This window comes from Tenrec ecaudatus, chromosome 13 (genome assembly GCF_050624435.1).
Source record: "Tenrec ecaudatus isolate mTenEca1 chromosome 13, mTenEca1.hap1, whole genome shotgun sequence".
In the NCBI taxonomy this organism is placed as follows: Eukaryota; Metazoa; Chordata; class Mammalia; order Afrosoricida; family Tenrecidae; genus Tenrec; species Tenrec ecaudatus.
The window spans coordinates 49,870,984-49,943,072 of record NC_134542.1 but is presented as its reverse complement, the minus strand read 5'-3'; the positions used below and the strand labels follow the sequence as shown (position 1 = coordinate 49,943,072).

The window sequence follows — 72,089 nt, the reverse complement described above, 5'->3', positions numbered from 1 at the left end:
TGGAAGAATACTGCAAGTGCCATGGACTGCTGAAAGGACCAACTGTTGTGTATTGGAAGAAATAAGGCCAGAATGCTCCTTACAGGCAAAGATGGCAAGACTTTGTCTTACATCCTGTGGACATGTCAGGAGAGACCAGTCCCTGGAGAATGGCATCATGTTTGGTAAGGTGGAAGATCAGGGGAAAAGAGGAAGGGCCTCTATGAGATGGATTGATACAGTGGCTGCATCAGTGGGCTCTGGCAAATGAACCATTGCCACGACGGCCCAGGACCGTGCAGTGTTTAGTTCTGTTGTGCACAGGGTTGCTATGGGTCAGAACTGACTCAGTGGCACCTAACAACAACAACATAAGACTAAGGAAGAGTCCAAGAAGTCAATGCACTTAGTTGCTAACCAAAATATTGGCGCTTCAGTGCACCCACAGGCATTCGGGAAGTGAAGCACAATCTTCTCTTCCACATTAAGCACCCGCTTGAGCAAAGTTGCACTCTGACACACGTGGGAGTGGTGGGATGTTTTTGTTTGTTTTGTTGTTGATGTGGGAATGATAGTATTTGGGGGTCTTCAAATAAGAAAATGACTGATTCAAGGATTGGCACAATTTTATTACATTAATACTTTCATCCCATCTAAAACATGAAAGATAAGATCATTTATCCCCATGCACTGGTAATCTATGCTTGTCTTCTTTTAAGGATGGAATAAACCTAATTTCCCCCTCTCTTATTCACTCTTCCATTTATTCACTTTATTTTTCAACAATATCAAGGAACTAAAATCAAGGAATCTAGATGTGAGGGAAGAAAGAGAATTACCTGCAGAGATATGCTAGAGCAACGCATGCCGACGGAAGCTCAAGCCTCCTATCGGACAATAGAATCGGACACCATTGCTTTGTCAAAAGTAAAACAATACGACTGCCATATGAAAAAAATGTCCCTGCCTTAACTGACGGAATATGTCAGATACAGCCCACCACCGCTTGGAGTGTTAGATCATGAATATTAACTGCATGGGTGTTTATTAAACAGCTTATACTATTAATAAAAGTGTAAAATGTTTGTGATTGGATGGAGATGGTAAGCTTTGAACTTTCATCTTCTGAGTTATTTTCTTCAACCATGAAAACGGAAAGACAAATGGAGGTCATCTCATATTAGTGAGATTCCGTGGACTTATTGCCTCTTTCTGCAGTATCTTATGCATAGTTTATACCTGTAAAAACATTTCTTTTAGAAAGATTAAAATTCTTGTATGCAAGAAAGATTAAAATAGAAATCTATCAATGAGGTAGAGATTACACATGTCCCAAATGTCCAACTTTTCCAAAATGCTACATCCTCTATTATTCCTGACATCAGCCACTCTCCACTTAATACGTTCCCTCACATAACAGGGTTCTGGAGTCTGCTGCAATGTCTCACAGACTTAACAAACTGTGAAGGAAATGGCTCATATGATTATGGGACTGTCAAATCCCAAATTTGAAGTGTAACATCTGCTGCAAGCTCTTCCTCCTTCGTCAGACTGTGGAAACTGATGAAATAAGGTCAGGGGAGAGGGTGCAACTCAAGTTCCCAGAACCAGAGGTTAGACAGAGGCAAGCTTTATGTGCATCCAGGGCAACAGAGTAAAATGGACAGAAAAAAATGAAAGGACGTCTTGCTTGTTTAGCCGGGCTACAAAGTTCTGCTGGGACTCCCATAAAGATGACTCACACTTGAGTCCTGGGCCAGCTGTCTTTGGGGGAGTAATTGGCATCTGATTGATGTTTGATGCCAGTGAATCAACACTAGCCTTCTGCCATGCTCAGTGGCGAGGAGAGATCACAAAGCTGGCTGTAGTGCAGCGATGGTTTCCATCTTCTGCAGACCAAACCTCACAGGAAACAAAGGGGAGTGACTTGAGGCCCATCTACTAGTAAGCTGAGGGCTCAAAATATGTCCCATTCTACCCCTTTCTCATTAGCTTACCAGATAACTTCCTCAAAAATGGAATTAAAACCACAAGTATAGATGCTCATACTTCACAAAGTAGGATTGGTCATAGCAAGTAATTAATTACTTGTCAATAACTATTGATTAATTGGCCTTCTCTAAACAATTAAACAATATAAACAGCATATATTAAATTTTTAACTCAAGTGTGTATGATTTGCTAGTGAATATAAAAATACAAAAATGTAAACAAATACAAAACATCCTAACATATCTAGCAGGTAGAAAAACACCCACATATTAATTCCCAGAAAAGAAGATGAAAGCAATTTATTGCTTTTGGTTTGTTTGGATTATTTTTAATCATTTTATTGGGAGCTCATACAACTCTTTTTTTTTATTAGGGGCTCATACAACTCTTATCACAATCCATACATATACATACATCAATTGTATAAAGCACATCCATACATTCCCTGCCCCAATCATTTTCAAAGCATTTGCTCTCCACTTAAGCCCTTTGCATCAGGTCCTCTTTCCCCCCACCTCCCCGCTCCCCCTCCCTCATGTGTCCTTGGTAATTTATATATTGTTATTTTGTCATATCTCGCCCTATCCGGAGTCTCCCTTCTCCCCCCACTTCTCTGCCGTCCATCTCCCAGGGAGGAGGTGACATGTGGATCCTTGTAATCAATTCTCCCTTTCCAACCCACTCACCCTCCACTCTCCCAGCATTGCCCCACACACCCTTGGTCCTGAAGGTATCATCCACCCTGGATTCCCTGTGCCTCCAGCCCCCATATGTACCAGTGTACAGCCTCTGCCCTATCCAGCCCTGTAAGGTAGAATTCCGATCATGGTAGTTGTGGGGAGGAAGCATCCAGGATCTGGGGGAAAGTTGTGTTCTTCATCGGTACTACCTCGCACCCTGACTGACCCTTCTCCTCCTCCTAAACCCCTCTATGAGGGGATCTCCAGTGGCCGACACTTGGACCTTGGGTCTCCACTCTGCACTTCCCCCTTCATTCAATATGGTATATATATACATACATACACACACACATATATACATATACATATATATATATATCTTTTTTTTTTTGCATGATGCCTTATACCTGGTCCCTTTGGCACCTCGTGATCGCACTGGCTGGTGTGCTTCTTCCATGTGGGCTTTTTTGCTTCTGAGCTAGATGGCCGCTTGTTCACCTTCAAGTCTTTAAGACCCCAGACACTAGCTCTTTTGATAGCCAGGCACCATCAGCTTTCTTCACCACTTTTGCTTATGCACCCATTTGTCTTCAGCGATCCTATCATGGAGGTGTGCAGCCAATGATATGATTTTGTGTTCTTTGATGCCTGATAACTGATCCCTTCAGGACCACTCGATCACACAGGCTGGTGTGTTCTTCCATGTGGACTTTGTTGCATCTGAGCTAGATGGCCGCTTGTTTATCTTCAAGCCTTTAAGACCCCAGTCACTATCTCTTTTGATAGCCGGGCACCATCAGCTTTCTTCACCACATTTACTTATTCACCCACTTTGGCTTCAGCAGTTGTGTCGGGAGAGTGAGCATCATAGAGTTCCAATTTAATAAAAGAAAGTATTCATGCATTGAGGGAGTATTTGAGTAGAGGCCCAAGGTCCCTCCGCCACCTTAATACTTAACCTATAAATATAGACAGATAGATCTATTTCCCCATCCTCCTATATATATTTGCATGTACATGTCTTTCTCTAGACCTCCATAAATGCCCTTTGACTCCTAGCTCTTTCCTCCATCTCCCTTGACTTTCCTCCTGCCTTACTACCATGCTCCGTCACAACCTGTGCTACAGCTATACCTATTCTCTACGCAACCTTACCCTTGATCATTCCCCACGAGGCCTGCCACTCCCCCCTCTCTACCATTTTGGGTCCCATGTTGTTCCCTTGTCCCTGTGTTTGTTAACACCACTTCCTTAACCCCCCTATCCCCCACACCCCAAGTCCCCCCGGAACTGTCGGTCCCATTGTTTTTCCTCCAGATAGTTCATCCAGCCTGTCCTATTCAGACAGACCTGTGGAGACACTAACATGCACGAAAACAAGACAGAGGAAAACAAAGCAACAGTATACAACCAGACAACAAAACAACAAAAACAAACCACTGACAAAGAACAAAACACTTCACAAAAGAAAAGCTTGTAGTTAGTTCAGGGATCATTTGCTGGCCATTAGGAGCGTTTTCCAGTCCACAATCCATACATACATCAATTGTGTCAAGCACATTTTTACATTCATTGCCATCATCATTCTCAAAATACTTGCTCTCCACTTGAACCCTTGGTATTGGCTCCTCATTTTTTACCTGTCCCTCCCCACTTCCCTTCCCTCATTAACCCTTCATAATTTATAAATTATTATTATTTTATCATGTCTTACACTGTCCGATGTCTCCCTTTACCCATTTTTCTGTGTCCGTTCCCCAGAGAGAAGGTTATATGTAGATATTTATAATCGCTTCCCCCTTTCTACCCCACCTTCCCTTGACCCTCCAGTATCACCACTCTCACCACTGGTCCTGAAAGGATCATCTTTCCTGGATTCCCTGTGTTTCTGGTTCCTTTCTGTACCAATGTACATCCTCTGGTCTAGCCAGATTTGTACAATAGAATTGGGATCATGTTAGTGGGGGTGGGGAGTGGGGAGGATGCATTTAATAATTAGAGGAAAGTTGTATGTTTCATTGTTGTTACATTGCATGCTGACGGGCTCATCTCCTCCCCATGACCCTTCTGTAAGGGGGGGGGGTGTCCAGTTGCCTACACAGGGGCTTTGGGTCTCCACTCTGGACTCCCCTTCATTTACAATGATAGGATTTTTTTGTTCTTTGGTGCCTGATACCTGATCCCTTTGGCTCATCGTGATCACACAGGTTGATGTGATTCTTCCATGTGGATTTTGTTGTTTCTTGACTAGATGGCGGCTGGTTTATCTTAAAACTTTTAAGACACCAGATGCTCTATCTTCTGATAGCCAGGCACCATCAGCTTTCTTTACCACATTTGCTTATGCACCCATTTTTCTGCAGTGATCATGTCAGGAATGTGAATTTTTGTTCTTTGATGCCTGATACCTGGTCCCTTCTACACCTTGTGGTCACACAGGCTGGTGTGCTTCTTCCATGTGGGCTTTGTTGCTTCTGAGTTTGATGGCTGCTTTTTACCTGTAAGCCTTTAAGACCCCAGAGGCTGTATCTTTTGAAAGCCTGGCACCATCAGCTTTCTTTGCCACATACATTTGCTTATGCACACATTTGTCTTCAGCAATCATGTCAGGAAGGTGAACATTATGGAATGCCAATTTAATAGATCAATGTGTTTTTGCATTGAATAAGTACTTGAGTGGAGGTCCAATGTCAATTTGCTGCCTTAATACTCAACCTATAAATATATGTATGTAGATCTATTTCCCCATCATCCTATATAAATATATTTATAAATGTACATGCCTGTCTTTAGGCCTCTATAAATTTCCTTTGCCTCCAAGTTCTTTCCTCTATTTCCTTTCACTTTCCTCTTGTCCCACTATCATGCTCAGCCTTCATTTGGGTTTCAGTAAATTCTCTCAGTTACATTGCCCTTTCTGAATTCCTACCAGGCCCCTCACACCCTCCTTGCCACTAATTTTGAATCACTTGTTGTTCCCTTGTCCACAGATTGGTCAATACCATCCATCTCTTTTCCCCCACCTCCCCCTCTCTCATGTCTTCCCAGAACCATCGGTCCTGTTGATTTCTCCTCCAGAGTCTTCATCAAGCCTATCTTTTCTAGATAGACTTGGAGAGATAATAATATGCACAAAAAAGCAATGCATAGCAAGACAAAGTGATAAAAGAGAACACAATGAAGATGACAACAACGAAAACCAATGACCAAGAAAAATTGTAATTAATTAATTTTAAAAAATAACAAGAAAAAACAAAATTTGGAAACACAATCCCTCCCTAGACTGTCCAAGATGGATGTCAAGGACCTCAACAGACCCATAGCAATGGAATAAATGGACAAGGTTATTAATGGATTTCCAAACAAAAAAATCCCCTGGCCCAGATGGTTTTATAGGAAAAATTTACCAAGCATTCAGGGAAAAACTGACACCAATCCTACACAAAATCTTCCAGAATATAGAAAAAGGCAGAAAGCTCCCAAACACTTTCTATGAAGCTAGTATAACTGTGATACCTAAAGCGTGCAAAGATCCCACAAGAATTGAGAACTACAGACAAGTATCTCTAATGAACATCAATGCAAAAATCCTTAACAAAATACTGGCTAATAGAATACAAAAGCATTAAAAAAATAATTCACCATGACCAAGTGGGATTCATACCAGGGATGCAGGGATGGTTCAACATACGAAAGACCATCAGTATTATTCTCCACATTGGCAGGAAAAATGGTAAGAACCACATGATAATATTGATAGATGAGGAAAAAAGCATTCGACAACATCCAACACGCATTCCTGTTTAAGTCACTCAAGAAGACAGGAATAGGAGGAAAATTCCTCAATATTATACAAGCTACATATGAAAAACCAACAGCCAACGTGGTAGTTAATGGAGAAAAGACTAAAACAATTCCACTGAAAAAGGGGACCAGGCAAGGATGGCCCTGTCCCCACTCCTATTTAACACTGTACTGGAGGTCCTAGCTAACAATATAAGACAAAGAAAAGACACCTAGGGAAGGAAGAAGCGAATTTATCATTATTCGCAGACAATATCATTCTATACATCGAAAATCCCCTAAATTTCACAAAGGGAGTGTTGGAAGCAATAGCGGAACATGGCAGAGTGACAGGATACAAGATCAACAAGCAGTAGTCCATCAGATTCCTATACACATCAGACAAGATTACAGAAGAGACAGTTAAAATGGTAGTCTCCTTTACAATAGCCAAGCACAAATTGAAATATCTAGGGATATACCTGACTAAAACAAATGAAAGATTTGTATGAGGAAAATTATAAAACACTACTACAAGAAACCAAGAGTGACCTTGGAAGAACACCCCATGCTCATGGAATGGAAGACTCAATATAGTAAAGATGTCAGTTCTGCCCAAGACACTATAAGTTCAATGCTATCCTGATATGAATACCATCATCCTTCTTTAAAGAATTAGAAAAACTGATTACCAACTTCATATGGAGAGGGAAGAAGCCCAGAATTAGCAAAGAACTCCTCAAGAAGAAGGACAAAGTGGGAGGGTTTGCTCTGCCTGACTTTAGCACATATTATACGACCACAATAGTCAAAGCAGTATGGTACTGGTATAAGGACAGACATTCAAACTAATGGAAAAGAGCTGAAGACCCAGAAATTAAAACAGCATATAGGCAACATCTATGATAAGGACCCAAAAAATATCAAATGGAAAGCAATGCCCTCTTCAATAAATGGTGCTGGGGAAAAATGGATATTTACCTGCAGAAAGATGAAGGAAGACCCTTACCTCACTCCATGCACAAGAATAAACTCAAGGTGGATCACAGATCTTGAGATAAAACCCCAAACAATTAAGGCCATTTGTGAGAGAATTGGGACAAATCTGGGAACCTTGGCACAGGGAATACATAGACTATCAGAAACAGAGAAGGATATAAATACAGAGGAATCACAAATAGACAAGTGGGATATACTGAAGATAAGTCACCAGTGTACATCGAAAGAATTCACCAAGAGAGTAATAAGAGAGCCCACCAACTGGGAAAACATCTTTTAGCAATGACACATCAGAAAAAGGCCTTATTACTAAAATCTCTAATATTTTGTATTGTTTTTTAACTTAAATAATTTTACTGTTAAGAAAACACTTGATGTGTATTTTTTAAAAGTTAGGTCTATTTATTTGTGTTTTATAATACACTCATATGGAAATCAATGACATGTTGAAAATGGGTTGGCGGGTGACTATGTCAGATCACAAAATGGAAGATGATTGCATCATGATATAACCGCCACATTGAATCATTACATAGCTGCCAAACCACTGAGGATCAAGTTGACATATAATGTTAATCATCACAGGAAACCAGTATTGCATTTGCCTAAGACTTTGGCATTCATTTCTGCAAAATACAAAAAGTCCGATGATGAAATAGTTGATTAGTGAGAAATAAGTGTAATGTATTCTATGAAAAAGGTCAGCAGTCTTCTTAACTTGCAGGGATTTGGTAAAACATAAAACTTGGAAATGGTCCTTCAACAAGGTCATGGGAAATGGCATTGAATAATAAGGGGAATTTTCACAAAGCCTTTTGAAAGTTCTGGGGGAAGATTGGGCTTTCTAGTTCTCTAAACAGTTGCAGTCTTGCAAACTCAAAGTGGGTCACCAGGAGTCAGCATTGGCTCAATGGCAGTGAGATTTGAGAGTTAAGTCTATTATTGAAAGAACATGCAAATTTTAGTAAATAATTTAAGCTTGTTTTCATCACTAAAAAAATCCATTGACTTTTTAGAGATGTTTAAACTGTAATAAAAACTACCTTTAGTCTCATTTCGCATTTCATATGTGAAAGAATCTATGCCAAAAATGTCTAAATGAGTTTTCCAAAATTAAATAAAGTGCATGTTTTAAGTATAGGTGTTATGTATTACTTTTCTGTTATAACCCAGGTGGATTCAGTGCATGGGACCTTGCACACAGTAGGCCTAGGAATATCCTAATTAATTAATTACAACAATTGGGGACATCAATGTTATAACTCCATCCGCCTGTCTTTCAGTTTTCTGTATTGAGATGGCTTGCATGTTACTCTGATGCTGAAAGTTATGTCACCACTATTTCACATACCAGCAGTATTGCCCATGATGGTCATATGTCAGCGAGATATGATGTACCTCTAAAAAGTAAGCAATGAAAATTTTATGGATCACAAAAAGAAGACTGTCCAAAATAGAACTTGAAAATGCACCCTGCAGATTGCGAGACTCTCAAAATACACAGTGTCTCCCAGTGATCGTAAAGATGCTTCAGGTCCAAGCCAGGTTTCCTTCTGTTGTATATGGGGTCAGCCCGAGGCAAAGCCCGCTTGACAGCAACCCGTACAGCAGCCTCCACCTAGAGACACCTACATGAATTGTAAGCCCAGGCAATATATAGGACATGGATGCTGCCATGGAAAATCCACATGTCTAAAGTGAAGGCACATGGTCCCTTCTAGCAAATGATTAAGGTAACAATATTAAATAAAATTTGAATTTAATTAGTCTCTTTGATTTGTTTACCTTTTAGGAATCTACAGTGCGTCCTCAGTTTAACTCTGTATCATATTCTTCAGTTCCTTTTTGGCACTGAGTAGATATGTATAGCAATGAAAAATATGAACAAACTCAGGACCTCTAATACATGACAAATACACATAGCCAAAGACAAAATAGATGACTGGGGCCTACTAAAAATAAGACCCTGACATGCATCAAAGTTATGATGCAAAGTATATAAAGAGAATTGATAGATTGGGATACTCATTTGGCAAAGGCATATTGGAGCAAAAATCTCTAAAATCTATACAAATTTCAGCATCTCATCAAGAAACACACAAATAATCCAATTAAAAATTTTGGTCAAAATCATGAACAGATAGTTCGCCGCACAAGACATCCATGCAGCCAACAAACAGAAGAAATGCTTACAATCACAAATCATCAGAGAAATGTAAATCAAAACAAGGAGATGTCACTTCACCCCAGCTCTGATTGCAAGTACAAAAAGCAATCAAACAAACAGAAAATAACAACTGCTGAAGATGGTGTGGAAAGACTGGGACCTTTACACACTGTTGGGGGATTATAACACACAGCAACCAGTATGAAAGTGGCATGGTGCTTCCTGAAACAATTGGGAGAAGAAATATCATATGACCCATCAATCCCTCTACTGGGTGAGTGGTTAGTTTATATGGCCCTTGTAGCCATAATTCTTTATACGATACATAAGAATTCAGGACTCTCTAGGCCTATGCGTAAAGTCTCATTTTGGAGGCCATTCTCTACTATATTAATGGACAAGATTAGGGTGGGATTAAGACCTGACTTTACTAGAGGGTGTGACCCCAGCCACACCCTTTGTTTCCTTGGGGTTATCTTTGAATCTACCTCAGCAGTGGGTGTGATTTAATATACCACTCTTTATTTTCCTTGGATGGGGTAAATATACTGGTACCATTACATAGTTCTAAGACATATCTCCTCCCCTAGAAATCTATTTCCTAAGAGCTTTGGTAGAAGAAAAAAAAATAGCGCGGTGAATTTTAGTCACTTTGGGCTTCTGGCGTTGGACCCTGTCTTTCTTCTAAAGGAAATTATTACCACACTCGGTACATACCCTGTGTTAGGCTGGGATGTCTAAAGAAATAAACCTTTGACAATCGTGTGTGTGTGTGTGTGTGTGTGTGTGTGTGTGCGCGCGCGCGCTTATATCAAGAAGGCATGGCAGTCCAGTCCAACTGAAGTCCATAATCTGTTGCAAGCCAGGACCCTCTTCAGATGCATGTAGCTGTAGGCTGATGATGCAGAAAGAAGCAGGATGCAGGAAGGTCAGAGGCCAGGTGATACGGAGTTACATGGCTCCAAAGTCGGTGAAAAACGGCAGGTTGGTCACAGCTCTCAGGGTCAGGTGGCCTCCATGCGGTTGCCCCTGGAGACAAGCAGATTCCCAGCAGGCAGAAAGGCAAAGGGGCGTGGAGAGAGAGAGAAGTTCTCGGTTTGTCTCTTATAACAAGGAAATGCCCTCACGGAGGCATAATCATACTGTGGTTTGATTGACAGGCTGGGATTCAGCCTACTTCCACAAAGGCACCATCAAATTGACATAAACTATACCTGCCGTACACCCGAAAGAAGTAAGACCTGTAATAGGAGCAGCTCTGTGCACATTCTTGCTCACTGCGCCGCTACTCACAATCTCAAGAAGGCGGAAACCACCTAGATGTCCCTTGGTGCCATTGGTGGAAGAATGACCAAACATTGGTATCAATGCACAACGGAATATTACGCAACACTAAACATAAACAACAAATCTTTGAAAGGTCGCATGACATAGATGAGCCCCAAGACATTATGCTGAGTGAAGAAACCAGTCATCACAAAGGGGCAAATTTTGTCTGACACCACTGTGATAAAAATATCAAGAAAAGATTTTCACGCTAAAGAAAAACAGATATTAATGGTTAAATGGACAGACTGGGAGGAGAAGAAAGGGGGAGCCTTGGGGTAGGGGGTGGACAGCTATTCACTTGGGTAAAGGGAAAGAGAGGAGCCAACCAGAAAGAGATGGGCAAAAAATGATGGATGCCGGCCAGCCATTGGGAGGCTTGAGAAATCATTGAACACAAAGATTCTGACTTGCGCTATAAACTCTTACCTAATTCACACACACACACACAAGTTTGTTTGTTTATTTAAGATAGGTAGCACATGCAACAACAAAAAAGAGTGGGGAAGGGTTGGAGGCAAGTATTTCCTTGGAAGGAATTGAAAAGAAGCCAAGCTCAATAGCGATCAAGAGAGAAAGTGATAAAGAAGGCCACGTTGAGAAATGTTGTCCAGTCGAAGGAATAATGTTGTCCAGAAAAACCTATGATCCTTTTGGAAAGATTTGCCGAAGCCTGTCATTTCAGGACAGCTCCCTGCCACATATGGAAGTTTTGCTGGAAACTAGTCATCCTGCTCTGTCAGGACGGGATCATTTTGTACAGTTTACAACGTGGACAGGCCCCGAGGGGAGGGGAAGCCTAATTTTTTGCTTTCTGGTTTGGCTTGGTAATTCCAAATTGAATCCGGACTGCAACAAAACTTGGATTCTCTAAAACATCTCTGAGAAGGAGAACAATCGGATTCAAAGATAAGTTAGGAGGGAGGTGCGATCGCCCTCCACGGAACTCTGCCTGTGAAAGCGCGGGCGGACCAGCTCCGTGAAAACCCTGCATCCCGACGATCCCGCTGGGTGGCCGTCGCCATTGTGGCTCACTTTCTTTGGCCTTTTCTGCTCTGTTCTATCCTTTCACAAACACAGCAGGAAGACTCCATCTCGGACAGTAGTAGCATGTAGTTTTCAAAAAACATTTTGGAATCTCTTCCAAGTGACTATCTTTAAAAATCATTTTTGAGACACGCAAGAAACCTCGAATGCTGATCTTACAGTTACTTCAGTGCCATGCAAGTTCGTTAGTCGTTTGCTGTTAGATGTGGTGCCAACTTATAGGGAGCCTATGTGCCACAGAAGAAAGCTTTGGTGGGTCCTGCCCAAGTCGCACACGTCTGGTTATGTTTGAGCCCATGGTTGCAGCCACTGGTCCATCCGTCTTACCCAGAGTCTTGCTCTCCTCTGCCTTCCCACCCTAGCAAGCACGTATCCTTCTCCGGGGACCGGTTTCATCCGCTTGCTCTCCAGAAATTGAAGCAAACGGTTTCTTACTGTTAAAAATAAATACGGAAGTGATTCTCTCCTCAGCGACCCACCACTGGAACGATTCAAAATAACATGCTAAGCAAGCAGCATTTTAAGACAAAATGTCTCATTGATGAGGAAGTAGCCCTTGTGGATATGACATTTCTGATGTATTTATTTGAGATTGCCTTCCCTCGTTTCATTATATAACTTATAAAAGTTTTATAGCTAATAAATGCAGCAACATAACATACAGTGCTTAAAAGAGTGCGTTCTAGAATCCGACTTCCTGAGTGGGAACCTTAATTCTGTTGTTTGCTAAGTCTACTCTTCTGTAAAACAGGCACAAAAGCTGTAGATGGTCACAGACTTAGGATGAGACTTAACTAAGTAATATGTAGACACACATGAATATATGACTTTGAATAGGTTGGTCTCCAATAAGCATTACCTAAGAATTGGTATTTTTTGTAAAATTATGAGAACTATTATTATTAAAGAAGGCTTTGTTGTGTTCATTATAGAATAATCTACAATTATTTTTTCATGACGGTAATCTTTTATATTAATAAAGTCAAGGAAACTTATTTTATGATTCATTCATTAAACAGATATTTACTAAGCAGTTCTTATATGTCAAGTATAAAATCATTATTTTATTTTGAGATGATGGAAGCTGTCTTCATAAAGCTTTTGTGGCTAATGGCATAAACTATATAGTCAAAAAGTTTCTTAGGCTGCTTTAATGAGAGGTTCTCTTTGTCATTGTCATGAAACCACATCCGTTGCCTTTCTCTTTGCACACTAACAGTAATAGGTCAGCTCTTTTCTTATCAGCTTTAAAACAAATGATCTTTTGTAAAGTGATCCAAAATAAACAGTTCAACTAAGATATCCTTTGGGAAAATATTAATAAACTTGCTTCTGGCAAACTGGTTGAGTTGCCTTATGTTTCTTTTCCTTGGCAGGGATTTTATTTGGGGATTAAGTAAAAGGACATGAAGGAAAGTATCCTAAGACTTTACAGATGCACACTTCTATCCTAAAGTGATCGTTGTTTTTATAAACCACTCTGCAGTGGTTTTCAGACTGGCAGGTCTTAATTATAGTTTTAATTATATAAATTGGGGAATAATCACCAGAAAACATTGAGTCATTGTTGTTGCATTCGATTTTCAGTATCTTAACAGTTAAGAGACACTAACTAAATACCTACTGTTTGGGGTCGTAGGAGAGACTGGGGATGCTAGAACTGGTTGCTATGGAGGTGTGTCAGAATTTCACTGTGTTCCATAGGTCTTAAAGCTGTTTTGGGGGGGGTGGAGAAGTAGGTCACTAGGTCTTTATACCAAGCAAGATCTCAAAGCAAAACAACACAGAACAACAACCAAAAAACCCACACTACCATCGAATGGATTCTGACTCATAGTGACCCTATAGGGCAGGCCGAGATGCCCCTGTGGGTTTCTGAGACTTTACCTCGACTGGAGTAGAAAGTCTGGGGTAGGACGACTCAAATTTACAAGCTTTCTGTTAGTAGGTAAGTAAATTAATCCTTTGTACCATCAGAACAGTAAACTACCTCCTGGCAGTTTACAGCCTTGCAAGAGTTATTAAACATTAATTATGAATGACCAAGAACATTATTATAATACATAGCTACCAGAAAATAAGTTAGGCCCTTTTGTAGACATACAGAATACAGTGTGATCCTCATTTTGACATTCAGCAATATTTTAAAATCCTGTGGCCAAGATACCCTTACATTGAGCTCTTTTCTATTTTCCTATGCTTCGCCTTTGTTAACTAAGTCATGTTAATTCAGTGGGATGTCCTTGTTTTTCCAAGTTTTTTATGTTTTCAACCTTTAACAGATTGAAAAGTGTTATCGCTTTTCTAATGTTCACTTTAATGAAAACTACAGGTTTTACTGTATTATGTTTTAGCCAAAGAGAAGAAACATTACTAACACCAAGGCAATGCTGGGAATAATGAAGAAAACTAAGAGAATCATGGGTACACAGAGGCCCCCCAGGTGCTGGTTAGTTTTCCTTGCTCTATTACTTCCTCCAGTCCATTCCTCGCCCTGTCTTCTTTGTAACTGCTAGGAAGGATTTTGCTAACGAGTGTGGTTGTAATCATTAAGGATTTGGTGAAATTCCAAAATCCACAACCCCTAAGAATTTTCCTGGATCCCCTAGTTGGAGAAAAACTGCAAGCAACTTACAGCACACTGAATCAGAAAAGTTGGCCTGGAAAATCATTTATGTAATTTCTCTAGTTTTGTTTTGGGGATTCATCCAAAAGAAGTGTCTAGAGAATCAGATATAATTTTGAGCAGGGCATGCTAACGTGGCTTCAACAATGATCTTACTTTTCTTGTAATTTTGCACTCTACTTCATTTTTTCCAGTAGTGTGTCATTGTGTCCCAAAGTATGGTCTGGCCATATTTTTCTCTGAAGTTTGCTATAGCAAAAAAAGTACAGATAAAATTACCTCACTCAACCTGATGTTGATTGCAAGGAGTCATCCAGAATGCGTCGTCCCCTTGTATTTGCCCACTGTTTTGTTGAATGGGAAATTGTAACTTTGAAATCCTGGAAGAGCCTTGCTTTAGTCATCAGTTTTTGTTACCATGGTTAAAACTAGAGAATCGTTTTGTTTTGTTTATTGGTTTGTTGGTTTCACAATTCCTGCCAGAAATAAAAGTGTGCTGCTACACTACCACTTAACAGTTGGGAAAGGATCAGGGTCAGGGAATTCTCACTTCATCCTCCCCCCTTCTTCCCTCTTACTCTCTCTCAGGAGCAGCCACAGCCTAAGTGAAAGTTTGGGGACGGAGTGTTTCAAGTGAGCACCAAGCAGGGACACAGCCTTTATGCTGAATCTGCGTCCCCATGGCTGTCCATTTTACAGCCAAACCTGCTGCGAGCACCGAGGAAAGAGATTCCAAGACGTTGGTGGTCCCCCTGGAATAGGAGAGGGTCACCTGATTTCCATGCCCTCTTGGCATACCTAACGAAGCAGACTAAGATGGCAACCGATGCTCCCAAGAATGGATAACCAGTACATTAAATGGAGCAAAGCCTTAAACGTTTGTCTTATATACCCCCACACAAAGGGTGCCTATATTTGTAGGAAGTTTAAGTATTTTGGTTTGACATTTTGCATTGAATTTTCCTTTTTAAAATTTTAACTACAAAGAAACTCAGTCAATGGAAGTGAAATAATTTGAACAAAAAAGTTTGAGAAGTTCTCTCTTAGGCACTTATTATGCTTAAGATACTAACTAATATGTCATTTTAATTTTTACTCTCAGAATAAAACAGATTAAACTGTGATGCATTTTAAACTCTTTTATTTACGTTGATTTTGAAATTAGTGTTTACTTTTTCTATTATTTCCTAATAAGACTTAGTAAACTACCTTTGTTTCTCTACCTTTAACAAAATGTTTCTTTTTCACTAGTCTCTGACTTGTGATGCTCATTGTGAACATAGAGTTTGACTGCTTTCAATTTGTTTGTTGATTGGTTTTATTGTTTGTGTTTTATTTTTTCTATTTTAGAAATAAATTCAAACCATCTGGAAGTTTTTAATTTCCTTTGTGAATCCAAGGCCTTCCTATGCTGGAAACAGTGAGCTTCCTTAGTCACAGTGATGGAAACACTGGGATTAATTAACTTTTGAAAAATTACATGAGTTCTAAAAGACACGAAGAAAATACATTACTTCACTATATTTTACTGGGTTAAGGATTTCATATTTTAAATGATATGTCACTTCATAATTCTTAATTGTCTACTAATGTAAAGCCCTATAAAAACTACTTTGCTGAAATAAGCTAGTGCATAAACCTTAATCTTGCCATGAAGTAATTGTTAGTCAATTAAATTCAATAGTAAACTATAAGTCAAAGGAGGCAAAAGGCTATAGGAAGGTTTGCAGGGAGGTTGAGGAGTAAGGGAAATATTTCATCAGGACAAATAAGTGAGATTTCTGGATAAAGTGATCTGTGACTATTGAGTGGGATTTGATCAGATAGATATGAGGAACAAGCATTTCAGATAGCCTCAGCAAAGGTAGGAGAACAAAAAAATACATCGAGTGAGTATTGGTTTAAAAAAAAGGCTATACAATTTGTGAAGAAGGTACTTAGTGACCGAATGAGGTTGGATTGCATATTAAGAGTTATACAAAGAGCTAAGTTTCCAAAATTGAGGTTGAAGTTGGAATTAGAGAAAATGGGTGGATATGAAAGAATAGAAATAAAATAATATTGTTTTATTTGATAGCATAATCCAAATACCAGCATTTTGTATATTTAAGAAGTACAATATTCATGTGGAGATTTTCCACTTGAAGTTGTTTCTTTTCTTTAGATGTTTCTATTTAATCACGTCACGAAATGCATCTAATGTCTGTAAACTAAGGTAGGACAGTGATTGATTTAAAGAATGTCTAGGTTCCCTGGCTCTTTTCAGGTCCCTTTGTGGCATAGTAGGTTGCTCCTTGGCTTACTAATCACCAGGTCAGCAGTTCCAAACCATCAGTTGTTCCAAAGGAGAAAGATAAGAGGTTCAAATTACAGCCTTGGAAATGGAAAGAAGCAGTCCTAGTCTGTACTATAGGGTCTCTCTGAATCAGAATCTACTCAGTGACCATGAGTTTAATTGTTGCTGTTGTTATTTGGTTCATCATTTGTCCATCCATCCATCCATCCATCCATCCATCCATCCATCCATCCATCCATCCATCCATCCATCTATTTTTGAAGTCCTACAAATCTTTACTGCATGACTATATTCCACGGAATAAAATTAAAAAGCTGTCTGCCGTGGAGCTGATGCTGATCATGGTGACTCCATAGACAGGGTAGTGCTTCTCCTGTGCATTTTCCAGACTGTAATCTTTACCGACAGAGAAAGCCCTGGGTTTCTTCCAAGGAGCAGCTGGTGGTTTTCAACCTGGTGGCACCTAACAGCGGTCCACACTCTGTAGGACTGTGCTTACCTCTGCTTGATGGAAAAAATACTAAAGGTGGTGAAGGAGGGAAATATCTGTAAAAGATGTATAATCAGAATGAAATTAATATAGAAATCAATGTAGAGCAAGGCTACTGAAGAGGGTATTTTTACATGAAACCAAGATTCCAAAGGACATTTAGGTCCTTCAGAATGAATCTATTTTCTATTATGTCATCCCACAATTTTATATTGATGCTCTTCCATAGACCAATAACCTATTTAAACATAGACTTTAATTTAGCCTGTTTTAATATACAGAAGGAATCAAGGTCTTCAGATAACTAACCAGATTTTTTTTTTCACATTAGCTCTGGTGACCAGAAAAGGAAGCAGTTATGTAGTAACATTCAATGTCAGTTAAAACTTAGTTACTTCCCATTCGTGTGGGGAAATGGTTGCAGAGCCTCTGGGTTTCTGTGTCTTTAAAGGTTAGTTGAATTTTAAAACCTTATGTTTGAGCCTCTTTGGCTATCTGAATAGAAAGAATATTGATAGCAGTTAGATCATTTGGAGCATGCATATTCACTGGCCGGGCTTTGGTCTAGCTTCTGCTGCTATCTGAATGGGGTGGTTGGGCCTTCTTTTATCTTCAGACAGAACTGGCTACATGTGGGGAGTTGTTGCAGCTGTGCTGGATATTGCTGAAAATTCCTAAGTATGACTCAGATGACAAATCATATTTGATAGAGAGTCCTGTGGGGTTTACAGACTGAGGCTTTCCACCCTGACAGTGATGAACTGAAGACCCAACAGGGAACTCCTGCAAGATGCTGCATTCCAGCAAACTTTCTAAAATATCCACGTAGTTGATGAGTGAGTCGGTGTGCTATATGATGAACTGAATCCCAATTCTCTATAAGTTTTCAAGTGTGATTGCAATAATAAGTCACCACAGCAAATAAGCGCATCGCTGGTTTATAAGCATGAAGATTTCACTCAGGGCCCATGCTTACAACACTTCAGAGACTTTGACCATTCGAATAGGTGTGGGCCAATAGTTTCCTGTTCTTTGATTATGTAGCCTATTAAGTATACAAGATTTTAGATGACAGGTCTATATTAACACAAGAGGGAGTTTTGGGATTTGAATCTATTTATATAGTGAATAACTAGTAACAAAAGCAAATCATTTTTATGTGTATGTTAAGTCCATTTCCAGACTCTTCAACTTGCTCAGAGTTTTGTGAGGCTCTAAAAGCTTATGCTTATATGCATGCACACATGTGAATTCTAAGACTTGCTTCATCATCAGTCATGAGTTTTCACTGAAATTCTAAAAATTATGCCAATACTGAAAATTGCCCAAAGATCAATGGTGATCTAAATGTGTGAAGAATGTTGTTGTTGTTGTTGTTTTAAACTGGCCGTGATCTCTACAATTTTGTTCTTTATTGCCTCTCTGCATTCTTTTTACAATCTGTCGTTAGAACACATACAGAATTTGCATTCATCCAATCTTTAAGTTGCATAAAAGTACAAGTACCATAATTAGAAAGAACTTCAGATGGCCTAGCGGGTTAAGTATAGGATGGATAATCAAAAGATTGTGATTCGAATCCGCTGGCCATTCCTGCTTGCGTGCATTATACGGCCTTGGCCTTGGAAACCCCAGGAGGCGGTTCTACCTGGTCCTCCAGGATGGCTGGGAGCTGGAGCTGATCGAATGGCTACAGGCAGCATAATTAGTAATGAATTCAAGTGGAAACCATGGGGGGTGGGGATGGAAAATGTTCTACTTAATTTGAATTTCAAATAGTCATTTTGAGAGTCGAGTAACACCTCTGAACTTTGTTATCTGTTCTTCAATTAATTTTTAGTGAAAAAATATAATGATTAAAAATTCAGAATGGAGGGGAAGGTGAGAGAGGAAGGGGGAAGCGATCACAAGGATCTACATATAAGCCCCTCCCTGGGAGACGGACAACAGAAAAGTGAGTGAGACATCAGACAGTGTAAGACATGAAAAAAATAATAGTAATGATTTGTAAATTATCAAGGGTTCGTGAGGAGGGAGGGTGGAGAAGGGAGGGGTAAAAATGAGGAGCTGATACCAAGGGCTCAAGTAGCAACAAAGTGTTTTGAGAATGATGATGGCAACAAATGTACAAATGTGCTTGACACATGGATGTATGTATGGATTGTGATAAGAGGTGTATGAGCCCCCAATGTGTCAGGTTTTATAACAAAGAGTATAAGATAACATCTAAATATAGAGGTCTTAATGTTTCCAAATTTAGTACATTGCTTAAACTTTTAAAATAAATGTCAAGGAAATTTTAGTATTATACAAAAGTAGAACCTCTTGTCTAACAAAAAGTGGTTATCAATATAGTATTATAGAATCAAAACTCAAAATAAAATTGGACATTTTGGGCATTAAGATTAAAATAAACAAAAGAAAATAGAATCATTGTTGGATTTTCATAATTGAACGATTATAATTATTCAATACTTGACTATCATATCTTACTAATGTCATTACCTCAATCTTCAGGAGATCTGTGGCTAGATATCCAAGTCTTTCAATGACAGCATGGCCTCTGTTCCAACCACATCTGTGGCTCTAGTCCACATACACTGGTATTTGCTCAAATATGTTCAAAGAGAATTCAACTCTTCAAATATGATCTTACTTGTGTAAACTGAGCGCCCTACTCCCTTCACTGATAATAGAAGTATTAGATCTTCCCACATTGTATTTTTACAATTTTATGATACATTATCCTAACTTAGGTTTCAATTCTGCTATGGATTCAGTATTTTTAAGTGAAAATTTAAATGGTTTTAAAGTGATATAAAAGCACACAAAAAGCCCATGCAAACAAAACATCTCCTTAGTTTAAAAATAAAAGGACACATAAGACAGTGTAAGTGAGAGGAAAGAGAGGGAGAGGGAGAGGGAGAAGGAGAAAAGGAGAGGGAGAGAGAGAGAGAGGGAGGGGGAGAAAGAGAGAGAGAGAGATTGTTAAAAAGAGAGAAGGGGACAGAGAGAGTGCTCAGAGTGCTGTCCTTCCATGTGTTGTTCATTTGGGACATAATTGGCCTGCTTGCTGTTGCAGAGAGCGCTGCTGACATTCACTGGCCTGGGGAGTTCATCACAGCTGTGCTGTGCAGCTCTCCCAAGCCCGATTTTCCACTGAAGTAGAAATGATTTCCAGTTTGGGTTGATAGGCAGCCCCTCCCTTGTTTCACTGCTCTTTCCAGTCACCCTCCTTGTGGAAGAAGGAGCCAGAATAATCAGTGCTTCGGTTGCTTCAGTTGTTTAGATTTGTGCTAAAACTCCAAAGGCAATCCAGAGAGCAAAACGACGTGTCTGTGTGTCCTGGTAAATATCAGTGAAGGCATGGGGATATAGAGGAAATGTGTGTCCAGACTGCGACCTGCTTTTCAATGCATCATGGGATTCACCATATGCAGTTCACTTGATGGTGACACCAGTTTAGAATCATGACCCACTAGACACCATATCAGGAAAGGTTTTGGCGTGAGAGCAATGAGAAGGGAACATAAAATACAAGGAATTCTGACTTTGTGAAGAATGGAAAAATCAAGAAATGTGTATGAATTCTCCCCCTGTTGGGAATTTTGATGTGTAAAATATAGGTTAATTTTTATAAAATCACTGGACATTATTTTTTTCTCATGAGCATTAGATCTCATTTAGTATTTGAATGCTAATTACATTTAGAAGTTGAGCAAAAGCAAAAACTGCTATAAAACTACTACATATGTGGTATCAAAAATAAAGCATTATTATTTTAAATAATACATTCGATTTTCCTGTTGAGAAAGTATTTCAATGAGCAAATTTAATTGATTGAAATAATAATACAAGCTATTTGATTGCAGCAAATAGTGGCTTTCCACTTGAAAGTGAAAAGGTGCACAACTTGGTCCAACGAGCTGCCCTTTCCTATCATGAGAGGATGTCTTCCTCATTGGGCTAGCTTGGTCTGGGCTCCTGGCGACTAGGCATATTGAGAAAGCAAGCAGACCACTGTCAGCTCATGCTTACTGAATAAAAGCATATCTGGGAAGCACACGGCATAAATTGAGTAAAATAGGGAACATGAATTTCGAGAAAGAATAAGACAAAGGCATTTCTACCCAAGACAAACGTTTGGGCTGGGTCTTAGGGACCGAACCATTATGAACCTGTGTGGTGCAGTGAAAGTTCGTCCACAGGGAGATGGACGTGACTGCATTTTGCATGGGACAATGCATTCAGCTCACCTGGAGTCGCAGTGGAAACCCTGTGGTGACATGGAGAGACGACCAAAGGATCATGCATGGATGATTAGGATGTAAATAAAGCAAATTCTTGATTATTAGCTTGTCAACCAGCATAGTTTTCCTGCTGAGATTTATCAAAGACCTATAATATTTCTTCAAATCCACATTAAATGTGAATCTCTCCTTTTTATTTTTTAGGAGAAATGGTTAAGTGATTGGCTACTAACCATAAAGGTAGGTGATGTGAAGCCACCCAGGACAAAGATTGGGTGCTCTGCTCTCATTAAGACTACAGCCTGGAACACCCGGAGGAGCGGGCCTCCTCGGTCACATGGGGTCGCTGTAAGTTGCACGACCTTAGGCAACACCTTTTTTTTGTTCCCGTGGCATACCATGTGAGAAGCTGTTTCTCTTTAACTTTCTCATAAAATCAGGACGTGAAAAGGCTGGATTTTCTCTAGAAAAATCTGTTTTGACTTTCACAAGCAGCATAAAAGTTGGAAAACTCACAAGAAAGCAATTCTTGGCTTATTGACGAGATCCATGAAAAAGGAGAAGCAAGTACAGGTAAGTATCTGACGTTCAGGGCGCCATTTCGACGTCACGCAGAGTTTCTTCACATTTGCTTGGACTCCAACGTCCAGGCTGTCAGGTGAGGGGATGAGTGAGCAGGACAATCCAAGGATTGTCTTCCAGTGAACCTCTTCCAGGTCTCTTTAAATTGAGCTAGAGGGATTCTGGCAAAACATCGACATAAAAATCTTCTGGCAAGATAGCTCGCCCATAGTCATGCCCAAGAAATGGGTATGAAGCCATTTCTCAAACTTATATCACAAATACACTATATTGAGGGCCATTAAAAAGCACATACATTTCATTCTTTTCTTACAACACGATGAAACCGAGAATTGCAATCTATGTTCATAAGTTACCCCCCCACACATGCACACACACACAGAAAAAAACCTTAAAACCTCTAAGAAACGTACACAGAAGCAGGCACACACACACTTCCAGATGTGCTGCTTTCCATGCTTGTGGGTTGGGTCTTCTAGAAGGGGAGAGAGAAATATTCATCATTTCTTTTACTGCTCAGGGGATGGGTGCTGCTCTCATGTTTCAGAAAGGGGCTGGGAAGTGAGAGAAGCCAAGCTTTTTCCTATTTAAGGCCAAAGCAAAGCAGTCTCAGTGGCTGAGTTTTCTGACGGGCCCGGTGCTGAAGAGGGCAGGGGACAACTGATGGTGCTGCTGTGAACGCTTTCCTTTTTTCCTTTTCGCACAAAGAGTCTCATGTCTAATCGTTAGACATGATGAGCTTTGTGCAAAAGGGGACCTGGCTGCTTCTCGCTCTGCTTCACCCCACTGTTATTTTGGCCCAACAGACCCAAGACGGTGAGTAGGTGTTGATTTCACGAACTTTCTGAGGCTTGTGTCGTTACTGCTCCTTACAAAGAGTTGTAAGCGGGGGAAGACCGGCTTCTAAAAGATAATGTTGAAGGAATCATGATGGGCCCTTTTCCATTTGTGTAAAGAGAATATTATCATTTGTGTTTTTAAAAGTTCTCGGGGTGTTTTCAGGGGAGAAATGTTTCTTGTTTGAACTTGTTTTCATGTTAACGGCACTGGAAACTTTTACTGTGACTTTTAAAAAAGTTCCTTCCTGATTGTTAACATTGGAATGCTCCCCGGCAGTCTGGAAGTTATTGGTCTCCTCTAACATACCTTTACGTCCTCCTTTGGATGCTGCATCCTTTGTGAGGATACAATATGAAAACTGAGTATTGTTTTCCCAATCAGATCATGCGTTTTAAAATAGCATGTGTTAAAAACTTTCTGAAGGAGAGTCTTGTACATTATTAGCTTCATTAAATGTATTTCTGTACAATGTCAGCAAGCTATCTGTCAACACTCTTAAAGGCATTCAGACTGTTAAAAATGTTTCAGCATCCTTGCTTCTATTCGGTATCTAACATGTACAGGGCTGATTAGCGCACACTTTCTAATAACATATTGTCGAGGATGAAGTATTTTCTGCATACTCTACTTTAACTGCACTTGCATTAATGAAGAGCATACTTTAACAAATATATTTTAAACACGAATGTGTGTTTACCTTCGGCAAATGCTGCTAGTCCCGTTTGACTTCAAAAAGTTTTATAGATGTGCTTTCTAATAAATGCATGTAGTGATTTTTATGCTCTTATTTCCCTATTGTCTCATTACTTATGTGCAAACATTTCTATTAATTCTTATGTTCCCTTTAGCCATGAAAATACTGGGCAAATTGGAATAAACATTACCATATAAACATATTAAAATGTCAAATTTAAGGATACTGAAATAATTACAAGGACATTTCATTCTCTATTTGCACATAATTAAAAATGCTTCCATATTTAGATCTGTACTTATTGCAAACATTATGCATGAAAACAAGATTTATAAAATATCAATTATGTGCGGTGACTTCACAAATAACAAGAAGGTGGTTGGGAGGAGACACAATGCCATTCCATGTTCAGCTCATGGCCATAAAAGAAAAAAAATGTGCCGCTCATCCCTGTTCCCTTCCATTCCCTTCTTTGCTCCTCCTCCCTGCCTCCTTCCCCCTCCTTCCTTCTAATTGCTCCGCCCCTTTTGGCTCCTTCAGAACAACTCCTCCTCCTCCTCCTCCTCCTCCTTTTCTTTCTTTTACTTATCACCCCACCCCCTTCTTGGGTAAGCACATTTCCCCTCCTCTTTTTCCCCTTCCTCCATCCCCCATCATCTTCCTTGCCCTAGAACCGTCACCCTTCCTTCCATTCGGTCCTCTCTTCCTCTTTCCGCTCTGTCCTATCTCCCAAGAAAATGTTTGATTAGGATCCCAAATAGCTACCCCCTCCACTCACCTTAGGCAAGGCTGGGATGCTGTTTAGGTTACTAATGCACCTCATTGCCCATTTATTGAAAAGATGCAACTCTTCGATTTTTAGTTGGAAATATTTGCCATTGTCTAAAGTCTTGCAGTATTTTAAAAACATGGTATTTTTCTTCTCTAATCCAACTTTAGAAAGAAAATTAAAAAGTTCGATACCTACAGTATCTGTATGTTGCCTAAAGCTGCCAGTCTTTTCTTTCTCTCTGTGGGACATAATCGTTCCTTATGTATCTGATATATTTAAGTGTTCATAAGCTAAAAAGAAGTTTAGTGTTGCTTTCGTCTGTTGTAAAACAACAGGTTGAGTGTTTAATCATGCATCTTATTTTCTGTACAGATTCAACCAGAAAGCTCTGTAGGTAGCTAAGTCTGGAGGCGCTTACGGGCTGATTAAATACACAGCATTTGGGAACAGTCTAATAAGAATTCTGGACGCTAGGGTTTTAGAGGACACCTCTATTGAATAATTATTTCCATTCATGAGAGTTTTCTGAAGCATAAAACATGTCTTTACAAAGAATTGTGGTGTTTTTACAAGTCTGTGAAAGTTCTGCAATATGACTTTTGGTCCACAAAAGGAGAAACACCGTCTTTTTTACGTTTCCTCTAGTTTTTAAAACATGACAAATTTAAACGTAAGGGGTCGCCACCTAGTGGCCAACAGCAAAATGCCTTTTCCATAATACCGCTAGGAATGCTGCGTAACTGGAATAACTAGAATTTTAAAGTGAAATATTAAATATATGATTTTTAGCGTTAAATTCCATTCTATTATAGTATTGACATGATGTCATGTCACACACACAGTGGCAACACTATGCAACATTTTTTCAGAAATGTGCTTTTTCCAAAAGTCCATAGAAATTTTTAAAAATGTTTTAAGTCGCTAATGTAATCTTTGCTTAATGTAAGTAGTTGGCACATTGCTTATTCGATAAATGATGTCTAGATAACTACTGCTAAGTCATGAGGGCAGAAAGAAGACTTTTTTTTCTAATTATATATGGTCTCTAATGTTAGGACTTCTCTATTTATCTATTCTGACAATTCCGTAGAATCAACCATGAGTCTTTACTTGCTTGGAAATTATAAAAGTGTAAGTGAACTCAGAAATAAGTTTCTTATTACTTGTTATGAGAGTCCATTTTCCATTATGTTTCGTTGTTAACCAAGCACATAGCAGTCATGTTTCTGATTATGTTCCCTCCCGATAGACGCTAACAGGGAAAACATGTTGCACATAACCATGAGAAACCGTGGGGCTTTGCGGGGAAGAAAGCATCCTTTCTCAGACAAGTCAGGGTCGGTCATCGGACCTGCTTTAGTGCCTTAGTGAAGACAGTGGTAAAGCCGGAGAACACAACAATACGCTCAAGTCCTAGTGCCTGGATTGTCTTCTTTTTCACCTCCTTTCACTACAAGGAGCTACTCCAACACTGTACATTATTCTAGAAAATACGTGAATGAAGGCACATACAAAGGTGGTAAAAAGGTAGATCTTTTGTCTTTAATCCTCAACTCTGAATTGAGGATCCTATTGAGAAAAAGAAGTTCAGAAGCTTAAACTTAACCAGACATGATCATCAAATCTGTAATTGCATAACTTATAAGTGAATAAAGTCTCACTGACACGAAATTTTGTGTTTTTCATTTCTGATGCCTTACGCTTCCTTAGCACCTCAAAAGCACTTTACACCAGCTGATGTGGCTACCAGGGCATAAATAGATGTCCTGATTCAATGAAAGCAAACTAAGCAGCTTTATAAGAGAGGGGAGGAACCCCCTGGAAGGCTGGAAGAGGAAGGCTGCCATTGCATGCCATTCAAGTCATTCCGATTCCTGGGTTGATGGCTTAGCTAAAGACTTCGTTTTTTTAAAAAAACAAAAAACGCTGTGAGTCTGCTCCCCCTTGAGTCTCGAGTCAGCTACAGACTGGCACTCACAGTGAAGGGTGCCATCTACTGAAACAACAGGGTTGCCATCTGGATGACGCGGTGCAAATTCCAAAGATTTATCTAGCCCAGTTCTTTAATTTTGTAACATCAAATGCTCTCACCGCCTTGAAATGATTAAAGTAGATTGCTTAAGAGCTCAAACTTGGAAGGTGAAAGATGTTTCCTAGCTGAACATGAAGAACATTTGTCAAGTTTCCAGATCTACAATGGCTTTCTGGAAGCATCTCAGCAAACTGTTTCTTGAACAAGCTATTTCCCTCGAAAAAGAGCTCCCATTGTCCACATTCACAGATACGAACATAAATAAAAGATCCCAAGAGTCTGCCGTTTAAAAACAAGCCAGCGTTTTCAAGGAGGGAGGGGCTTCTCCGCATGTCTCTTGTCAGGACGACAACAGAAAAACCGAGACAGCGTTTCTTACACAAATCACTTAAGTGCAGCGTGGAGGGTTACATTAAGGACCCGAGTTCTTGTCTGTTCCTAATGAAAACACAGCACGAGTGAATTCCTTTCTGATAAACTAATAAAACCCTGGTATTTTCCATGACTGAGGTCAAGATTTGCTTTCAACTTGTCATTTTAATGAAGCAAATGAGAAGTTCAAAGATGTGGGGCAGCAGTTAAAATGCCCTAAAGATGTAAAACTCCAAGATGAAAGTTTCAAAACATACGGAAAGTAAAATTTGTTTTGAAAACCAACATTGAGACGTTTGTGCTTCAGTCAAGGAGCATCTTGTTTTCACAGACGTTGTTTTTAGCTGTGTTTGTGGTGGAGGGCGGAACACATGAATACACTTCTCCAGTTCATGGAGGTCAGAGAGGCATCCCTTTGCGTTCTCATAGCATGTTGAAACATCCAACCTGAGGAGGGAAACTTCTAATGAAGTTAGAAGTTCATTGGTAGGGATCCTTTGAATCCCTTAGGGATCTCCTAAACATAATTTCAGCAATGGATTCAGACCTCTATCGGTTCTGTGCACTTTGAGGGACAGGGGGTTTATTGTTTTTAGAATCCCATTTCCCTATACAAGGTAAAATTGCCTGCTGCCTTTCTGAACCAGACTTTAATCCTGTCGGTGGTCTGGTTGTTGTGAGGGAGCCCTTGCAGATGCAATTCTTGTTCATAGGGTCAGGAGAAAATAAAGTATAACTAGACTTTAAAGGCTCTCTTCTTGTTTGGAGACCAGATAGTGAAGACATGTTGTAGAAAAATGGCATTTCTTTAAAACATGCCTTGCTCGACTTCACAGGGCTTACTCACCCTACTGGGGCAAAGCTTTGAAGTTGATCGCTTTCATCCTAGAACCTAGACTGTCTTTGGCAGAGCAGAAAGGGAATGAAATGTAGTGGTTACAATGATCAAATCCAGAGCCAGCCTTCCTAGGTTCCCATTTGAGCTTCATCTCTTACCATGTAACCATGTGAAACTTACTTAGCCTTTCTGTGTCTGAGATTGTTCAACTGTAAAATTAGACTTTGGGCTCTTGAGTGGATTAAATAAGAAAGATATGCAAAGCAACGTGATCACTAGCTGCCACATGGGCCGTGCTATGCAAATGATGCTTAGTATTAGCTTCCTTCCTATTGGCTAACAAATTTGCCATAAAGAAAGACTAAAAGTATTTGACAGTAGGTCACCTTGAGGCCCAGTGGACTCAATGGCAATTAACAACAGCAATTTGATGATATAAAGAAAGTAAATTGTAAACTTTACATTTCATTCAGTGTTTTTATTATTGGCCATGACTCACGTTGCATTACAAACAATAAATGATTATGGCATGTAGAAGACGTTTAAGTTTTCTAATTATTTTTTGCTTTGCTTTGGTAGAGTAAAATATTAATTACGCAAGCAAAATTTTTGTTCGGAGACATAAAAGTCATATATCTATAAAGAATAAAACAGAAACATCTGGAAATGATCATTCATAGAGTTTTTGTTCATTTGTTTTATATTGTTTTGCTGTGCTGTTGGCGGGGACATGAAGAAACAGAATTTACTTTGTTCGTGAAAAATACCTCTTTAAAATTAAAAATATTCATCTTAAACATACTCCCCCCCCCAAAAAAATACTCCCTCCAGAGCCCATTTTGTTACCACACCTGAAATATTTTAAGATATTCCTACCCACATCTAGAACCACATATAAGAAAAATATGTCTTCCTAGCATAGGTGTAATATAAAAATCAAACATATTTCACGTGGAAACTATGTGAACGCTATACACCCCCACTTGCATATCATTCAACTTTCCAATGTAGAGGGAAAATAATGCTATGATCATTTACTTTAGCTGTTATTTTTAGATTTGCAGATTATAGAACATCTTTCTCTAGACAAGGATTCAGTAAGAAGAGAAAAAATTATTTTTGAGCAAAGTGAAATTAAAATTTTAATTGAATGTTTCAGAGGAATATTATTTTTCCTCCACAAATGTGTATCATTTTTACTCAGCAAATGATTCCAAGACAAGCCTAACATACTCTACTTAAATCACAATAATGAAAGTAAAAAAAACTACACTATTGACCATTTGTAGAACTTAAATAAAATCAACAAATAGAATAGATTATGTTAATTTTTAATTCACTCTGGTGCTCTTAAAAAGAGACTGGGAAATACAGGAAGATAAGACTGGACTGTGCCATGTGTTATCTTCATTTTGTTTTGTAATTTAGAGGCTAGGATAGAGATGACTTCATCCAATCGTCACCTGTGTGGCCACGAACACATTTCAGACGTGGATGTTTGCAACAAGGAACAAAATACAAAGTGACACGAGGAGTTAGAGGAAGGAGATTTAGTTTAAATGACGAGTAATTGAAAAATCGATTACTTTGCCTAGTAGTAAAAATTAAATTGGCCTTGTACTTAATATTTTTATAAACAGTATTTTCACACACACACACTTCTCTACAATCTTGATATATAAGGTGGGACATATATGACATGACAGTTATTTCACTATCTCAGTATCTAATTTTTAAATGCAGAAGATTATATTTTATTTCTTTTGAATCTGAAGCACTCTCCAATTTCTTTACAATGCCAGGATTTTTGCACACATAGATTTCCAGTAGAAATATTGTCAGCCATATTTTTTCAGATACAGAACAGTATGCTAAATGACACTGCCTACAATTCTCCCCTCTTTTCAACAAAGGCGACTGACATAGAGAATGTAGGGAATGAGATTCAGCCATGTTTCTAGAGCTTTTTCACAAGAGTCAAATTTCTTTTAAGTGAACATGAAATAAGCTTTGCCAATAAAACTGCAATGATCCTCATTTTTCAAACAACCCAACTTTTTCTTTGACTTAGAATTGTTGGATTCTAAATTGCTGACAAGATACATGTGCACCGTGTTAACTCCTCCGCCAGTGCGAAGGATAAAAAGTCATGCATGGTGCCAGAGTTGGTTATGTGTGGGGCTGCTAATCGCCAGGCCTGCAGTTCAAAACCACCAGCTGCTCCAGAGAGAAAGACGAGGCTTTGCACTCCCATAAAAGATTGACTGTCTCAGACTCTCACAGGGGCCTTTCTTCTCTTCCCTGGTGGCTCCCTGCGCATCAGAATCGACTTCATATAAGTGAGGTTTGAGGCGGCGGGGAGAGTACATTAAAGCAACTCAACTTGCAAAATGGCATCTGTTTGCTTTTAAAAAATTCTATATATGATTTCTAATACAGTTTGAAAGCAAGAGGCTAACAACAATTTTTATTTATATAATATTGGATATAACCTAATTCTAATAAATTCTCGTACAATTTTTATAAACCAATAACGTGCTCAATTTTGAAAATAATTTGCAGGGCAAATGGGAAATGTTGTAAATCTAGTGATATTATGACAGTCTAGAGACATAAGCACCGGAGGATGAATACATGGGATATCAAAAGTGTATGTTAGTTGCAAGACACATAAGGAATATATGAAGAGCAGATGATTAAAAATGAAAACAATAGATTTAGCTTTAGCTGCTGGGTTCCCTCATAGACACCATCCTGATCCAGAGATGAAAGTGTTGTCTTAAACTAGCTGTCCTTTGAAGGCTAGGGTAAGGTTTACAGTTCATATTACTAGTGAGAATATCTTTATCCAAAATTATTCTGCAGGAATATAAATATAAATTTTCTATAGTAAATTTTAAAAGAAGATTCATCTAAAGAAAGGTGGACCCAAAGCAAAGAACAATCAGTGTAACAATAAGTGCTTTTAGTTCACTAAACAATCATAGCATCTTATTAAAACTTTCACATCTTTATTGCAAACCGTTGTTTAAAAAGAACAGTTTTAAAACATAAGACTTCAGTTCTCCTTATGAGAACAAATGAGTTTATTGCCTAGGCCCTCTGATATGATCACCTTTCATAATTATATGAAGGAAAGTAATTGTTCATCTTATAAATACATCTTTCCTAGCACCATTCAGATAGGTTCACTGCATTTACACTGACGTCAGCATTTTGGCATTTAGTTTATCTTCACTAAGTATAAAGGAATGCTCTTTTAAAAAGCTTAGATAATGCTTCTTTCCAATAATCCAACCCATTTGTTTCAAACAGGGATGAGAAACTGGAATAACAGAGATAAACAGAAAGAATAGACAGATTCTTTCTTATCTATTTAAAATTGCAATGAAACAATTTTATTCCCTTTTATTAGCTGTAACTCACATTGGGAACTTGTAACATGGTATATAAACTGACTCTTAAAAGCTTCCTGAATCATTGACGATGTAGCGCAAAGGTATCAAACCCTCTATCTGTCCCCCTACAGGAAAGTAGGGAATCAAGCCCATTTGATTAGGCTATAGGGTCTGACATTCTGTTTTCCCTTTTTCATTAATTGTAGTAAGCCAGTCAAGCCTATAAAAACAAAAACAAATAATTAAACAAAACAAAAATGGATCGTTAAGAGAAGACGGAAATTGTTACTCAAGGAGGTAATCCTCATGGCTGTGCATCCTCTGGAGCCGGAGACCAGCTCAGAAGCCTCGCGAGGGGCGGGGCCTGCAGAGAAGCACAGAGCGCAGCTGACACAGCGCTTGCTTCCTCCTAAGCAGGCCTCCTTCGGCCGACTTTTCAAAGATCTTGCTTTGAGAAAATAAAATTTCAATGTCTCACAAAATACAAAAGTACTAAACAGTACACCATTTGTTATTTGCAAAATTTTTACAGATTGTTAGAAACATTATTGATTTACTCAATTACTGGCGAGCTATCGTGGTACTCTTTAAGAACTAAAGCTGTACTTAGGCACAACCCACAGCTAATGTCTTAAGAATTGAGACCAGGTTTTATGTTGGCAAACCCTAAGCTGATTCATTGTTAATAGATGCTGAAATTTCAGTTCCTAACATATAATTGGGAAGCAAATCTTGGTTGAAGCTAACTTTTTGACCATTTTAAGCCACAAATATGCATGGTAATGATTCATAGTTTTCCTTATTATTCTAACGTATTCTTTGCCAATATTTGTGTTTTATTCTCAAAGAAGAAAAAAAGCTTCCCCCCTCCCTCCTATTTTTGAAGTGTTACGTTTTTTTGTGATTTCTAAGCCTCTTCACATCAATATGGGGCATACAATATGTTGTTACATCCTGGGGTGTGTACCTATTGACATCCAACAGCCAGAGGGAGTCCTGATGTTGAAGACATCCAATGAGTTTTGACAATCTGCTCCCAGGAAAATCTTGGAAGAATTTTTACACAGACAAAAGAAGCTCAGCTGCCCGCTAATTTTTTCAACTAGGTTCATACAGCTCTTCAGAATGAATAACAAACTCCTCTCTTTCGTGTAGCGCTCCCAGCCACTGTTAAAGCAAAGAAGGGGGATTAAGTAGAAAGTGCTTTTCCACCGCACAAACAATAAATGTATACTTGAGTACTTTCATGACGGTCAGTGGAATTAAATCCCCATTAAATAAAAAATTAAATGCCTACTGACCTTGAAACTTTATTACTGTATCCCAATATTGATGTATTTAATGAATAGATTTGGGATTGCAAGCATTATCCTTTTTTTAGAAGATTCCACAAAATATATGATTTTTTTTGGCACATTCACAAATTCACTTAGTGAAAATAAAAGAAATGTTCTCTTTCAAAATATCTTCAAATGTTTGGGTCTGTTAAGCTTTAAAATATGATTTGTATGTGGCCAATGCCTAAAAATACATCTATTCTTTTAGCTGAATATTCATAAATGGTAGTTCTAAGTCTATTATGGTTTCTAAGAAATGTGAAAGAAATATGATAAATTCTAAAAGACATAGCTAATGCTTTTCAAAGGCAAATGCATATCTAACATAAAATCCATACTTTGTGTTTAAGAGACAGCTGAGATCCAAACCTAGGTCCTTGAACTTCTAGGAGATGTTCTTCATCCTGTAAGCAAATATTCTTATCAAGTGGCTGAATCGCATCGAGAATTGTCAGATTTGATTTTGTGTGTGCATTTTTAGTTGGTAAACTGTCAGAAGAGGCTCCCTGGGTTGCAACTTCGAAAGAGACTTTTGCTTAGACACCTATTGAACATAGTCATGTTAAAATGTCCTTAAGCAAACTGTGAGAAAGCATCACGCCATTTGACTCCTCTTCCAGTCATATCTGGAGGATGCTCCCACCTTGGTCAGAACTACGCGGAAAGAGACGTCTGGAAACCAGAGCCGTGTCAGATCTGCGTCTGTGATTCGGGGTCCGTCCTCTGTGATGAGATCATCTGTGATGAACAAGAACTAGACTGTCCGAACCCTGAGATCCCATTTGGAGAATGCTGCCCCGTTTGCCCACAGCCTCCGGTATCTGTGAGTTTTGTTGTTTTGTTTTTAAACGGCAAATTGCAAAATTCACATGGTCGCACGAATAGCTCCTACAGTGTGTTTTGGCTATGTAACAATCTTTGGCTTACTTTATTCTTTCATATATTAAATTACTCATGAATAATTCAATAGGCACTTAGAGGCATGCATTGCTAGTGTCTCTCGTCACAATAAAATGAATCACCACATTCATAGCAGATGTTTCTTATCTGCCAGACATTTTCTGGTCTCTGAGGGTGTCACCTTTATGAGTACAATTTTTGCTGAGTATGATGCTTTAGTTCTTAATGAAATGTCCAAATGCAGTGGGGAAACAGCTGTAGCTATGAGGTCTGCAGTGATGCTGCCGTTGCAAACATCATGGCCTAATGCCCCTAGTGCTTCACAGTCTCAAGAACGATGCCAATGCGGAAAAAGCAATACTGGAACCACTTTATTTCTTCTGGGATTTCTCAATTTCAAAATTGAGAAAAGGCATACAATACTGATTTGAGGTATACATTCAGCTCTGCTAAAATCAAGAATGAATATGAATGAAAATATGCTATGATCATTTAGCAGCTAATTTTCTTTAGGTTCTTAAGATAGTTAAAAGCTACGTTTATCTGGGCCTCCAGCAGACATTCAGGGTAGATCTGGATATAGGCTCCATTTTACTTATTTTGGCACTTATTTCAGCCACCACACGAAATACAGTGTGTGTGTCTGCACGTGAACAGAAGCAACTTTCCTTTGAGAAGTCTGGCAGTTTAAAGAGATCTACCCATACATACAGCAAGACAGTGACTAGAATAAAATGTTGCCTGGTGAGATCAAGTGATTTAGTACATGGTGGGTTATGAATCTTCAGAATCATTGGCTTCTTCATGCTTGTTAGGGGGTTCTTTACTGTAAAAATGTGTATTGTTCTGTTTTTCTTGATCATTTGCAACCTTTGAGAATACAGAAAGCCCTTTCTTACAATCAGAATGATATTACACGTGAATGATGAATGTTCCAATTTAAAACTAGGGATTAAGTGTGATTAGAGTTAAGAGGTCACTATGCAAATTGTGATACACTTCATGACAAAGGTGTTTTCATGTCTTTTTAATCTATATCTTTTCCATTTATTAGCCTACTTATTCACCTAATGGCATTGGACCTCAAGGCCCTAAGGGAGATCCAGTAAGTAAAGATTCTTTAGTGAAATGAGAAATGCTGGTGATGTTTCCATTATACATTTTTTGTCATCATGTCCTTCTGAGATTTGAACTTTTAGGATGGATACAGTTACTTTGCTATTTAAAAGGACAGACTCCCTTCATTGTACATGTAAATATTCAAATTTCTCAAACTTCATATAATGACTTTATCTTCACTAACAATGTGAAAACATAAATCATGGGTGAAAATAATCAACACCCAAACTAGCCCCCAAACCATGAAGTCAGTTTGGACTTGCCGCAGCCCTCGAAGACATAGTTGAATCGTTCGAATAGCGTTGAGGCTATACACCTTTACAGGAGCACACAGCCTCATATCTCTCCCCTGAGAGATGGTAGAGTTGAACCGATCAATTAGCTGCACAATGCTTAACTCACTCCGCCACTAGTGCTCCATAAAAATAAATTACACCTAAATTATTAGTATGAATCAGATAAAAACACATTTGCTTCCAAGAAGTTAAATCACCTATCAATCCATCCTCTTGTCAGGTACAGAAGGTACAGTGTGATAATTCTGAAGCACTCGATCTTCTCAGTTTTCTATATTTTAATATCTGAATTTAATTTTTTAGGGTCCTCCTGGTATTCCTGGGAGAAATGGTGACCCTGGTTTTCCTGGACAACCAGGTTCTCCTGGTCCACCCGGTGCTCCTGGAATCTGCCAATCATGTCCTAACGGTGGTCAGGTAATAAATTACAAGGCTAAAATCTTCTCTCCCAACCTTCAAAACGACCTAGTTCCTTCTCTTGTCTTTGGACTATATTACTTCTCAACATGTGGGTTCCCACCAGCTGTTCCCTGTCTTTGTGTTGCAACAAATTATGCTTTGTTGCTTGGATGTATCGTGCTCCAGGCCCTTTACAAACATCCCTTTTGCCTCATACTGTCATCACTGGTATTCCCATGTCTTTACATATTCCCCTTTCTCAGAAGACATTTAACATATATGCCATGCGTGAGAAATGAGCCGTCAACTCCCAAAGTAACCTAGAGAAACTGTCCTCTTGTCCCTTTCCAAGCCCAATGGCAAAACCCAAGCATTTTTGGACAAAAAACACCTGAAATACTGTTGTCATTCTTTCTGGCATGCAGAAGCTCAGTGAATAGTAAAGGTTGAACTGCTAAATAATTTTGAAAAGAACTGTAAGGTACGTACTAATTGTTCATAACTGTCTGGTCTCTTTGATACAGAACTATTCTCCCCAGTTTGATTCATATGATGTCAAGGCTGGAGGCGGAGGTGGAGGAGGAGTCTTTTCTGGCCCAGCTGTATGTACATATATTTCTCATCATTTTAGAGCACTAACTAGGCTTCAAGTTTGTCAAATCTTGGATGGTTGTTATTTTAGGAATGTAGTATTGTTAGGAAATAGGAGCGCCACGGCATCGTCGTGCTCTGTGTTCTGTCTGGCACGTTGGTTCCTTGTCACTTCCTTTTTGTGGATGTTTCAACATTCCATCCTTCCTCGGGGCTCTAAGTACCTGCGTGGAGGGTCTGCTGCCCTCCAGGCTTATCTCTGTCCTTCCGAGGTAGTCCTGGAATTGCAGCTGAGTTTTATTGGGGTGTTCCGAGTTTTGGGGTTCTTTTTTTACTCAACTACGTTTCTCAGAGTGCTTTTTGGTTTGTGTTTGTGTATGAAATGCAACTCTGCTGTGGATGCCCACCACGTGGTAACTCCTGAGCAAAGCATTCTGTCTAACGAGACTTCAAATCAAGCACAGAGATTCCCAGAGGCGTTTCCAGAATTGGCTCAGTCGTTAAAGAGTCGCGCTGTATCTGAAGGGGTTCCTTCCATGTTAATGGACTAAAATTTGATCGAAGAAAATTTCAAAAGCACTTCCACCTGGGCACATGCACATACAATAGGATTTCCACGTAAAGGACCCTTGGTCTAGCCCAGAGCTGAGGCAGGAAAGAACATCCCGTGGGTGACAGTGCAGACACATGTAAATGAAGGCATCATAATGGACTAGTTTCTCTGGGATCATGAAAGGTCACTGCACAGGTTTTTGGTCTCTTATTTGTGATTTCCAAAACTCTAACTGGAAACAAATCATCTACATTAACAAATCCCAATTACAAATTGTTGTTTCATAAATTTCTCATTGACATTTAGTAGTAACATGCCACAACACTGAAGATTTCCCACTTTCATCTGAATTTATGAGCCACGATGAATCGCGTAGCAACGCTACCATGGCTCACATGTTACCACTGCTGAGATAAAATATTTTTCCTGCGACGTTTATATCAACGTGGTTATACATTTGGGATTGATTTGTAGCCCTGTTTTCTAAATACAGCTCATGAAATTTAAGGGGAGCAGATAAACAGAGTTTCTGCCAGGGAATGTGTTCTTCGATGTCACCACCAGCCGCATCGTGCAGAGCCTCTCATGGCACATTGGATTGACTTGTTTTATATTTTGAAGCCCTGTTTTTAGGAGACTAATGGAAACCTATTTTACTTTTATGAATTTTTACTGATCTAGTTGGAATTTAAGTTAGAGTGAGGACCTTTTACTGAGCTCTATTTTTTTATGGAGCTCCCAAATCAGAGCCATGCATACTGTAAGGCAATATGACTGTTCTCATTCTAATGGTAGTGATATCAGGTTTAAATAGAATCATTGCTTTCATGTGTGAATGAAGTATATTTCACATGCATTCATGTTGTATTTAACATTCAAATTTATATTCCAGGGTCCTCCAGGCCCTCCTGGTCCCCCTGGTACATCCGGTCATCCTGGCTCTCCTGTAAGTATAGCCCTTTTGTGGTGTTTTCTTCAAGAATATTGTACAAAGCAAGTGAATAGAAATTCCCACTTTGATTGCTCCATTCACAACATGCAAAATCACAAATGAGTAGATATGTCCAACCCAAGTAACTTACTGTTCTTTTAAAGATGCTAAAATTCTGCTTTTAATGCCCTTCCACTAATATCTGTTAACAAAATTTTTTTTAATAATTGTAAATGACATATTTAATTGACATGGTATAGGGCTTCAAGTACAAGACAATTCATTTTACTGCAATGTAATATAACAGAAGGGAACACATGAACTTAATTCTGACCTGGTAATACATGGTCCAATTTTTATAAACTGGAAACAAATGATCTACATTAACAAATCCTGATTTCTCAACATCCTTAAGATATAAATGAATAATATGAAGATTGTGTTGCTTTCAAAATATTTACCTATTTCCAATCCTTTAGGGTTCCCCAGGATACCAAGGTCCCCCTGGTGAAATGGGACAAGCTGGTCCTGCTGTAAGTAGTAATTTAATATATATTTAGTAAATTAAAATTCCTTTTAGGCACCAACTTCAGTTTCTGGAATATATTCATAGATCACTACCAAGCATATATTAAAATTTTAAAAAGAAAATAGTATTTTTAGATAGTTGAATTAATGTCCAAGATTTTCTAAACTCTTTTATTAGTTTAATGATCTTAGAGACACTATTGAATTTCCTGGCTTATTGGCCATCAGAGAGTCTACTTCCCAATGTGGATACAGATCCTTTCTCGACTAAATATAAGTTTAATTTCTTCTAGCTGCCCAGTTCATTCTTGCATCTAGTTGTCTTATATAACATTTTAAAACTTATTTTGGAATAGTGCAATTTAATAGCGTGCTCCTGTAGTGCTGCCAGGTAATTGCTGGAAAGTCAGTGGTTCAAACTCACCAATCACTCCCAGCGAGACGTATGAGGCTATATGACCCCTGTAAAGTTTTGCGGGCTAGGGCATTCTATAGAGGGTCACTAAGAGTCAGAATCCAATATGTGGTAGTGGGAATAAAGTTCTCCAGGTGAATATGCTACAAAAGTAAGCAAACAAGGTGTGATTCATTTAATTCAATATTACAAAGTACTTAGAAAGACATGTCATTAGTACATTTGGATTTTTAAATACACACATAAAATATAGACACTTGAAGCTTTTAATATCTATTAAAATAAATTAAATAAATAGTACAGTTTAGCTACAAGATAGGTATAATATCAACTAATTGTCAATTTCATGGTAGCACTGGAAGTGTTTTCTAAAAGAGGATTATACCTTCCAGGAATGTACATAGTATATAACAGTAAACTGATACAAAAATGTTACAAGCATATTTGCTTTTATTTTGCTGTTTTAAGTTGCTGTTTTTAATTTATTTTCTCATTTTTAGGGTCCTCCCGGACCTCCTGGTGGTGCTGGTCCACCTGGTCCTCCTGGAAAAGATGTAAGTTTTTAGGGTTGAATGTAGATACAGGTGCCAAGATGGCAAGGTGTGTACAGGTGCCAAGTAGGCAAGGGGTGGATTGAGATAGTTAAGGTTTATTTTTCAGCTGGATATTCTAAATAGCATTTACTATATGCCAGAATCTCAGGGTGATGTGGGAGGGGTTTATTTTAAAAAGTGTTTATGTCTTAACAACATTGTACCTTATATTAATCAGTGACTATCTGTATGATAGTTGTAACTTTAGATATACAATTTATTGAATTCCAAGATTTAGTTAGCGAATATATTGCTTAACTGAAGAAGTAAGTTTCTCCTCTCTGTTCTGAATAACAGGACATTGTAAGCTCAAAAAGTGTAAAAATCTTTAACATTATGCTGTTGCATCTTTCCCATGGAATTTCCTATGGCAAGTGATTGGCACTGGGTTGAGGGATGGTCATGATATGTCAGTGAGGAAAGATAACTAGTATTTTTCTTAAATGTATACCAAGGTGGCCATCTACTAAGAAAGAACTGTAACAATTATACCTTTAGCTCAGCTGTTTTGATTAGTCATTGACCAGAGGAAACAAAATACAAAGAAATTGGTTTCCTAATTGCCTGTAATGTGTTTTCTCATGCACAAGCACCTACAGATTCTTTACTTTTCCACCTAGGGGGAATCGGGAAGACCCGGAAGATCTGGAGAGCGAGGATTGCCTGGGCCTCCAGTAAGTCTTTAGAATCCAATAAATCAACTGGAACAATGCACAATTACCTTAGCTTGTAAAGTGTTATACAGTTAGGAGTAAAACTCATTTTATTACTAGATTGCGAGTCTGTGTACAGCTTTATTAATAATATTTATATTAATTATGTTTAGGGTATCAAGGGTCCTGCTGGCATGCCTGGCTTCCCCGGGATAAAAGGACATAGAGTAAGTAGAGTTTTTAAATTGTCTATAATCTGTCCCATTTGTCTGTCTTTCCTTATCTAACCAAGTTCATTGGAAAATTCAGTATGTCTCCCAAATAGCTGGTTCCGAGACCAATAACCTGTTACTCCAAAAAGTGTTGATGTCTTAATACCACTGAACTCATATTAATCTTTGAATAGGTGCACAATATTTTCATAGAAAAATAAAAGTCTATCAACTTTATATTTTTAACCAACCATTTTTTCTACACAAAGTGATAGAGTATGGGAATCCTTCAAGAAGTATAATTTAACATTCATATCACCACTATCAGAAAAAAATAGACATATTTTGTCAAGAATTCTGGGTGTTTATTGAATCTAGCACCTATTTCCATGCTAAAACTTTAAGCGGATTTAACCAACGGACCCAAAATATAGCAACTTAATAGATGTAAACTGAAGTCTGACGTTTCTCACTCAATAAATCAAGGGATTTTTCACTTGAGCTGAGTTATACTCTCCAATTAGTACATATCTTTGTGCTATTAAAAATGTCAAATGTCTTCAACCCGTTGAAAACCATTTTACAATATGTAAGTCAATGTTTAAAGATTTGCTAGGGGTAAGAACTACTAATTAAATGTTGAATGCAATGGATGCAGAGAGCAATCTGGATCACTAACACGTGTTAATGGATTGGACTCCTTTCATGTGCTCCGTAGGGCTTTGATGGGCGAAATGGAGAAAAGGGTGAAACTGGTGCTCCTGGATTAAAGGTAAATCCCAAAAGAAGAATGTTTCCTTACGTTGGCTACTTGAAAAATTGTATAGCTATGCCTAAGACTCATGTTTTTGAGTTTAGCTTTTTTCCTGAGATTTACCTGAATTTGTCCTGTGGATGATGAAAAATTATAATTAAGGTCTTATATTCAAGTTTTCAGGAGGTAAATCAAAGTGCTCAGGTTAGAAATTACTGAACATCCTAGGGTGGCTCCAAGAACATGTCTGTTTAGTTCTCAAGCTTTTAAAGTCCAGAAATTGAGATTTCTGATAAATTGCTAACCAGCATCTGATTTATTAAAAGGTACCTTTTCCTTAGATCTTAGAACAGTTTCTTCATAATATGCTGTACTTAAAGATGTATAAAATAGAGTTGACTACATAGAATAATGTCATATCTCATTTCTCTAGGGTGAAAATGGTCTTCCTGGTGAAAATGGATCTCCTGGACCAATGGTAATTACCCTGATCATATAATTTTCAGTTTAGCTACTAACCGCCTCACAGTCAGTAGTGTGTACAGACTTTCAAGTAAACCCATCCTGTTCATTTTGCTCTGCAGGGTCCCAGAGGGAGTCCTGGTGAAAGAGGACGGCCGGGGCTTCCTGGAGCTGCAGTAAGTGTGTGCTCACTGAGGCCAGCCCCTGAGCACCCCCCAGGGGCAAATACGAGCCTCCTCCTTGCCAGAGTCCCCGGCTGTGGAAGTCACCCCACAATGTTGTTTCTATAACATCATGCTCAAAGTCACAGTCATTCGATTTCTACTAGAACTACAAGGGAAAGAATAAATATTTTATAATTAGTATCTCTACTTAGGGGCTTTATTTTTAAAATCTGTGTGTGATTGGAGCAATGTGAGTTTTAATCGACTCGATGGCCACGAGCCTTTTGATTTAGTGCCAGATATTCACGTTCAGTTCTTTGAAAGACAAGACTCGAATCCTCACATAGAAAACGTGGCTGACTAGATCAGCATTTTAACAAGTTATCTATAAACACCTGAACTTAGTAAGCAGATTTAAATATGCTTCAGGGCATTTTAATTTAATTGAGTCAAAATTTTAGTCAGAATCTTAACTGTGACAAGTCGTTCCAAATTAGGAAATACTTGACACAAACTTCTCTTTTTAGGGGTCTCGAGGCAATGACGGTGCTCGGGGTAGTGATGGCCAACCAGTAAGTAACATTCTATCAGCTGGGCTTTGCTCCAGGTTAAGGAGAGCTAGCGTATGCACTGTGGTGTGCTTTGTGTGTGTGTGTGTGTGTGTGTGTGTGTCCATTTCTGTGTTCGCTCTCTCTAGATACATAGCTATATTAATTTTGTTCTAGAACCAATATCCAACAATGCCAACATATACCTGATTGCAATTGACACAGAACTCATAAACAAATCTAGATCAGATACTCCTTAATAGACTCAACACATTGTTAGCACTTGTGTACTGCTCCCAATGCCAGTTAATACCCGATATTGGGTAAGACAATTAAATATTGACTGTAATCCTGTGAAAAATAATAATGTGATCCTTATTTTAAAGAAGAGAGCACAACAGCTCAGATTACCTGGAAAAATTACAGAATGAAACAAAAAGGAGAATTCTGATTTTCTAACTTTAGATTTCACTCTTCATTTCTCTGAACATTGTGAGTCAGAACGGTCTTGATGGCAGTGAGTTTGGTTTGAGTTGGTTGGTCGTGTGAGAGAAAGGCATGGGAGTTTGCTTCTGAACAAGATTACAGACATGGAAACACTATTGGACAGTCCCAATCTGTCCTATGGGTTGCTATGAGTCAAGATCAACTTGCTGGCTTTAGGTTTGAGTATTCTGTATAATTAATTTGCAGAAATGTCTTCTATGGTTTTGTAAGGGGTTCCTTACTATTAATTAGTAGTGTTAGCTTTAATGTATTTGATTAAGACCTCTTACAATTGTATTTAACTTTTAGGGGCCCCCTGGTCCTCCTGGAACTGCGGGATTCCCTGGTTCCCCTGGTGCTAAGGTAAATATGCATTCCTAGAAAGATAGAAACCCTAATGTGGCAGTGGTTAAAGTGCTTCTCCAGTAACCTATCAGCCCCTCTGTAGGAAAAAGAGGTGGCAATTGCTCCTGCAGAGATTGTTGTCTTGTCAACCCTATAGAGTAGTTCTGTTCTGTCCTGGTGGATCACGATTAGTGGGGATTGACTGAATAGCAATGAGTTTTGTGTTTGTGTGTGTGTGTTTATAGAAGAATATGAAATATGTGTTGGAGACAACAAAAGAATATTGAGTTGCTTCTTAAAAGTGTTTTTGGTTACCACTTCAAAGAATATCTTTCATCTTAAAAAGCATATTCCTGAGATTAAAGTGGCTTGTTATCCCCAGCACTCAGCCCTCCAGATGGCACTTCTTAGCTCCTCTCTTTATTTTTCCTCTTCCTGGGAAGGGAAGTGGATAAAGTTATACACATTTGAAAGAGCTTCGAAAAGTTCATGGACAAATGGAATTAGAGAATAATGGATTTTTCATGAACCGTTTTGGAAGCCTTTCGGTGTTTGCCGTGTTCGCTGCCTTTGTGATGAACAATCCCTGCTTGACTTCAGCATTTAGTCATATGTTTTAGCCTTTGGGGGCTAGGCTTAACCAGACTTAAGAGTAAATGGCTAAGTGGCAAAAGAAAGTGACTTCTTAGGGTTTTATCTCTTAGGGTGAGGTTGGACCTGCTGGATCTCCTGGTTCCAGTGGTTCTCCTGGACAAAGAGGGGAGCCTGGACCTCAGGGACATGCTGGTGCTCAAGGTCCTCCTGTAAGTAATGAATAAATCACTGCATATGGAAAGAGGTTCTAAACTTATACATGCATATGTTTCAGTTGGTTGAAATTTTCTTCTTGGAAAAAAAAAATGGATTCGTGATCTGCGATGACTTTACCAGATGTGATAAATCCTGACATTCTTAGTAAAAATGCTCACATTTGAAGGTTACACATTTCTAGAACTTAATTCCTATATGGCACGGCGTAAAGTGGAAAATAGATAAATCATCTGACATTTTGGAGAATGTGCCTGAATCAAGTCCCAGTCATAATAATTGAGGGAAGAAACAAGACCAAACTATTTCTTATTACTTAATTACATATGTAGACCACAATAACTCTATTGCCAAAATGTTATGTGGTGTGCTATAGTTGAAAAAAATATCACCTTCTTTCTATAAAGTATCGCATTCCCCAGTGAATGCGTTTTCCCAACATAAAAGCAACTTCAAACAGAGAAATCCTGCTTGTGCTCTCATTGACATACTCCCCTTCTCTCTAGGGTCCCCCTGGGACTAACGGGAGTCCCGGCGGAAAAGGGGAAATGGTAAGCTACCCACACCCCGCAATCCTCTCCCGCATGTCCTCTCAGTTCCTTTGGCACTTTATCTAGCGACAGATTTGTGCTGTTTAAATTAAACAGTCAGAAAAGAAAGCTCAAGTTCGGCTTGTTCGATGTTAATGTTATTGGGTTATTTTTAGGGTCCTGCTGGCATTCCTGGGGCTCCAGGATTAATGGGAGCTCGAGGCCCTCCAGGACCAGCTGGTACTAACGGCATTCCGGGAGTTCGGGGTGGTCCAGTAAGTAGCCTGTTTTTAATTTGTGGGCTAATTCCTACATGACAAATAGAAAGCACTGTCATTTTGCTCCCGTTCTGCTGGATTTAATTGTATTTCACTCAGGGTTTCAACACGAACCCTGTGGTCCTAGGGCTCCTGGTGTTGGTCTAGCCTCCCTGTTGTAAGCCAAAATTTCCTTTCATTCAGGGCGAAGCGGGTAAAAATGGTGCCAAAGGAGAACCGGGACCACGTGGTGAACGGGTAAGTGCTAGCCTACCGGCCATGATCATCTCATAACAAGGAAATAAAATTGGGAAGTAAATGTGTAAAATATGTCATCCAAATGTGCCACCATTTCTTTGTCACCTGCTTAGGGTGAAGCTGGTTCTCCAGGTATCCCAGGGCCTAAGGGTGAAGATGGCAAAGACGGCTCTCCTGGAGAACCTGGTGCAAATGGACTTCCAGGAAATGTGGGAGAAAGGGTACGTCATTCTGGAGGCATCTAAGGAAAATAAAAAGCACTATCGTCCCCATAAACGTTACCATCAACCAACCGCCATTTGTCTTAAGCACCTAAACCCAACTATTTCTTTAAACTTAGAATCTATAACATATCAATGTTTACATTGCCAACCAAGAACTATGGAAAATGCTTTTGACTAAATTACTCGGCTTTCATTATTCCCAGGGTGCCCCTGGATTCCGAGGACCTGCTGGTGCCAATGGCCTTCCCGGAGAAAAGGTAAATAACTCATTTTCTGTTCTCCAAAATGATACTTCTACAAGTGAGCATTGTTTCTATATTTCTCATGAATGAAAACTAATTTCTGAAAGCAATAGACTGGAATTTAGGAAAGTGGCACCCTGTGTTAAACCGATTCCCAGCTCTTGTTCATTTCCTAGCTTTGAAATTAAAATAAATCAATCCCTCAGGCACCTTTAATTTATATACCAACTGGGACACATTTATCTTAGTATCATGCAGGATAGTACAGACTATCTAAACGAAAATGTCTGAAAGCTCTTTGAAAACTTTAAAGTGCTATGCAAAAATGATTTCATATCATTAAAGACATTTGACTTTTTATTTACAGCCATTTATTGATAAACCCACTAATCATTGTGGGGTTTGTTTCTCAAAACAGTTAATAGTCCTCATAGTCCTCTTAAGATTTTTTCCATTATGGTACTATAAGCTAATAGCTAACTGCGATTTTATAGGTAGCATTTCAGCTGCATAACAAACTTACGGAGAAATTAATTTCTTTGCTTTGATATGAACATTGTCAATGCCCAGGTCAATGGAGGATAGCTGAAGCACGTGGCTCCTTGTTTCTCCCCCTAGGGCCCTGCTGGGGAGCGCGGCGGTCCAGGCCCTGCTGGCGCCAGAGGAGTTGCTGGGGAACCTGGCCGGGACGGTCTTCCTGGAGGTCCAGGAATGAGGGTACAGTGGTTCATGCTTCAAGTTGACTCCATTCCTAGAGGAAGCTGACAGTGAATAGAGACGGATCCAAGATAACTGAAGTCAAATTGGCTTTTTTATAAGGCTCAAAACAAATCAAAACTTATTTCAAGAAACCCTACGTTAGAATAGATGAAGGAAGGACAGAGCACTTGACCAAGACACTTGTAAACATTAACCAAAAAAAGTATGTGTGAAAACCTCGAACTTTTTCAGCGTATATATGCTTATTTCGTGAAGACATGATAGTAAATCAACTGACTGCCTTCTTCTACTCAGGGTATGCCCGGAAGTCCAGGAGGCCCAGGCAATGACGGAAAACCAGGCCCTCCAGTAGGTACCTTTTGAAAAATCCCATGTCACACACTCAATGAAACACGAAATGCTTATTGTGACCTATGCCTGAATATGTATTTTGATTCAGGTCTTTAGCAAACTCGTACTAATGTATGTCTTTTCTTATTAGGGAAGTCAAGGTGAAAGTGGTCGACCAGGTCCTCCAGGCCCATCTGGTCCCCGAGGTCAGCCTGGTGTGATGGGTTTCCCAGGTCCTAAAGGAAACGATGTAAGTGTCTTTGTTCATTGCTTAAAATACATAATTATTGGGAAATGGCCTTTAAATTTACACATGGGAATGTAGCTATGTCCCAACTTGGATCTTCACCTCAAGAAGCAGAAAAATATATGAAAATCCATATGTCGTGTGAGAAGAGGGCTAAAGTATTTTTTTCTCCCAACTCTTCAACATTTACAGATAGCTAGCTCTCAAAATGGCCAGTCGTTGAAATCAGATTAATGGCAGCCTGCAATAATAACAGGCTCTAGGAAATCGTTTTTGGTTGGGGATGTATGAGTGTGAAGCAAGCAGTCCAGAGCAGTATTAGTGATTTACTCTCGGAAATTATTAACTATTGGACATTTCCATAGGGTGCTACTGGCAAGAATGGTGAACGGGGTGGCCCTGGAGTACCTGGACCTCAGGTACCTGACTCTCATCCATTTATGTCTCGCCTTCTAAAAGACACACTTTAAATATATAATTCTCTCTCTTATCTTTATTATTTCTGTTTCTCTAACTCTTGTTTTCCTTTAGGGTCCTGCAGGAAAGAATGGTGAAACTGGACCTCAGGGGCCCCCTGGACCTACCGTAAGTTTTTAAATATAGATCATGGGTTTTTTTGTCTGAGATCCAGTGTGGATCGTGAGTTGTCCTCAGGGAAAAAGGCAGACTTCCAGAATTACATTGTTTCAGACACTACATCATTATCATGCACCAAAGCAATTTTGAAACATGCCTACTTAGATAACTAATGAAATGCTCACATGGACGTTGACCTCGTCCATGTCTGTCTTGTATCTCGATCCCAGTCCATGTGGTCCCCCTTCTTCGTGCCATCCCTTTTAAGTCAGCAATGAATGTTAGGCTGCAAGGCAGGCTGCTTAGACTGGACAGGAAAGAGTAGTTCATAGTGGATCCGCTGCTTACATTTTCTTTGCACAGGGGGCGTCTGGTGACAAGGGAGAAGCAGGATCCCCGGGCCCACCTGGACTACAAGTAAGAACTTACTCTTTGCGTATAAATCAGGATCTTGCTTTTATCAGGCAATTAAAGAGTCCCTTTTGATTTCTTTATTTGTTGACTTACTGAAGTGTTCAAATTTTCTGTTACACTCATGTAGTGCCACTTAGCATAAGCTTGATTTTTTTTATTTGCCTTTTATCTTGAATGTAAAGGGCAGGCAATATTAATAGATATATTCCATGCTTATTTCAGAATTGTTGGATGGATGTTATTTCTTTAAAGTACTAGTGAAACTTATACAATATAACATTGTGACATACACTCCCAATTCTAAATCCGTCGTTCCACATGCATTAATTCCATGTTTAATGCAGCCATAGAGAGAACGGAGTAAGATGGGACCCATTTGTGAGCTATGCTTGTCCTATTCCTGTCTTTGGTTTTTGATGAGCATAAACTACCTCTATAGAGGCCACCAGCACCAATTTCTAAATAAGTTGTAGAAACGTTTACCTCGAAGAAGCTTTCCGGTAAGTCATGCTTGGCATGAAGACGCTTGATGATGCTTGGCCCCTGTGATTCTTTGTAGGGCTTGCCTGGTCCTGGAGGCCCTCCCGGAGAAAACGGAAAACCTGGTGAACCCGTAAGTGACCTGCCATTTTTTCAAACCCGGCAATAAGGAAAATGGGTAGCTTTCATTTATCAAGTGTTAATGTTCGCTTTTTCTCTTGCCATGGTCTCTGAGTTTTAACATACAGGGTTGAAATACCCACTTCCAAAATAAAGAAAATACATTTAAATGGCAACTATCATATAGAGCTTTAATTTTTCCACAAAATAAAATGCACAGGGAAAATTATATAGCTTCAATATTTCACTAGTTGTGTGATATGCATATGAATCAAATATGAATTTTGCTGATATTTTCATATCATGAATAACATTCATCTTTTAGGGTCCAAAGGGTGATATCGGTGCACCTGGAACACCAGGAGGCAAGGTAAATGTTCTCGCATCTATTGGCTCATATCCTCAGAGCAGTACAGAGAATTGTATTAGTGATATAGACTTATTGCAACAAACTAACATTCACTTTAGAAAAGCAACATCTTGCAGTGTTTGGTGGTTATACTTAGGGAACCCAAGACAAAGCAATGCATTGCATTTAGGTCATCTAGAAAGGCAGGTTCTGGGATGCCCGTCAGCATCATAGGAGCGACTGTGGTCCTGAAATTCTCAAATAACAACTCATGTCAGTGTACTAATTCTATAAAATAAAACTGTTTGGGTAGAAAAAGCTTTACTCCTGTGAATAGGATGATACTAAACAGTTCAAAGGTAGTTCATAAGTAGGCAGACCAAATATGAATGAACAGTTACTTAATTGGGTTCATCCTTTTGAGTTGCTAGTTTCCAAAACATGGTTAAAATGTTTTAATAACTGTACATATTCCCAAGCTGTTTAAAAATAAACATTGTGAATATAGTTGCCCTCTTCAAAAGGACAGAGATTAAGGAACAATTGTTTTGCATCATTTCTTTCTAGTGCTTTAATTTTTCTAATTCAGATTGTATGTTTTCCTACAACAGGGTGATTCTGGTGCCCCTGGTGAACGTGGAGCTCCTGGACAACCTGGGAACCCCGGAGCTAGAGGTGGAGCTGGCCCCCCTGGTCCTGAAGGAGGAAAGGTAACTCCACAAAATTCAATTAATCTAAATTTTAGAAAAGACATGCCATTTCTTTCTTGTGAATTAATATTTCTCCTTTCATTTTAGGGTCCTGCCGGTCCTGCTGGGCCACCTGGTCCTTCTGGTTCTCCTGGTCTACAAGGGATGCCTGGCGAGAGAGGAGGCCCTGGAGGTGCAGGCCCTAAGGGTGAAAAGGTGCTGACTTGGTTTCTCCTCTTTGTATAACAGCCTTTATAAGTAAAAAAAAAACCCAAACAATCCTAATAGGAAGTTATCAGATTTATTCAGAGTGATTATCAGAATGTGTAATAGACATCACAGCAAGTCTTAAAGTTCGTTACTGTTGGCAGGTGCTGCCAAATGTGCAGGGCTGTAACCTTAGAGCCATGGCAAATTGCTTGGCTGCTGACCAAACGCTGGGCAGTTCCAGCCCATTTACATGGGAGAAAACCCCAGGGATGTGCTCCCTTAAAGACCACACCTTAGGGAAAACTTCTTCTAGGGGGCAGTTCTTCTAGGGGGCAGCTGGATTCGCTCTGAGTCCAACTGCTTTCATTGGTACCCAACAACAACATCATCTTATTACACTGGATTGTGTTTTACAGGGTGAACCAGGCAGCCCTGGTATTGACGGCGCTCCAGGAAAAGATGGTCCAAGGGTAAGTTTTAGCACATTTGCATTGGTGATAAACAGGTCTTATCTTTAACTGTTTTTGTTCTCATTTAAAGTCTTCCTGGAAAATTAAATCACAGTTTACAACCCCTGGGTATTAAGAAGACCGCATGTCTTGATGACCAAAATGCAGGGTTTAACTCTTTCCCTGCCTGTTAATTCTATAGTGACCCAAGAGCGGATTGTGAACCACCAGATTAGAGGCTTAAATCCACCACTCGCTTCTGGGAAGAAAGACAAAGCTATCTGCTCCCACAAAAACTTACAGCCTCAGAAACCCGATCGAAGGCCACCAGACTCAGAACTGACTCTGGCAGTAGGCTGGGTTAGAATGGAAAAATATCAAAATGAGATAAAGGACCAGGCCGTGAGGAGTCTCTAGAATCCAAGAAGGTCAATCCGCTCATTAAGAGAGCTCATTTTCATAGGTACAGTAATCTTGTGGTTTCTCTATACCAAGGAATACTACTTAGCCACAAGAGTCAATGCGCTATCTATGCGTGCACCAATTGTATGAACCTAGAAGGAAGAATTCTTGAGTGCATGCCGGTGAGAGGCGAGATATGACCACCTCAAAAGGATAGACAAAGCCCGATTCCATTCATGTACTATATCATTTTAGAAATGTAGAACACATTTGCGATTTTTAAGTTTTAAGGATGAGAGAATTAAGGAGTGGTTTGATTATAAACTTACTCCACAAAAGAGTTTTGTGATGATTGTACACTTGTATAGCTAGATTGTAGGAGCGGTTTTATAATGCTACTCAACTGAAAAAATTATAGAGACGTACATGCACACACACAGCACACACAAATATATGTGCAACTCATGAAATATGAGGAAACTCTAGGATTATAAAAATGCCTAGTTCTTCATTTGGGGGGTTGTATAAGACAGTATCATAGGTCTTCTCTTGCCATATATTTAAAATGTAATGTGAGCCTATAGCTATTTCAAAACAAGAAGATAAAAGGAAAACAAAGCCACATTTCAATACATTCTATTCTCCTTATCAAATATCTTCTGGGTATGATTATAATAAGGAAACATGATGAGCAAGCCATTTCATACCTACTGTTCTGACTGCAGTTGCCCTAGAGAAATTCATAAATATTCCTGACAATTTAGATGGGTAAAAAAATTACAAGATGCCTAATACTTTATTTATGAATTCTAAGTAAAAATTAATAATGAAAAATCTCCATTTATCAAAATATTTTTAATCATTCAGGAGTAGAACAAATCCCCTTAATTTTCATATCATGTCTTATGTCTCATCTTCTGGAATAGAGAGAAAACAAATAAATCAGTAAATTGCTGCTGAGTCTTATTGTCTTTTAGGAGCATCCTCCTGGAATCCTATATTTACTCTCAGTTCTGTAGTATTTATAGTACAAGTAAAGAGTATGTCATCCAAGCTAAGAGATAAATCATATTTGAAATTAAGTGGATGAAAAGTATATCTTTATAGCCTTGATTAATAAGAAAAATGATACACTTTGTCTTCAAATTTTTTTTTAATTCTATTTTTTTTCAGGGCTCAGTTGGTCCCATTGGTCCCCCTGGCCCCCCCGGACAGAATGGAGATAAGGTGATGCTTGCTACTGTATAGAAATGAAAATAAAATATGGTGATTCTGGATGCCAGGCAGCAGCAACATCAGTTATTCTCCTGCTCTCTTTTCAGGGTGAAGGTGGCGCCCCTGGACTTCCAGGTCCAGCCGGCCCTCGCGGTGGCCCTGTAAGTGCTCAAGACAGTTTCAACCTGTGCTTTACTCCTGTACTAGCAGCAATGACTCTGGCTTCTCTCGTTAGCATTTCTTCATCCAGAGTCCCAATCCTCCGTTGGAGGTACTCTCTTTAGAAACCTTATGACCTGCACGGAAAGGTTAAATTTCTTTTAGACCATATTCACTAAAAAGTATTTTAAGTCAGACTTTCCAATAGAAGTCCTGAAAAATAAAATTTGCATAAATAACATGCATCTGCAAGGAACTGTTTTTTAACCCCTAGGATCTATACCTGTGGTGTCTTCTAGATTTAAATCTCCCTGTCTTCAGTTCTTGAGACTTATGACAGACAAATAGTTAATATTATTTTAATGGATCAATTGCTTCTCAGTGAACTCTTTTTCAAGATTTGAAAAATGCTTGTATATTTAGATGTCATTAAGGGTCTTAACCCTTTACAATGCTCATGCTACTTTTCTTGCCATTGAGCTCACAGTGAGAGACAGACAGACTAAATCGTTTTGGCGTTTTTCACTCCAGATTTTGTAGTCAGGTGGAAACATGCTGTTACATCAGACGATCATCCCTAAGAGCTATCCTGCACATACTAACTGAAGAAAACGGTACTATGATAAATGTCGATCCAGTGACTTAACAGCACATGTTTCCCTGCAGGGTGAGAGAGGTGAGCATGGGCCTCCAGGACCCGCTGGCTTCCCAGGTGCTCCTGTAAGTATGAAGTATCATCTTGTCAAAAAGAAAAGAGAGAGAGAGAGATGTATAATTCTAGACTGTCCCTGAGTCTAGCCACTCATTGCCTGTGAAATTATTTTATTCCTTTGTACTGATTCTTCCTCTTTACACAATGAGGGTAACATGCCTGCCATCGTTTCCTGCCTAGGTAATGAGTCTGAAACAGCACCAGGAGGTTCTGTAGTTATAAAATGACAGTGTAATTAAAATGTGCTCCAAGTCATGTTGTTCTTAAAGGCAGCTGTCCTGCCAACCCTGGCGAGCACAGTACTGACCCTCACGGGGTCACCTGCAGTCCGAATCAGCTGACTTTCCAGCTCATTGGCTTGTGTTTGTTTGTTTCAAATATACAAACTCTGGGGAAACTTTCTTGCTAATCCCCCTCTATTGTGGAAATATTTTGATTACCTCTGTCTCTCCATGTCTTCCCATGGCACGTCCTTGTCTGTGTAGATGAAACACGTTCTGGATTTCGTAGAAAATTAACCAGCCCGGGCTGTCAGCTTACAGGCTGTTGCTCTTTCCGAATGTAGGGGCAGAATGGTGAGCCTGGTTCCAAGGGAGAAAGAGGAGCTCCTGGTGAGAAAGGAGAAGGAGGCCCTCCTGGACTTGCAGGACCCCCTGGAGGTTCTGGGCCTGCTGTAAGTATGGTCTGTCGTTCACCCTGCAAAGGGAAAGCAGTTACGTTCACCAATGATGTGATCATTCTAAATGTGCTCGCTAGAAGACAATCTTCGTAATAACATAGGTCTGGGTTTCTATCTTCAGCCTAGTTGGCTAGACATGAACTTATTCAAGTTATTTTAGCAAATTCTTAAAATTAATTTGTCAAAGGCTGAAAGATTGTTTAGAAATCTTTGTGGACAGTGTAAGATAAGACAAAACAATATATACAAAACAATTATAAATTATCAAGGTCTCATGAGGGAGGGGCGAGCAGGGAGGGAGGGGGAAATGAGGAGCTGATGCCAAGGGCTTAAGTGGAGAGCAAATGTTTTGAGATTGATGAGGGCAACGAATGTGCAAATGTGCTTTACACAATTGATGTATGTAGGGATTGTGATGCAATTGTATGAGTCCCCAATAAAATGATGGTAAATATTGTTTTGTGATAATTACAGAAAAAAATGTTCCCCCTTATATCCCATATAGGGTCCACCTGGTCCTCAAGGTAGCAAAGGGGAACGTGGTAGTCCTGGTGGTCCTGTAAGTATTGATTCTCTTAAACTATTTTTGACAATTACCGATAAACCTCTGTGTAAAACTCTTTTAAATACATTTAGAGGCCTAAAGAAACATATAAAATTGCAAGTACTCTCTGATATATGAAATATATATAAATTCAAAAGGGGACGTAAAAACACAACCTACCCCAAAGAGGAATCCCAGGCCCCCTGGTGGTGTCGTCCTGGCGACTTGGGCTGTGATCTGCAAGATCAGCAGTGTGAAACCACCAGGAGGAAGGTGGGGCTTTACAGTCCTGTAAATAGTGACTGTCTCAGAAATGCAGGGGGCGGTTCCACCCTGTCTTATCGTCTTATAGGATCGCTATGAGTTGGCATCAACTCGGCACTGAGTTTGGTTTTGGAGGGTGGAAGGTAGAATCAGACCCTACCATGTATCTTATATTTATATTTAGTGGATAGTTTGGCTTTTTTTAATGACTAGTTGAGAATTTATGCAAGTTAACCTTTGAAATTCAAAGAAGTATTTTCATTTTTCAGGGTGCTGCAGGCTTCCCTGGTGCTCGTGGTCTTCCCGGGCCTGCTGGTAATAGTGTAAGTGTCATTTCACTTTTGATAATATATTTCAGAAATGGCATTCCTATGTGGATCGAGTGAGAAAGTTGCACACTGATAACGAGCTCTTCAATAAAGTCCTTAAAAATTATTTGAAAGTAGGTAAAAAAAGAAAAGAAAAAATCCATTTCTCTTAAGAAAATAACTAAAAATGTCAATCTATTATCTGTAGGGTAATCCAGGTCCTCCTGGCAACAGCGGTGCTCCAGGCAAGGATGGCCCCCCAGGTCCCCCTGGTAGCAATGGTTCTCCTGGTAATCCCGGAATATCTGGACCAAAAGGTGATGCTGGCCCACCTGGTGAGAAAGGACAACCTGGTAGCCAAGGTCCTCCGGTGAGTAGTTTTATTACTCTATTGATTGATGATATTTATGCTACAATTTCTATAGAGAAAAGTACAGTCATGCAAAGAAGAACTAAGACATTATTATCTGTCACTCTAGGGAGCTCCAGGCCCCCTTGGACTTGCAGGGATTACTGGAGCACGTGGTCTGGCAGGGCCCCCAGGCATGCCAGGTGGTAGGGGAAGTCCTGGTCCACAAGGTGTCAAGGTGAGTACAGCCATTTCCATTGGGTTCTTGTGTCCGTCAGTGCCTTCAGAGATCATTGAACACTACTAAGTATGCGAGGACCATGTTACCCTGTCACATATGCAAATTATACAAAGGATGATCTTTTTCATCAATAGTTCCCTTTTCTCTGAACATGAAAGCCATGCTCATCTTAGTCTTGAAAAGAACATAAATAAATATATTAAAGAAAAAACATCTTGCTATCTCAAACACCACTGTTAGGTAAATTGTGAGCATCCTCCAGTTTGTTAACTGCCTGGGTCAAAGGAGAAAAATTATTATAACTTATTAAACTATAAGTGTCTCTAATGGATTCCACTTACCCATCAACTCAAGTCATTTTGCGTCCTTGATTTTCTTTCCCCGTGGTTACTAAATAACAGTGATTAGCATCTTCAGTATCCATTTAACAAATGAGGTAAGAAAAATCCATTTCTACTAGGGCTTTCACTTTGACACTTTGTTTCAACAAAATATCATATATTTTAATGAATAAAATTTACCATTCTAAACTAGTCAATTCATATGAACATGCTTAGTAAATGGGTGTTCTTGTGCCAGGAAAGCTAATCCTGAGAGACCCCATAAGTCTACAGTACAATGAAAGGGCACCAGGATTGCGTTTCTCACATCTCTGATTATAAAATGTCAACATATACATCTCATATTTGAATGTATTTTACATAAGATAGTCGATCTACTTACTCAAATTTTTGGTGTTTAAAATCACTGGACAAGTGGGAAATACAATTTAATCTCAAAGGAGTTCCTCCAGTAATGGAAAATGTTTTAGGAACAAATTCATTGCAAGTTGAAGAAAGCAAGCTCCCCCCACCCTAGGAACTAACGATATCTGATAATAACATGTAAATTCCATTCTTAAATTAAAACAAAATATACCTTATTCCTTCATGCACAGGGTGAAAATGGGAAACCAGGGCCTAGTGGTCACAATGGAGAACGTGGTCCACCTGGCCCCCAGGGCCTTCCTGGACTGGCCGGGACATCGGGTGAACCTGGAAGAGATGTAAGTCCCAGTTGTCAAGAATTGTCCAACCAGATTAATAGCATTCTGTCATTTACTTAAGCACAGGCTAAGTAGGATATTGATTTCTAAGATTTTGCCACATGCCTTTCTTTGCTGTTAACAGATATTCTTCAATCACACCTTCGAAGAGTCTACTATTTATAGTCATAACTATTTACGGAATGAATGACCATTAGCAGAAAATAATGTGATCACTAGCTAATTAAGGAAACAAATTGTCATAAGGAGTCCCAATTTATGACATTTAGGTGAAAATATTCTGAATATTTTCTTTGATTTCCCCCATCCCAAGCACAAATGATAGATTCCCGTTGTGCGCATAGATCACTGTTTTACGTTTTTGTGACTTATTCCCCACGCCCACCCATGGAGCCCCTCCGGGTCAGGTGTTTTGTTCTTAATCATGCATTCTTCCTCTATTTCTGTCATATCTCAGGCGTATACAGCACACAGAGTTCAATGCGCAGACCTTTGTCACTGTAATAGCTGAGAATTTTCACTCTCAATGATCAATGTTGTTCCCCTCACAACAAGATCACCTTCATCAACAATGCATGATTCAAAGAGTTTGACTTCTTTTTCTCATTCTTTGTTAGGGAAACCCTGGATCAGATGGTCTGCCAGGTCGAGACGGGTCTCCTGGTCCCAAGGTATACCAGCATGTGTACATTTGATCTGTCCAGTCGAATGAAATGAATACTGCGAATCAAACTGATCTTCCCTTTCTGCATTTGCCTACAGGGTGATCGTGGCGAAAATGGTTCTCCTGGTCTCCCTGGCTCTCCTGGCCATCCAGGCCCACCTGGTCCCATTGGTCCAGCTGGAAAGAGTGGTGATAGGGGAGAGAACGTGAGTTCCAAGAGACATCACTTCCCTTGTCTATTTTCTTAGTATAAAGTGGAATAAGTAGAAGATAGAATGTCAGTTATGCTTACCAAAAGAGCTGTTGGCATTGTTGTATCGTTTTTATACTCGTCATTGCTTAGGTAGCTGTGACGAGGAGGAATATATCAGAAGTTTCTGGCTGAAGTATTTTAAGAGTCCGTTACAAAAATCTAAAGCTGTTTTAATCATACCAAGTTTCTATTCAGTGGGTCATGGGAAGGCTGAATAAGAGGTGCTTCAGCGAGTTTCTCTTTAGACTTCAGAGAAATTGCTGTAAAGGAGAAAATAGTTTTAACTTCCAAAAGTAATTTACATATTATTATGCCATGACACCAAAAGATTCAGCTTAAAAACAAAATGTTCATCGATAAATGAGCACCTCTGCGTGAGTGTGTGATTTTGAAAACTTGTTTTGTTTTTAGGGTCCTGCTGGTCCATCCGGTGCTCCAGGCCCTGCTGGTGCCCGCGGTCCCGCTGTGAGTTTTGTTTTCCTGTTCAAACCCATCATAAAGAGTAAGGAGTCTGTAATTCCCGGGCATATTCATAAAGGGGGATGATAAAATATATCACTATGGAACAGAATCTAGACTTGATGATACAGAAACTTGCTGAGGGTCTAAAAACTTCTGTGGACAAGCCTTTCTACCATTACTGATGTCCCCTGCAATCACGAGTCAAAAAGCAAACAACTACAAAGCAATATTGTTCCATGTATACAGCATCTACTAATGTGGCTTTCTAGTCAACCGAATGTTAAAAGGTGGACATGATTTTTACAAATTCCATTTTACTTTTCCTATGCACACGTATGTGTATGACACACGTTTAAAATGTTCCTCTACAGGGTCCTCAGGGTCCACGTGGGGACAAAGGGGAAGCAGGTGAACGGGGCTCCAATGGCATCAAAGGTCACCGAGGATTCCCTGGCAATCCAGGGTCCCCAGGATCTCCGGTAGGTACTTCCCGTTTGCAACCCCCCATGTGTGCATGATAAGCAATGCGTTAGAAAAACGGTGGTATAGTCATTTGCATGTTACAGAGCTTGCAGATCAATTTCCCCCTTCTCAAAGCGAGCGTGTGCTAGAAAAGATGACCAATGGAAGATGGGGCTGTTGTGAAAGAACAGTCGGTCCCAATGGGGGGGGGGGTAGGAAAGAGGAAACCATTTTTCATGGTGATTCCAATGTCTATTGACTTGAGTGTATAGTTTCCTAAACTTAAAAAAAAAATGTTACTCCTATTTACCATTCCTTCCCTTCCAGGGTCCTGCTGGTCATCAAGGTGCGATTGGTAGTCCCGGACCTGCAGGTCCCCGGGTAAGTCCCACAGAAGGTCCAGACTTTACACCCATTTGTCCAGTTGGAAGATATGCTAGCACTGAGACATCATGATATTTTCCTAGGGACCCATGGGACCCAGTGGTGCCCCTGGCAAAGATGGAACAAGTGGACATCCAGGTCCTATTGGACCACCAGGACCTCGGGGTAACAGAGGTGAAAGGGGGTCAGAGGTAAGCTATCCCCTAAATATGTGTATTTAATTTGCTAGTATTTCCAAATGTGCAAACACAGCAGTGTTCAGTATTTTAAAAATTGTGATAGTGAGTTCCTCAGAATACAATCACCTGATTTGATGTAGAGAATGATGATTGACCACTCTGGGACTTTCTCTATTGCACTGTGACAATAGACAGAAATAGATATATAAATATAACTGTAAATAATAATATAAAGTTTTTTTAAAGCTATTTATATATATATATATATATATATATATATATATATATATATATATATATATATAACTCTTAATTTAACAACATAATGGTCGGTACTAACATATATTTAGTTTTTAAAAACTTTTTATTAGCACTAACAGTTATATTACATTAAATTAGAGGAATAATTTCTCAATTAACTAAGTGAACTATACCAACCTTGATCTCACAAATGCTGGAATCAGAATTGCAATGCTCTGTATTTATTTAGTATATTTTACCTCTCAAACTCAACTTACTGCCACTGTGTCAATTTTAACTCATAGCGACCTTATAGGACAGAGTAGAAGTACTCCTTTGACTTTCCAGACTTTAAGTCTTTACAGGAGTAGACAGCTTCATTTTCCCACCGCACATCCACTGGTGGATTTGAACCACTGTCTTGGTGGTTGGCAGCTCAGGTGGACCTCACTGTGCCACCCTTCAAACACCCATGATTCCTATTAAGCTACTGACGCTTTCACCCCTAGCACGTTCCTATCTCCCCCTGCGGCGGAGGTGAAATACAAACTAGCGACCCCAGTTACACAGTTAGCAACCAAAACACAAATGAACAGATCAAAATGCAAAGGTAGAACCAGGCTCACGAATTGTTTGTTCGCATCTTTGATGCAAAAGGAACACATGATAAGACAGCAGTTCTCAACCTGTGGGTCATGACCCCTTTGGGGGTCCAACAACCCTTTCAGGGGGGTTGCCTGATTCATAACAGTAGCAAAATTACAGGTATGAAGTAGCAACGAAACTAATTTTATGGTTGGGGGTCACCACACATGAGGAACTGTATGAAAGGGCCACGGCATTAGGAAGGTTGAGAACCACTGTGCTAGAATAAAACTTGTGGTCTAATATGTAATTTCATGGTAATTAGTTGTAGTCATTGAAAACTGATTATGTGATCACATAAAATCTCAAAGGAAATAATTTCGCACAACATTTGTAATTCATTTTCTTGGGATAATAAGATGTTCTTCTGGGGGAGACAAAGTAAATGCACCTCAGTCATGCATGTTCTTCTGCATCCAAGGGCTCCCCAGGCCACCCTGGACAACCCGGCCCTCCCGGACCCCCCGGGGCCCCTGGTCCATGCTGTGGTGGCAGTGCCTCCCTCAGTAGTGGTGGATTAGAGAAGTCTCTCGGCTTTGCGCCCTATTATGGAGATGATCCAATGGACTTCAAAATCAACACCGAAGAGATTATGTCTTCACTGAAATCTGTGAACGGGCAGATAGAAAACCTCATTAGCCCAGACGGCTCTCGTAAAAACCCGGCTCGGAACTGCAGAGACCTGAATTTCTGTCATCCTGAACTGAAGAGCGGTAGGTGGGGGAGTCTTTTGTGCTCATGGCCCCAGCGTTACAGAGAGCTGCTTATAGTGCAAACTGGGGAGAAGAGGACTTTCACTGGAAGTGGAAAGTATTTTACAGCAGATAAAATACCTAAAATGTTCATTGAATTGACACTGCTTGGTATCGTAAGACAAAGCCAGCTTTGCAGGGAAACTTAAAATATAACACAGCTAACTTAAGCACTACCAATATGGAAGAATTTCCAGATGATTTTGTTCTACTCTTAACACAACTCAGTTTGGTATGCATCTGAAGATCCTCACAAAGATGCATGACTGACAAAACAGCCTATATGGTCAATGTTCTCAGGATTGCATACAGGTCTCTAATCTAAAGCCAATGCCCAATACAAATTTTGATCTAAAATATATGTCCTTCTAAATTAAAATTTTTTTAATTTCAGTGAATATTGTATAGCATTAGGTAGACTAGTGTAACCGTCTAGAGGTTTGCAAACAGCTGCTTCATTCTACCTGCAAGGCAAAATTATTTCAGAATTTAAAATGCCTTCCCAGGGAGCATTGCAAGGAAGTCTGGAAGTTGAAATTGGGAACATCATTACATATAAAAACTTCATAGTAGACTTTTGTAATAAATATGTATTAGACACCTCATTTACATTAAGTAAATATTTGATTTTAATTAAAAATTGAAAGCAAATACAATATGCCACTCAAAATGTTTTGACTTAATATATCATTATTGTTCAAAGGCAAAATGTTATTTTTATGCTTTCTAGTGATTATAGTGTGTGTTTTTATTTTACCAATTTGATCTAAAACCATTCCTGTATAATGATATAATATAATATACACATAAATAAATGCAAGTATATTAGAAGTCAACTTAGTGAATGCCTTAGCACCTATACAAAGTTATTCTGATCTAAATTTTATTACCGGATTTTGTAACTAATACCCATTTTCCATTTTTTGTGACAATTCAGGAGAATATTGGATTGATCCTAACCAAGGATGTAAGTTGGATGCGATCAAAGTATTCTGTAATATGGAAACTGGGGAAACGTGCATCCATGCCAGTCCTATGAAAATTCCAAATAAGAACTGGTGGACAGATTCCGGTGCTGAGAAGAAGTACGTTTGGTTTGGAGAGTCCATGAGCGGTGGTTTTCAGGTGAGAAACAACATACCATTTACACCACCTCATCCTGACTTACCTTTGTTTACTCCTACTGCTTGCTCATCAAAAACCCAACTTAATAAATAGAAGAGCCATGTGATTATATATAAAAGTATAGGTGTCTATACTTTAATAACACACCTGTTGTTGAGAGCTGAGCTAGATTGACTTATACTTTGTTTTCAAACAACTTTCTTTCAATTCTCAAAGCCTATCTACTCTTACATGATACTGTCCACATGCAATTAAAATACAGCTGTATAAAATTGTCATGTATAATGTATATGGGAAATCTATGTTCCAATGGCCATGCCAACAGCTCACGAATGCCCTACATGCAGGTACAACTAAAACGTTTGATCACTTTTCTGTGTTTCCTATCACAGTTCAGCTATGGCAATCCTGAACTTCCTGAAGACATACTGGACGTCCAGCTTTCATTCCTCCGCCTTCTCTCCAGCCGGGCTTCCCAGAACATCACATATCACTGCAAAAATAGCATCGCTTACATGGACCATGCCAGCGGGAATGTCAAGAAAGCCCTGAAGCTCATGGGGTCTAACGAGGGTGAATTTAAGGCTGAAGGAAATAGCAAATTCACCTACACAGTTCTGGAGGATGGTTGCACTGTAAGTAACAACATTTATGTAAACTTAGTTCATACTGAGCTTAGCATTTGTATGCTTGTCACAAGAAGTATTTTGAAAAGAAATAGAAATAAAAGGGGGTACTACATATGGCATTTGGTGTGAGCGATATAGAACCAATGTTGGGATGTTTAGTATCACAAGGACTGAACAATAGATCTTCAACATTGGTTACTCACTAATGTTTTAAGATTCAGCTGTCTAGGAGAAAATAAAACATATACAAATATGAATAAAAATTCCATCCAAGTTTCCTAGGGTTAAGAAGCCCCTCCAACGTTATGAGTAAAATTAGTCAATCATAGCAGGACAAATATTTCATGAGAGCATTTCACTAAAAGAAAAATCAAGATGAAGCTTTTCCTAGAAAAAGCAATAAATGTTAATGGGGACCAAGACTGGGTGGCAAGGGAGGACGGAGGAAACAACAGGCTAGAGCAGAGGTCAAGAAACTTTGAGACAGAAAAGCCAACCAATCCTGTTCCTCACAGCAATTTAAAAATTACTAGAGAATCAGCAATATATTTTTAGCAACATATGAAATCCCATTATCTAAATAATATCATTTAAATTTTTCAATTTTACTTCAGAGCCATATGAACGTACGGAAAGACCGCACATGGTTTTAGAGCACCGTTTTGTGACTCCTGGCTAGAAGGTAGACAGGTTTAACTCTGAGGAAGAGACAATGGTATCTTTCAGGAGGGAGAATTTTTAAAAAGGGAGGAGTGTTGGTCCGGAGGAAAAAAAACGAAAAAACTCCAGACCTTCTGTAGAATCCGTAGATGTCTTTGAGGACCAGACTTGAATTTTGCTCTTTTCTGAGGATTAAGTATTACTCTGTACTATCATGTGCTCCACATGAGAAACTTGAAAATGTAGAAAACATACGTTCATGGAATGAGCAATACTTTTGTTTTTATTAGGTTCTTAATCCTTGATTATGATTACTCAACATAGCATTCCACTGAAGTCATAAGGATAGAGTTTCTGACTGAATAGCTCTCCTTCACCTATCAGGACACGCTTCCAAGTGAAAACCAGTTGATATGAAAGGAATTTAAATTAATCATATAAATTGTATTATATAATTTGAATAGACTCCATCTGAAATTTGATATAAAATTTTTAAGTAAATCAACATTTCAAATTAATTAACATTTAGTTTTAGAGATTAAATTCATATCTATCATCTGTTATTTATGTCCATAAGACAAACATATCTAATATTTGAAATTCCATTGTGAGGGAACAATTTACTCCTTGGTAAACTGACTCTATTCTCAGTAATAATGAGAAAATTTAATATTTACAAAAATAGCCTACCCTATGTTGATTACCCTGCTGATTAAATATGCCACATAGTCTTTTAATTAAAAAACATGGTTTACCATCTTGAAAGACTCGACAGCGTTCAATACCTGAATGGAAGATACCCAAAGCCCCATGTCCTTGAGTGCATTCCAACCCATCATGAGCCTACTTAGCGTTTCCAAAGCTGTACATTTTCACTGGTGCAGATGGACGCGTCTGTACTGTGTAGAGAGATGGGTGGATTTGAATTGCCAACCTCACAAGATAGACATGGCAAACGGGCAACTTCCCTAAAGCAGCATGTCAAAAACAAAACAAAACAAAAAAAACTTGCATTGTCAGTGAAACTGTCTAAACAATTGTGAAATGATCACTTACATTGTTTGCTCTTTTTACAGAAACACACTGGGGAATGGGGCAAGACAGTCTTCGAATACCGAACGCGCAAGGCTATGAGACTACCTATTATAGACATCGCACCCTATGATATTGGTGGTCCTGATCAAGAGTTCGGTGCGGACGTTGGCCCTGTTTGCTTTTTATAACTAAGCTCTCTCTGAAAACCCAGCAAAAAGTTTCACACTCCATGTGTTCCTCTTGTTCTAATCTTGTCAACCAGTACAAGTGACCAACTAAATTCCAGTTATTTATTTCCAAATTTGGGGGAAAATTATAATTTGAGAAATAATGATTTTTTTTGCTGTTCCATCAAATACAATTCAAATGTGTTTTTTCTATTTTTTTACCAACTCCCATTTCAAAATGTCTCAATGGTGCTATAATAAATAAACTTCAACCCTCTTACAAGAACACTGTGTTGCATTATTTGCATCCTAGTCCATCTACAGAGCAATGACTACACTCCCATTGAAACACCACCATTCTTTCTGAATGGTCAAGCATGAAATCAGTAAAGACCTCCCTGTTTCAACTACCTCATCCTGATCATAAGCACAGATGAATTCTGAGTCCTGAAGATGAAAAAAAATTATACTAGTTGGTGAAACTTATGAATTTCATTGACTTGTGCCCTAAAACACTGGTAGGGAAAAATTCGAGGGTAATGCAAGGATCTAAATAAATATTTGAAAGCCACCGTGATTTTAATCTTGGGTATCAAATGCTTGTCACGGTGCTTCTCTCTCTTCCTGTCAATTGCTCAGTAGGATTACCAATATTTAGGAAAACTTTAAAGACACATGTTATGGTGCTACTTAATGTACTTTCTCCTTTAAAACTCAAGGTTTGAATTGTTGACTTACATTCAAAAAAAGGTGCACACATCTGTTCAGGTGTCCTGTCCAAAAGACTGATTTGCATATCACTTCAGGGTATTCTCCCTTCATTTTGCAAAAGTCAACAACAACAACAACAACAACAACAACAGCAATAAAACAAATTATGGGCCTGCTTTTGTCACAAAAACATGGAGAATGTGCTGACATTTGACTTTGTAAGCTTGTATGTGGTTGTTGATCTTTTTTTTCTTAAAGACACCCATAATAAAATATCATCATAAAATACTTCTGTTTTTTGTGACTTTTCATAAATTTAAAAAATGCATGTCTTTTCTCAAGTATGTTAGCAGTGTTCTTGACGATCACATTGGATTATAATTTTTGAGCTTTTTAATCATGGCTGTAGGGGTCATAACCTGTGTTCAGTCAGATAATACTCAGTAGAGAGCCCTGAAGATTTTATATATTTAATGGACCCTGGGAACATTCTTTTGGAAAGGTAACATAACAAGTTAGGGTTTCCTCAAAAGGGTGCTTTCAAGGAAGCAGACCCTTGTGATTTAGCGTGAGGTCAGCTGAGTCTGTTGAAATTAATATGTTAAAATTTAGTTTCCCATCACCCCACATGAGCTCACTGCCCACCATCAACCTCATAACCATTGTGTTACTATACATAAAAAGTAGTGTGGTCTTGTGCGCTTGACTCTATATACTGAAACTCATTCACTCCATATATGGCTAATAAAATACGAACAAGAATAAAAATCTTATCAATCAAATGTCAAAGCTCTTTGTCCACTTTGCCTCCATCCTAGTGGTCACCAGTGTTAGCCACTGTCGTGGACCCCGCAGAAAGGCTTTACTTATACATGCCCATGCAGACACAAGCGAGAGAGAGAGAGAGAGAGAGAGAGAGAACCAAGAGTCAGTAGTGTCGATTTAAAAGAACCCATCATTTTAGACAAAGGAAAATAGATGCACTATAATATCATGTCTCCTTTTTAACTAAATATGGAGAGTAGTTTTATATATACATATATATATAAATTGCCGCTGCTTACCTATGGCTTGTTGTACTGTGGCGGCTCGTGTGTTTACTACGACGCTAGAAGCTATGTCGCTGGTATTTCACGTGCCAGCAGGGTTGCACAAAGTGAGCCAGTTTCACCAGAGCAGAGGGGCAGCCCAAGAGAGGAAGGCCCTCTCCGAAACGGACAGGCACAGTGGCGGCCACAGGGGGCTCACGCACAAGAACACGCATGGCGACAGAGCCAGCCTGGGCAGTGTCCATTCTGTTGTAACCAATAAATGGCAGGTGGGGCTAGAAGCCACAAAGGTCGGGATGGCTTTGCCGATCTCCATCATAACTGGTGTTTAGGCAGGGGGTCTACACTGGGCCAGCCAGAGCTACACGTTGTATTCGTTTTCTAGGGTTGCCATAAAACAGAACTCTAAACCGGATGATTTAAAACAATAAAAATGAATTCTCTCAGAATCTTAGAGGTTGGAAATCTGATTTCAGCTGTCAGCAGGGCTATGCTCCCTCTGAATTCTCGGTAGAATTCTGCCATGCCTCCTCCTGCTCTGATGGAGGCCACACCACTGGGGGCTCGTTGCCTCACCAGTCTCAGCTCTGCAAGGCCAGGCTGTCTCTGTGTCTTCACAGCAAACCGCTGGCTTAGAGCTGAAATCACCTCAATGGCCTCTTATTCCAAATAAGATTGTATTCACAGATGCTGGGGGTTAGGACATCAACATAAATTGGGGGGGGGGGCACAAAAATCAATCCCTAACACACATGTAATAGTTTCAATGCAGAGGTCATTTTATTTGGGTTTTTTTGTTCAATGCAGAATTTGTCTTCTTAATTTTCCTGAGTATATATACACTCCTTAGATCCAGGTCACTTTAACTTCAAAACCAAGCCTGGTCAGTGGAGACTTTCTCACATTATATCACCTGATACTAGCTCCCCTCTGTCACTCACAGGGACCCCGGTGATTTCTACAAGATCACCTGGATAATCCAAGATAACCCCTCCTTAAAGTCAACTCATCAGCTACCTTCATCCTCCCCAGCCCACATGTAGCTTTCTCACAAGTTACAAAGATCAGGGTGTGGGCATGTTTGGGGGACCATTTTTCATTCTACAATAGCTATAGTATTCAAAGGAGCAAAGAGAATAGACCATGCTGTGTTATTCAAAACTGTAGCAGGGTAGCAATATTTAGATTTTTTTTTTTAAAGGAGAGTCAGTATGGCCGAAAATAGCAGTTGGCGTCTCGGATGAACCATGGCCTCACCAGGCTGCTTCAGGGACATCATTTTAAAAGCAACTCGATGTAGAGTCATCATTTTCTACTTATTTCATAAACCTAATATTATCATTTTCCATGCATTTCAGTAAAATAGATAAATTACACTTGTGTGTAAATCAGTACATGTTTAGGCTATTAATGACAAGTGCACAAAGATAAATTAAAAAGGTACCAGGATCCTAGTTAACGCATGGCCAATTTCTTCCAAATGAAATCTATTTGAGCGTGTCTCTGTAATCAGTGGGCAGTGGCAAACAAGTCCTCGCAGAGGTACAGCTGCTTCAGGTTTATTACGGTGACTTCAGAACAAATGTCCAATCAAAAAAGTGGCTTTCCAGAAAAATCGGAAGGTTATAGGAATTGTATTTCAGTATCCTAAGAGGCCATATTGACTGATATTCTCAGCGAACACAGGAAAATCATAGGTGCCTCACAGGATGACGTTTCTTAAAAATTGACAACGGCACTGGTGAGAAAAGGTAGCAGCCTTGTGCTACGCTGAAGAACTTTCCCCACCGCAGCCTTCTTTGTGCGTGGCAAAGGCTTTTCTATGAGAATTTTACTATGACTCATCACATCCGGCTTACAGCCCTGATCTTGCACCTTCAAACTTTCCCCCCCAAAACTCAAGGAACATTAAAAAGGACAGGTTGAGTTCCTCCGGGATGTCAACACTGACGTTTCGATGTGGAGTAGTACATGGAAGAGCACAGGCTTCTTCGGGGGAGATGAGAGGGAGGGAAATGCCACATTCAGAAGGGCATGCACTAGGAGGAGGGTATGTCGAGAAACAAAAGCTTTGTATTTTGAAATTTTCATGTAGCATTAACTTTAGGTCTCCCAAATAGTCATTCAAAACAGTAACAGTAGTAGGCAGCAAATTTGGGAGATGGAGAGACCTAACACCAAATCTTTCTCCATGTTATGGGTAAAGGTTGGAGCAAAATATACAGCTTGTATCCAGAGAGGAAAATCTGGGAATTCTTGAAGAACAGTAACTCATGATCACCTGTGATAGAATTAAACATCTATGATCATCCAGAACAGTGGCTCTCAACCTTTGGGGGTTGAATGACCCTTTCATAGGGGTCACCTAAGACCATCAGAAAACACATTATTTCCGATGGTCTTAGGAACCGAGAATACCGCTCCCCTATCATCTCCAGGTGGGTCCGCCCACATGCAGATACACCCACCTATGAGCACCCGGTGTGAAGACTGTTACCCATGCTACACCATGCTTCAAGACAAAATGTCATTTATTTGTAATTAGAAATAAATATTTCACAATATAATTGCATATTGTTTTGTGATTAATCACAATGCTTTAATTATGTTCAATTTGTAACAATGAAAATACATCCTGCATATCAGATATTTACATGATGATACATAACAGTAGCAAAATTACAGCTTTGAAGTAGCAACGAATATAACTTTATGGTTGGGAGTCACCACAACATGAGGAACTATATTAAAGGGTCGCGGCATAAGGAAGGTTGAAAACCACTGATCTAGAAGGATTTCCCTTTTAAACTAAGGCTTGCGAAAATGAAGGCATTTGCTACACAGCACTGTGTTTGAAGGTCATGAGCATTGATTCTAGAAATGCATGTGCGTGCTGCCCCTACTAGTAGGGGACAAGGGAAAAAAATGAGTTCAAATTCTTAACTTCTTTTTAAAGGTTCAGAGGGAAGCTATGACCTTTCCCTGAATGTGGTTTAATTAAGTGTGAATAAATATTTTTTTAAACTCATGCTTTTTTCCAAACATTTGATATAACCCCAAACCAAACATGAATCTTAATCCTGTGGATCCAAACACTTCAACATAAATTCAAATGTTGAACGAACCATCTGTAATTGAAAACTATCACTGAGTATGGTTTGCTGCTCTTTCTTGGACTCATGGAGATGCTGTGTACGACAGCCCAACACGCTGCCTTGACCTGTGCCCTCTCATGCAGGTCCGATTTCATTCCATCTCGTTGAGGGTCGTTCTCTTTCAGTGACCCTCTATTCAAGCATGATGTTCATCTCCATGGACTGGTCCTTCCTGGTGACATGTCCAAAGTTCGGAAGGTAAAGTTTCCACATCCTTTTCAAGATAGATTTTTTTCCTTCATCTGGCATTCCATGGTAGATTTCAATATTCTTTGCCAAAACCATAATGAAAAGGAATTAAATTTTCTATTGTTCTTCTTTATTCACTATCCAGCTTTTCCATGTAAATGACATGTTTGAAAATACTCCTGTCAGGCACACCTTCATTCTTAAAGTGGTGTCTGCTTTTTTTTAACCTTTATAAGTTACCTTTTGCAAAAGATTTTCTAAATATAATATGTCATTTGGTTTCTTGACTGCTGCTTCACCTGTCATTTTTGGATCCAAGTAAACTGAAGTTCTTGAAAACCTGAGTCTTGTTTCTATTTATTATGATTGCAAGGTAGATTTGGTGATGGAAAGAGAGAGAGAGAGAGAGAAAGCGAGAGAGAGAGAAGGCAAAGACAGAAACTAGTTTTAAAGGTTTATTTCAGAGCTCCTGGGTGAGGTTCCCCTTCCCCCCTGCCCCCCCCCAGATCCCTCAATTAAGTGTCCAAGGCACCCCACTCCAATGGCCAACATCCTGCTCCCAAATATGAGGAGGTAATCCCATCCCCAAACCAAAAAAGAAAAAGAAAAAAATGGAAAAGGCTCCACTAGGCGGAACTTTCATAGTGTGCGCTCTTCCTGTTAGGTGGATATCCAGCAACTCGCTCTGAGTTAGTGCACCCAGTGGTGTCACCTGGGAAGGTTCTTTCTGGCCATAGTGAATTTTTTTTTTTTTGTAAAAGCAGTTTCACTAGAACCTCGTTTTTGTGATGGCCAATTTAGGAGAACTGCGCGTGTCTGTGAAATTTTGTTTCCTGCTCAGGAAAAATGCTGCAGAAACTCTCATGATGTTGAACACAACAAGGACAGCACATGGGAAAAACTCAAGTGCACCGGTGGTTTTCTCATTTCCAAAAAGGGGAACTATTGATTGATGACAAACCGCATTATGGACATCCATTAACTTCCCGAATTGATGAAACTGTTGCCAAAATTTGTGCACTTGTGCTCGAGACTGATGACAGACCACTGAAGAGAGGGGGCAGTTATCTGGATTATCTTGGAGCTTGGTTCAGCGAATGTTAAAGGAAGTTTTGGGATGAGAAGGGTTGATGCAAAATCTGTGCCTCCAGTTCTGACTGACCCAGAAAAAGAGCTTTAATTGGAAATATGCCATGCTTTGAAAGAACATCTCTGAAGCAACCCAGAACTTTTCCAAGGTCATTACTGGTGATGAGCCATGATACAATTCTTTTTTTTTTTTTACAAACCCTTGTGTCGAGGGCTGACTTTCAATAGATCACAGCGAGGGAGCTGCTCTGCTACGTACGAAACCCCGACCCAGAAGCAGGTCGTCTATGAATGGTTTAGCACCAGGCTCCCCACGAACGTGCGGTGCGTGACGGGCGAGGGGGTGGCTGCCTTTCCTGCCGCGTCCCGTTTCTCCGGACGAGGGGCACTCCGCACAAGACCCCGGTCCCGAAGCCCAGCGGGGGCACGCGTGCGGACCGGATACAATTCTCATAAGCACAAAAGCAAACATCAATCAAACTGGTGGAAGATGTCATCATCACCTCACCCAAAAAATAGCTGGTCAAATGAAATCCAAGATCAAGATGATGTTCATTTGTTTTTGTTTTTTTATCTGAGAGGGATAGTTCATTTGGAGTTCATTCCACTAGGTCAGACTGTTAATCAAGTTTTCTACTTAGAGGTTTTGCAAAGATGGTGCAACAGTGTACAACAACAACAAAAAAGGTCCTGATTTGTGGCAGACTGGAAACTAGTTTAGACACCACATCAATGCACCTACTAGACATTTCAGTGCACCGGTGTATGGCAAAATACAGCATGCCTCTCTTGACCCCACAACCTCTCCCCTGACCTCACTATGGGCAACTTCTTTTTGTTTCCACAAAGGTAGAGGGACATGAAAGGATTTGAGGACATAGAAGAGGTGAAGAAAAAAACAAGAGAGGTGCTGTCATCTATCCAACAGTATATAAGCTGTTGTTGGAAATACAATCTTTTTCTGCATACATCTACCATGGTGGAGGTGAGCATCCCAAAACTTTTGTCTGTCTCTTAATTTCTTCCCTTCAATTACACAATCATTTTTTAGGACGTGTCCAGATGTGAGGCTGGATCTCACACCATCTGAATATTTACCTACTACCAACAGTGTTCTATTTCAGAATAGATCTTGAAATGCTATTTTTGATCATAAATATGACATCACTTTACCTCACTTTGTCTCTTTGAGCATATAATTGTGTGATTCAAATTGGCCAAATAATAGCCCATTTAAGCTCATTGATGCCTAGAATATCAATCTTAGTGTGTTATACTGTATTTTCCAGTATTCCTTGATTTGTAATTGTAAAGTTCAAATCTGTTTGCAGCTTTTTCCTTCTGGTTTTGAGTTGTGTCATATCATCAAATAAGGATCTTGAAAGCTTTATTTCATTTGTATCATTAAGATCAATTCAATTCCAAGTGCTATTTAAGTGCCCTACAACTGAGAGGCTGATCTTCTAGCACGGTATCAGAAAATGTTTCTCTGCTATTCCTAAGGTTTTCACTGGCCAATTTTTTAGAATTAGATACCCAGGTCCTTCTTAGTCTATCTTCGTCTGGAAGCTCTGCTGAAAACTTGTACATACCATGGACAAACCTGCTGGTATTTGAAATCCTGGTGGCATAGTTTCCAGGATCACAGCAACACACAAGCCATCACACTATGACAAACCAACAACTAAGTGATGATCAGAAAAAGAATCCGAGACCTATTGCTATAGACTCAGCTCTGACTGATAGAAAGCAGGTTTACAGGACACAGTAGAACTGCCCCTTTAGGCTTCCAAAGCTATAAATCTTTCTGAGATCAGAACGTTTCATTTGCCTCCCCTGGAGCGGCTAGTGGGATTGGCTTGCAGACCTGTGGCTATCAGTTCAACACATAACCCACTACACCACCAGACCTCTTGTGAGAAAACGTGATGATCGTGGAAATTCAAATTTTTGGAAGAATTATCTTTGCATCCTCTGTTTCAAATTAAGTTCTTCTAGACAACTGAAAAGGCCTCTTAACCATCCTGCCTGGTAGTAATATTTCTGCTTTTCTTCAAATGCAAGATGCCTACAAGGAAAGGCAATTCTCCTCATACCTCAAGCCCCCACTGCTTATTGTCTCCAAATTTATAACTAGAATCAGATCTTGGAATGCCCCAAGGAGTAGCATTTCAAAGGTCAGTTTCCGTAGGAGGCCTTCATGTTTAAACAATGGAAAACACAATTAATTTAATGTGTCTAAAATGCAGGCAATATGTATGGGAGTGGGTTCTCAAATAGTTGTCAAAGGAGAATTGTTAAATTTGGAATCAACAAAATTTATCATTTGTGAACATAATAGAGTTCTATGAAAGTTATAATTATTATCAGTGGCTGACTAAACTAAGTTTTAGAAGTATCCCATACTAAAAGAATTTGACACCACAATCTTTATGGCAGATAAAAATATAATTTGAAATTTCTGAAGATAGAAATATTGGAGCAGATTTATCAAACATGATCTAACCACTCACTACACAGCTATATTCTTAAGATGGATGTGTTAGACTGGGTTAACTAGTATCTAGAAGAATACATACCAATATGAAGATGTGATGTAGGATTCTTGCAAAACCCCTACTGTATATCTGTAGTCTGTAAATTCACTTCGAAAAACATTCATATGGAATAAAATTTTAAATGAGAAGATTTAAGTTAACAGACGCAATAAGTACCTGGACCACTGAAAGAAATTAGAGAGCAATAAATGTTAGAGACAACAGGCTTGGATTGAAAAAAAAACAGTTCTTAACTCAGAAGTATTTTATGTGGTCCACAGTTAGAAACAACCAGCTGTTCCTTCTACTTTACCGAGCACATGTCTTTTTCCAGGGACTAGTCTGTCCTAATAAGGTACCCAGAGAATGTCAGATGAAGTTTTGTTGTACATGAGCTGGACAAGAACAACTGAGATGTGAGATTGAAAGAAAT

The 72,089-nt window shown here is 39.3% G+C and overlaps 1 protein-coding gene across 2 annotated transcripts; it reads left to right on the top strand.

Annotated features, from left to right (window-relative positions):
- The first annotated feature begins 22,786 nt into the window (after positions 1-22,786).
- Positions 22,787-63,786, top strand: COL3A1 (collagen type III alpha 1 chain). Of its 2 annotated transcripts, none has more exons than XM_075529397.1 (51): positions 22,787-23,033; positions 33,121-33,317; positions 34,455-34,505; positions 35,119-35,232; positions 35,739-35,816; positions 37,251-37,304; positions 37,769-37,822; positions 38,733-38,786; positions 39,446-39,499; positions 39,652-39,705; positions 40,409-40,462; positions 40,878-40,922; positions 41,029-41,082; positions 41,598-41,642; positions 42,414-42,467; positions 43,154-43,252; positions 43,763-43,807; positions 43,963-44,061; positions 44,248-44,301; positions 44,415-44,522; positions 44,729-44,782; positions 45,386-45,484; positions 45,782-45,835; positions 45,969-46,067; positions 46,430-46,483; positions 46,596-46,649; positions 47,004-47,057; positions 47,614-47,667; positions 47,980-48,024; positions 48,615-48,713; positions 48,801-48,908; positions 49,319-49,372; positions 50,927-50,980; positions 51,076-51,129; positions 51,794-51,847; positions 52,405-52,512; positions 53,024-53,077; positions 53,596-53,649; positions 53,843-54,004; positions 54,114-54,221; positions 55,162-55,269; positions 55,887-55,940; positions 56,032-56,139; positions 56,598-56,651; positions 57,020-57,127; positions 57,438-57,491; positions 57,578-57,685; positions 58,980-59,271; positions 60,248-60,435; positions 60,828-61,070; positions 62,801-63,786. In XM_075529397.1, the coding sequence occupies exons 1-51, from the start codon at positions 22,949-22,951 to the stop codon at positions 62,945-62,947; spliced, it is 4,392 nt and encodes a 1,463-aa protein (XP_075385512.1). In that variant the 5' UTR covers positions 22,787-22,948; the 3' UTR covers positions 62,948-63,786. The 2 variants fall into 2 exon arrangements, with proteins under 2 accessions (XP_075385512.1, XP_075385511.1); XM_075529396.1 differs by having other exon boundaries at positions 22,788-23,033; positions 33,121-33,323.
- The last annotated feature ends 8,303 nt before the right edge of the window (positions 63,787-72,089 follow it).

Bases quoted from the DNA above. Each gene is read 5' to 3' on its own strand.
- COL3A1 (XM_075529396.1), top strand. From the start codon at position 22,949: ATGATGAGCTTTGTGCAAAAGGGGACCTGGCTGCTTCTCGCTCTGCTT. The intron at 53,650-53,842 runs GTAAGTGTCATT...TATTATCTGTAG, and splicing joins CCGGGCCTGCTGGTAATAGT to GGTAATCCAGGTCCTCCTGG. The intron at 61,071-62,800 runs GTAAGTAACAAC...CTCTTTTTACAG, and splicing joins TTCTGGAGGATGGTTGCACT to AAACACACTGGGGAATGGGG.